Source organism: Triticum aestivum, chromosome 7A (assembly GCF_018294505.1).
Source record: "Triticum aestivum cultivar Chinese Spring chromosome 7A, IWGSC CS RefSeq v2.1, whole genome shotgun sequence".
Taxonomy (NCBI): Eukaryota; Viridiplantae; Streptophyta; class Magnoliopsida; order Poales; family Poaceae; genus Triticum; species Triticum aestivum.
The window spans coordinates 1,939,623-1,990,914 of record NC_057812.1 but is presented as its reverse complement, the minus strand read 5'-3'; the positions used below and the strand labels follow the sequence as shown (position 1 = coordinate 1,990,914).

At 45.7% G+C, this 51,292-nt stretch overlaps 4 protein-coding genes across 4 annotated transcripts; all 4 read left to right on the top strand.

Moving 5' to 3' along the window:
• Positions 1-570: 570 nt before the first annotated feature.
• On the top strand, positions 571-6,116 carry LOC123154012 (lupeol synthase). The gene is made up of 19 exons (XM_044572833.1): positions 571-766; positions 973-1,223; positions 1,335-1,526; positions 1,715-1,804; positions 1,976-2,173; positions 2,428-2,512; positions 2,652-2,818; positions 2,900-3,088; positions 3,187-3,300; positions 3,433-3,552; positions 3,635-3,757; positions 3,899-3,997; positions 4,373-4,429; positions 4,540-4,586; positions 4,660-4,803; positions 4,893-5,070; positions 5,261-5,341; positions 5,532-5,615; positions 5,738-6,116. Exons 2-19 carry the CDS (start codon positions 1,026-1,028, stop codon positions 5,849-5,851), a joined length of 2,280 nt encoding a protein of 759 aa, XP_044428768.1. The 5' UTR covers positions 571-766; positions 973-1,025; the 3' UTR covers positions 5,852-6,116.
• A 3,181-nt stretch (positions 6,117-9,297) lies between these two features.
• Positions 9,298-10,058, top strand: LOC123150005 (bidirectional sugar transporter SWEET6a-like). Its single transcript, XM_044569805.1, has 4 exons — positions 9,298-9,368; positions 9,489-9,645; positions 9,741-9,860; positions 9,960-10,058. The coding sequence occupies exons 1-4, from the start codon at positions 9,298-9,300 to the stop codon at positions 10,056-10,058; spliced, it is 447 nt and encodes a 148-aa protein (XP_044425740.1).
• A 14,162-nt stretch (positions 10,059-24,220) lies between these two features.
• Positions 24,221-27,008, top strand: LOC123153382 (uncharacterized). The gene is made up of 2 exons (XM_044572531.1): positions 24,221-24,283; positions 24,512-27,008. Exon 2 carries the CDS (start codon positions 24,515-24,517, stop codon positions 26,966-26,968), a length of 2,454 nt encoding a protein of 817 aa, XP_044428466.1. The 5' UTR covers positions 24,221-24,283; positions 24,512-24,514; the 3' UTR covers positions 26,969-27,008.
• Positions 27,009-43,556: 16,548 nt separating this feature from the next.
• On the top strand, positions 43,557-46,344 carry LOC123153331 (uncharacterized). Its single transcript, XM_044572504.1, has 2 exons — positions 43,557-43,619; positions 43,848-46,344. Exon 2 carries the CDS (start codon positions 43,851-43,853, stop codon positions 46,302-46,304), a length of 2,454 nt encoding a protein of 817 aa, XP_044428439.1. The 5' UTR covers positions 43,557-43,619; positions 43,848-43,850; the 3' UTR covers positions 46,305-46,344.
• The last annotated feature ends 4,948 nt before the right edge of the window (positions 46,345-51,292 follow it).

The following is a 51,292-nucleotide window of genomic DNA, read 5'->3' as shown; positions in this document are numbered from 1 at the left end:
GTTTGGGTGGGTGTCCGTGTCTTCAAGTTTTGGGCGTTGCAGTTATCAACTTACACAAAATGTTTCTACTTGCACAATGTTCTTTCCTTCTACAATTAATCACTGAATTTGAGCCGTCAGTCAGTTGCACCTGGATTCGACATACAGAGCGCTTCAGAAGTGTGTGGATATAAGCAAATTCGGCAACAATTTTTGTTTGAGGGTTCGGCAATCAAATTTTGCAATCAGAAGTGTGAGTCACATTGAGAAAGAACATTAACGAATTGTAACGCGAAAGGGGGCGACAAACTCCACAGTGAAATCGGCTAGATATATCATTGGAAGCGCACAAAATTAGTTTCAGAGTGCACCTACGAAATTCACTGTTTCATTTCATCGAATTTTCACAAACCGTTTGAGCAAACGAGATGGATGATGCGCCGCACTCACACGGCACACACCGAGAATCGCATGACGGTCAAGCATGCATAAGACATTTCCCCTGGTTTTCAGCTGCCAAGCAAGCTCCATCGCGATCGAGCACGCAAAAGGAAGGACTCATCGCTTCCATGTGATTTCCCCCCGCCCCATTTCCCGGACATATAAACACATTCGGCCCACTCTTCATGCATCATCCATGCTGCTACTCTGACCGACCGAATGCACAACATTCTACTCATCACCCTGCTTCTTTCATTCGGCGTTTGCTAGGGTGGGATGCGCACGCTCCTCCATCGATTCCCTCCGCTGTGATCGTGCCTGCTAACAAGTGCAATTCAAATATTCTGTAAGTGCTTTGATGCTCTCTTATTTATGTCAGTACGTCTTCGATGGTTACATGACATATTTCCTATTTCCAAGAACCTATATATCAAACTCCTGCATGCATGGAGAAATTAAGGTGGCAAAACCTCTCAGCAGTAAAAGAGAGAACCTGATTATGGATATTCTTTCCACAGTTTCTGACCTCTTAGACCCTGCTTTTGCCATCAGGTGTGGCTTGATAGTGGCAGAAGAATATTGTGTTTGTGCTGTAAAAAATATAAATGTGGAAGCTCAAGATTGCTGAGGGTGGCCCGTGGCTCACGAGCGGCAACAATCACGTCGGAAGAGAAACATGGGAGTTTGACCAAAATGACACCGGATCAAGCGAAGAGCGGGATGCGGTCGACGCTTCACGGGCCGAATTCCAGAAGAACAGGTTCAGGACAAGGCACAGCTCCGATGTTTTGGCCCGCATGCAGGTAATTAAAATGCACCGATATATACACACCTTGTCTTGGTGGTATCTATCCAACTGACTATTTGAAGCGTTTTTATGAAACTGAGTACATGCTCTGCTTTTTGTTGTGCAGCTAGCAAAGGGGAATAAGTTCAGCCTTGACCAACAACAGAAACCAAAAGATGATGAAACTAGTGGTGATATCAATATAGCTACGGTGTCGGAGACACTGAGAAGGGCACTCAGATACTTCTCAGCCGTACAAGCGCATGATGGGCACTGGCCAGGAGATTTTCCGGGGCCTCTCTTTACCACAGCAACCATGGTAATTAAGATGCATCATACATAAATTTGATGTTTGTTTGTTTGCATCATCATCACCATCAAGTTAGTTATGATAAACATTTATTTAGATGGTTATGCGTGCTATGTATTCTTGCTAACTATTCACAACTTTGGTGTGACATCGACATGGGAGACATTCTCATGTTTGTTCATTCCTGCTTGCTGCAGATCATAGTTTTGTATGTCACGGAGTCGTTAAGTACTACGCTATCGTCAGAACACCGCAAGGAGATCTGTCGCTATCTGTACAACCGACAGGTAAGGTGCACGCCACATTTGCCAGGAATTAATCTTGGGTAACTTTTAGCAAGTTCTGTTTTCCACAATATATATTTTTCACTAAAACTGTTTCTACGGATGTCTTCAAAAAATTTACACAAGAAAATTATATCGGAATAAATGGACTGACCCAAGTTTTTGTATTATCAGAATATGGATGGAGGATGGGGACTACATGCGGAAGGTGAGAGCTCCATGCTCAGCTCGGCTCTCAACTATACCGCTCTAAGACTACTTGGTGAGGGTGCTGATGATGGACCAGATATGTCCATGCCAAAAGCAAGGAAATGGATACATGACCATGGTGGTACAACAATGATACCAATCTTGGGAAAAGTCTGGCTCTCGGTAACAATCATCCTCCTTGTGCCAGCCCCAAGTTTCTATTTTCAGCAAGTGATTCACCAGTTAGCTTGATTTGCCAAACATTTCACCACTTCTTGTTAATATACTCAGAGTAAAAATTATGTTCTTGTTAACAAGCAAGTCTGAAACTGCATGCTTCCAGTTATGCAGAATTCTTCAACAAGAGTAAAAGTTTGACAAAACTGTTTATGTCGATCGACCCAAAGCGCATCTGAACTATATACCTGATGCTGCAGGTACTTGGGGTTTTTGAATGGTCAGGTGTAAACCCTATGCCCCCAGAATTGTTCCTTCTGCCATCCTTCGTTCCTATTCAACCAGGTACGCAGAGTTCTTCGCCGGCGCGTTAAGTGTTCAACCATGTTACGACAATTAATTACTTGGTTATTCAACACTAGGTATTAACCATATTAGGAAGAACTTATTTTATGAGAACAATCATGTCGTTTCTCAAATGCAGGACGGTTGTGGAGTCACTTCAGAATGGCTTTCATCCCCATGTCCTATTTATATGGCAAGAAGTTTGTTGGCCCAACAACAAAACTGGTTTTATCATTAAGAGAAGAGCTGCATATTCACCCCTATAAAAAGATTAATTGGAAGCAAGCACGAAAATTATGCGCAAAGGTGAGTCCACTAACTATATAGTTTTACCTTACAGTTAAATTTTGAAGGATTGGTGACAGCAGATTATGAATTCAAATGCAGGAAGATGCCTATCATCCACATACCTGGCTCCAAGAATGCTTGTCCGATTGCCTTTACAGTTTCGGTGAATCTTTTCTGGCATGTTGGCCAGTTTCCTACATGAGACGAAAAGCTCTAGGACAAATTGCCGATTTCCTGAAATACGAAGATGATATTTCACGGTATATCTGCATCGGCGCCGCACAAAAGGTTAGACTTACGGAGGTCTTCACAAAATAATTCAGTGTTGATTTTCAGTGAGCTGTAAATGAACATCATTTCCTTACAAAGAATAAACATTATTACAGGCATTATCCATGTTATGTTGTTGGTCTGAGAATCCCAATTCAGATGCATTCAAGCACCACTTGGCTAGAGTTGCTGATTTCCTATGGCTCGGCGAAGATGGCATGAAAGTGCGGGTAAATTTTAATAACTCTTGTTTCTATAATATTCAGGGTGAAGATACCTTTCCATTTAAAATGCATCTCAGTCAAATTGAAATTTGTGCGCAAACTAACTGATATTACATGACTTCATTGTTCATTCAAAAGGTATGTGCGGGTCAATCTTGGGATGTTGCTTTCGCCGTACAAGCGATATTGGCATGTGATGTTGCAGGGGAATTTGGAAGTACTCTCAAGAAAGCACATCATTTCCTAAAAGCATCCCAGGTATTGTATTTCCAAAACTAGATTTTGTTACTTATATTTATCAGGACTTAAATCCTAACACTACTAACTTCATTTTTTTTAGATTGTGGACAACCCTTCTGGTGACTTCAGCAGAAAGTACCGCCATATCTCTAAAGGAGGATGGGCCTTCCAGGTTGCAGATCAGGGTTGGCAGGTTTCAGATTGCACAGCAGAAGCTCTTAAGGTGCGATATCAAATTAACTAAAGATGCAAAAAGAGTGAACAGAACTAAAGTGGAAACATGCCTTTCATTTTGCTACTACAAAGTAATGCATTTCATTTTGTTTCAGCCCTTCAGGCATTTGTAATTCTTCTTCTGTTTCAGGCTCTGTTACTGCTCTCAAAGTTTCCGTCAGATATCGTGGGTGATCAGATGGAAACATGCCGCTTCCATGATGCAGTGAACGTATTACTATCTTTACAGGTGTGTAACCATATGTAAAGAAGCATATTAGCAACTATTGCCACAGTAGAGTTGGGTAAATGTAGTTTTCAGTTTGACGCTAAAGCACTAATTCAGCACCACAGTAAATGGTAATGAAAGGCAGATTCAGTGTGAGCACTGTCAACTCTTACGTGCATGATTTTGATATGCAATCTTTGCAAACAATTTGGCCATTTTGAATAGTGTGCTATACTGAAACCAAGAGCCCATGCTTTCTTGCTAAAAAAATGACGTAGAATTAACCCATAGCATTTTGGCTCATGCAACAGATATTGCAGTCCTGTTACAGATTTACACCAATGCCAAGCACATCACAGGTTCTGTAAAAATGATTTGACACTAGGTTGGATGCAGAATCCTAATGGTGGCTATGGAACTTGGGAGCTAGCTCGTACATATCCATGGATGGAGGCAAGTGTCTTGTAAAACACCTGCACTTCATGCTATTATTATTTGGAGTTTAGGAAACCCAATTTAACATTGGGTAATGAGACTTTTAATATATTTTTTCCTTTTTTCAGAATTTAAACATGACAGAGATATATGCAGACATCATGGTGGAGCATCAGTAAGAAATCTACAACCCTTCTTAGCAATAGCTATCACATGTGACTCGATATTAAGACACATACATATTGCAGGTACGTCGAGTGTACCTCGTCGGTCATCCAAGCATTGGCCCTGTTTCGGCAAAAATACCCAAGCCATCGGGAAGATGAAATAGAACAATGCATCAGGAGAGCGACAGAGTTCATCGAGAAGTTGCAGAATGAGGACGGTTCATGGTCAGTGTACTGTCGACAATTTTATAGTGTTTTATATTAACAAGGAGAAGGTGTGTTGTTGACACATTGATCAATAAGTTGTTTTGCAGGTTCGGATCATGGGGTATTTGCTTCACATACGGCACGTGGTTTGCTATAGAGGGCCTATCAGCAGTTGGACAGTGTTACAATAATAGCACCTACATCCGGAAGGGTTGCCAGTTTCTATTATCGAAGCAGCTAAGGAATGGTGGATGGGGTGAGAGTCATCTTTCATCCACAACCAAGGTAAATGCTCTGGAATGACTTATTATGTTGATGGAAAGCAAGCATCCTAAACAATGAGAAAATCAAGCATCCTCACAAAGAAAAGGATGTCTTTATTCTTGCTTGAATATACCTTGAAACAAGATACTGGCAAAACATTCTGGGCTTTCTACGGTAACTGACCACAGATGTCATCTCAAAATCTAAACAGGCATACACAAACCTAGACGGGGAGAAATCACATATAGTCAACACGGCATGGGCAATGTTGGCACTAATGAAAGCTGGACAGGTGACCACTTCTCTTTCTCTCTCCAAAGGTTTCACGTGGTCAAATTCCAAAAGACCAGTATTATGTTAATGCGCAGTATGGTAAATGCACCTTTGGCCCCAGAATAGTTGAACCGATCTATAGTATAACTTCTAATTCAGTTGAACTACGTAGTACTATCGAATTAATTCCAGCTTTTCTTCGACTTCAGGCCGAAAGAGATCCGTCTCCTTTGCACGAAGCTGCAAGGCTTATCATGAGCATGCAGCTTGGCAATGGTGACTTCCCACAGGAGGTAACTGCTACAATTAATGTACCATGTGTTACACGATTTAAACCAAAATCTTGAATTCTTGTGTTCTTAATACTATAATAAAAATGATTGGGGATAACTCAATTTTGTATATTATTATGTAGGAAATGATTGGAAGTTTCTTGAAAAATGGTCCCTTGTGTTATATGGCTTATCGCAACATATTCCCCATATGGGCCCTTGGAGAGTATCATAGATTAGTACTTTGCTCTGGCTAAATTAGTACCTTCTGGTATGAAGCACCTAAATGTTGTCGCTCCTCTGCTGGCAATGCTGAAAGAGCGATATCTTGATTTACAAGTCTTGAAGAAAGAAACAAGAAGATAGTCGTGTAATTATAGGTGGTGCGCATATCTGAAGACCATACATAATACTGTGTGTGTTGCAATCGATTCATTAATTTGTTGTATGGCTTCTGGCAATTGTACAAGATTCCTCGATTTTTTTGTACTACATTCCTTGTAATAAAGATGTTATCTGCAACATGTATGCATCATCGTTACAACTCGAAATTTAGGACGGCCATGGTATCCTAGTTCTTGGCATTGAATGACATCAAAGAAGATATTTGCTCAGATTTGAGGCTTCCTTTCCACTGGCCACGGACTACAAACGCCACATCTTTGAAATTTGCTGATACACGCAAAAGAAAGTGGACATCCTTAGTGTATTTGAGAGATCTCTGAATGAGCAAGTTGATGCAAATGAGCTCAAATAAGTTGAAATGCGAAGAAAGTTTACATCTAAAGCAATCTGATGTTAAAGCTCCTCCTTGCCACACATGTTAGAGAAGATCAACTCATCAACATCCATCTCTGCAGGATTTCAGAAAGCTGGTTTCAAAGAGAAGAAACTGAAGACTCAAATGGAGGACACAAGAAACCACAACATATACGCAGTTGAATATAGAGTTGAGATTCACTGGAAATGACATGCAGACTTTAAGAGATTGGATATGGCCATTAACTATTAGCATGAGAGCAGCAACTTGGCAAGTTTCTGAAGATCAATTCAGTGTAGTTAGTAAGAGTGTCAGCTAAACCTTGCATGTTATGCATGGCTACATAGCCTGCTCACTGGACTCTATCTCCTCCACCGCCTCATTCATCGCTTTGGGGGCATCTTCGACTCAAGGGCGCTCATCCTACCCACCGACGGTGACCCATCAGCGGTGAGGAGGCCGTCGACGCGCTCGCACAGGAATGCCACGTCCATGCCCAGGACCTCCAGCGCTTGCAAATTCTTCTTCCACTCCGCAAGGTCCTTGCGAGAAGCATGCGAGGAGGCCCTGACACCCTCGGCGATGGTAGCGGTCTGCATCATGGCTCCGATAGCCAGCTTGGGGTTTACCTCAAGCAGGTTCCGGTGGGGGCATGCCTTCTGGGCAAGACAGAGCTTGTAGTATGTCGCCCGCAGGTGGTCCGGGAACAATTCACGGTTGGTGTCCAGCACACTGTTGACGACTATGTTAAAGCTGCCGAAGCTCTCCATGCTGGAGATATCATGACGTCGACATTGTCTTTTTCGCCGGCTGCTAGGTTGTTGATATCATCACAGGTTGTTGTGCTGGTTGTAACCTCCGCATCCTCTTCGTTAGACCTGACATCATAATCTGTTGTTGTCAACTCACCCTCTCTTACTCTATACACCTGTTGCTTCTGCCGTGCATTTTATAAAAAAATATTACAAAGAAATGATGTAGCAATTGATGAAACATGAATGGGAAGGACTCACCTTGAATTTTTTCGAGCCCACAAGTCGAAAGACCAGAGCGTCGTCGACCTTGAGACTATGCTCTTCCGCAAAGTGTTTCCAACCGCCACTAAGACCGTCTCTTGCGACAAGGTAGTTTGCAGGGTAGCTGCGCCCTTCCTCGTCCTCTAAAGTCATTACAGTATCTTTCTTTGGAAGATGCTGTCTGCAAAAGCTACGCGGGAGACCCTGCAAGAGGATCGACAAGAACGTTTATATGTTTTGTATATAAGGATCCATGGTCTTATCAAACTCCAATTACCAAATGGTACATACAGGAGTTGTTGCATAAAAGGAAGTACCATTGCCACCAGTGATCTTTAAAAGTGATAAACTAAACTCATCACGTTAGGAGAATCCTCTAAACTTAATATAATAGGCTCACTTTATCACTATAAACTTTTTAGTGATGACCAAATAACAAAAACACTTCGTTGAATGACGTGTTGTTAAAGAAAATAGCTGCGTCGCCCCCCTTCAAGACAGGAAACTATAGACAGGTACCCGAGGTGCCCTGCTGAGAGAAGAATTTGTCAACAATCAAGCACTTGAGCTTGCAAGAATAAATATATGATGTCTATGCTATTATTGGGATAAAATGAATCAAAAAGCAGCAGAATACGAGAAGGATTTCTTTTCTTAAAGGGTGTATACATTAGAGTGTACCTGCTTGGTAGGCATGAAATCACTGACAAAGAGTTGCCTAGCTCCGATGAGCTTGCAATCATAATTTGGAATTTCATAGAAGCGGGCATAGCTAGGGGTGAACCACGAGAAGTTAGAGCAATTAATGGGTAGGTATCGTAAACATCCTGAGTGTATCACGACATTGAAGCAGAAGAAACAGAAATGTTTTCCTTTCTTTCGCATTTGATTTGCATGCCCCCTGTAGATTTGACCCGGAGCCAATGCCAGTCTTTTTTGCGATCAAATGCACTTGAGCTAGTCACTAAGTAAGGCGACAACACCAAAAGATGTGCATGTGTCATTAGGCCATTGGATTACTCAACAAAAAGTGAAGTGCCAAACGATGAAGAAGAACACTTGAAACCAGGCACTGAACCCTAAATGCTTCGCCTGGCTAACTTCGATGCGGATAACGCGCTGTAGAAGAAAGTGGATCAACCAAAGTAGACCTTGATCGAAAGGCACCACAAGGCGAACCAATAGAGTGTGGTGTAAGCGGTGAAGCAGAATAGGAATTGGAACTGCTTGAACTAGAAAGGGCTTCCGCTACCGCGCTACCTCGGGAGCTCCGGAAACGGTATACTCGCTTCACTCATCTGTAATGGTATCCTTGAAAGCTAGCTAAAGTGGGTTCCAGACAAAGTTCTCCTAAGCAGGGCAGAAGGAAAAACAAGAGCAGTATAGCTCTACATTACGCTTCGGGGGCCTCGTCTTACTCACTCACCTTAAGGAAAAACAAGAGCAGTATAGCTCTACATTACGCTTCGGGGGCCTCGTCTTACTCACTCACCTTCTACTAATCGGACCGTGACAAAACAACCAGCCCAGCAATAGGCAAGGACTGGCTGAAATCCCTTTCTGGATCCAGTCTATCTGTATCTGCTATCCCTTCCGCTTTCTGTGTTGATGGAGCTCGGTCAGATAGTTCCGGTATTGCGAAGGAGGGCAACGCATTGGGATCGTCCAATCCCTTCTGATCGGTTGTCATATTGAATTGCAAATTCTCGTATAGTAAGAGTTCCTTCGGTTTCCTACCTAGCACATTCTCTGTTGTCTATGCCAATATTTGACCTGCGAGTAGAGTGTGGCTGGCTACATACGGGAGAACTCAACCGACTCCCAAATCTCAATTGCTTTGGCTCTCTCTCTCCCTCCCTTTCGCCGCGTGCGCCGTCCAATCCAAACCAATCCCAAGTCCGCACCCGCTCGCGGCGAGCAAAGCAAGATGATTTCCCCGGACGCGGCCCGCAACATCGTCGGTAATGTCATCTCCTTCGGCCTCTTCCTCTCCCCTGTGTAAGCCGCCGCCGCCATCCCCCTCGTCCGCTTGTCTAGTCTACTCTCTATGGAAGGTGGTTGGTAATTAGGGTTTGATTCTGATGAGGGGGCGCTTGCTTTTTGCTTGTACATGTGCAGGCCGGCGTTCTGGCGGATCATCAAGAACAAGGACGTGGAGGAGTTCAAGTCGGACCCGTACCTGGAGACGCTGCTCAACTGCATGCTCTGGGTGTTCTACGGCATCCTCTGCGTCATATTCGGCTCGGCAATGTACGCCTCCCCGCTCACCATCATGGTACGTACCCATCGATCCCGCTCTTGATCCACGTGCATAGATGTCTTTTTAGATCTATATTGGTAGATGTTAGTGATATTGTGGGTTGCGTGCAGGGTAAAGTGATCAAGACCAAGAGCGTCGAGTACATGCCCTTCTTCCTGTCGCTGGTGAGCTTCCTCAACGGCGTCTGCTGGACGGCCTACGCTCTCATCAAATTCGACCTCTACGTCACGGTCAGTAATATCTCCATCTTCAGGTTCCAACCAAATCTTATATAACTTGAGAGTGTCTCTCTTACCGTGCCGGCTCTTGTCTTCGTTCGTGCACTGCAGATCCCCAATGGCCTAGGTGCGCTGTTCGGCCTCGTCCTCGCCTGCTACTACAGGCCGACCCCCAAGAAGGAGAAGAGCGTAAAGCTCAAATATAATTGAAGGCTCCTGGCTCCTTGACTGCAATAACAAGTGCTAGCTACAGTAAGAACAAGGGAATCTAGAGACCGAGACTGAAAGAAAAGGCTAGGCTACTTCTATTCGTTATTCGTTTCCCATATGATTTTCCATATTTTACCATAAAAAATAGGATGTTTTTAGCCATTTATTGTTAGTACTGAAATCAGGCGTAAAGGATTTTACGGGGGGTAAAGAAGTTATTTCAACAACGTTCCTGTCATCAAATCCTGATTCAACAAAGCCATGCCAGCTGTGTTGGTCGTTCCTCCGATTCAAAGTTCTCTTGGATTCCTAAAAGCATCGCTACCCGCATACTGAAGTTGCTTAAATCTATTGAATTCCACCTCTGCACCTCTTTCTTGGGGCATAGGTGAACCTATAATTGATAGTAGAGCGTATGCTAAATCCCCAACCCTCATGATGCACTTCGTTTGATTCATTCCGCTTATCGTACCACTTAGAGCTTTCAAACCCTTTTCTTAGCACTGCGGTAATATGTTGTTATTTAGAAATAGGAGTGGTATGCTTTTTGAATTACGAGCGAACCAAGGAAGTCACATGCATGAAGCTTTCAAATTGGTAGTGATCGGGAGGCGCGTCGGGGCTCGATCAATCAGGAGGCCATCGATCAACGTTCGCAAGATCGCGCTGATGGGCCTTCCTCATGTTGGCTGTGCACCTCACTTCCTTTCGGACTATGGCAGCCAAAATGGGGAATGCATCGACTACATCAACAACGTTGTGATCGAGTTCAACTATGGCCTGAGATACATGTCCAGCGAGTTCATCCGCCAGTACTGTAACACCCCGGATGTAACTTTCCCAATTTGTACTCCAACTCTTGCCGTTTCCGGCGTTAAGTTATTTTATTTTCTCGGGTTCGGGTTCTTTGTATCCGTGTGTTGTTGTCGTTGTCATGCATCTCATATCATGTCATCATGTGCATTGCATTTGCATACGTGTTCGTCTCAGGCATTCGAGCTTTTTCCCCGTTGTCCGTTTTGCATTCCGGCGCTTCGATCTCCTCCGGTGGTCTTTTCTACCTTTCTTTTGTGTGTGGGGATTAAACATTTCTGGATTGGACCGAGACTTGCCAAGCGGCCTTGGTTTACTACCGGTAGACCGCCTGTCAAGTTTCGTATCTTTTGGACTTCGTTTGATACTCCAACGGTTAACCGAGGGACCGAAAAGGCCTCGTGTGTGTTGCAGCCCAACACCCCTCCAATTTGGCCCCAAACCCACCTAAGCCTTCTCCATCATCTAGAGCGTTCGATCACGATCGCGTGGCCGAAAACCGCACCTCATTTGGACTCTCCTAGCTCCCTCTATGCCTATATAAACATCCTCCTAGAAAATCTCGGATCCCCCTCCCGGAAACCCTAATTTTTTCCCTCGCGCCGCCGGACGTTTCCCCTCCACCGACGGACGTGTCCGCCGCCGTGTCCGCCGCCACGTGGCACTCCGCCGTTCGCCGCCGCCTCCCACCGCGGCCCGCGAGAGCCTGGAGCCGGCCCCCGCGGCCCAGCGCGCCGCCGCCCATCACCGACAGCCGCCGCCGCCCTTCTCCTCCCGATCCGACCGCCGCACTCCTCCCAGCCCCGCCGCACAATCGCCGGAGATCTCATTGGCGCGAGATCGCCGTCACCCGAGCTCGCCGGCCCGGCCACCGCACGCCGCCGCCGCGCAAGCCGCCGCCCTTCGCCGCCGTCCACGCCGTCCTCCTCCTCTCCCTCGCGCCGGCAAGCTCCACCGGCCTCGCCCCGCCGCCTCCCCGGCGATCCCCGTCGAACGTGCATGAACAGTGCCGGTCGGATCCAGATCCGGTGAACAGTAACCCTAGGTGTTTTTTTTCACCAAGTCCCGAAATTCTAGATCCAAGTGCTCCCGTTCATGGCCTTGTAAGTTTGCATCCGTAGCTCCGATTCATGCATATAGCATATCAAAATGTTCATCTCAGAGAGTATATCATTTCATTCCATTGCAGCATTTTCATTTGAGTTCATCTTGATGCCCGAAATGCTGTTAAAGAGGCCTACTTGAGTTAATTGTCAGATCTGCTGCTCCATTTAGGTTTTTGTCATTTTTGCCATAATTATTGTGTGCATGATATGCCCTGATGCTCTACATATGTTTTGTTAAGGGTTGTGTCATCTTTCCAGAGGTGCAACCCATATATTTTTATGATGTGTGTGGTGACTAGTGCAAGCTTGCAAAGTGGTGCACTTGCTAATTCTGTTTTCAGGGACTTAGCAATTCCACTAAGTCCTTGATCTGTTTATCTCATGTTGTCATATGTTCATATTGTTTCCTAGTGATCCGTGCCTCTTTTGAGGATGATCAGTAAGGCTGTTTTGTTAATATTGTAGTGCTCTTTCCATCCATGTCTTTGTTTTCATTTATGGAGCACCCTAGCTTGAGTCAATCGAGCTCTACTTTTGCTACTTTGTGAATCTGGGCAAATTGTCAACTTGTTTGCAATTTTGCCGATGATGTTGTAGTTGATCCGTGCATGCTATGCTATTGTTCTTGCCATTTCTAGCTTGCATTTTGTGTGTTCTTGATAGATGTATGCTTAGCTTGTCATGACTTGCACCATAGTGAGTGCATCGAGCTTGTAAACATGCCTACTTGAGTTATGTTTCAACATGTGCCAGTTTTCACTAAGTCCGAAAACTGATTATGTTTTTGCTATGTTCACATGCTTGCAATTGTATTTTCTGATCCCTTTTGGCTCAAGGTTACTAAGGGACTTTTGTTAAGCTCTTTGAGTAGCTCCATGCCATGCTTTACTTTGCCATGTTCAGGTCCTGTAGCATGTAGTTTTGTTACTCCGAAGAGTGCTACCTGATCTGAAATTCCAAACAAGTGTTAATTTCACTAAGTCTGAAATCAGTTTGCCATATGCATTTTTGCCATGCTTGTTTGAACCTGTTAATGGATGAATTGGCCGTAGTTCAGTGCTAGACTTTTGTTAAGCATCTTGAATGCATCCCTGCCATGTATTTTTATGCCATGTTTAGGTGCTGTAGCATGTTCATCTCATTGCATTTAGTTGGCTACTTGCTGTAAATCGCAGACCGGTGTCATATTTGAAACGCTTGCCATTTCCAAACCGTAACTCCGATTCCGGCGTTCTTTATATCGTTTTCAAGCGATTTTATCTCATCTTTCCAGTGGCACACTTGGATTTCCAAGTTGAGGCCATGTTCTTGCATTTCCTGTCATATCTTGCATATGCATCCCACATCGCATCCCGCATAGCATATCATCATTGCATCATATTGTTTGATCCTTGCACGTGGTTGATTGTGTCCTTGTTGTTTGTTTGTCTTGTTTGGGTAGAGCTGGGAGACGAGTTCGCTAACGAGGATCCAGTCAACTTTGACAACTGTGCAGGCAAGATGATCATATCCTCGAAATCACTACTATCTTTGCTATGCTAGTTTGCTCGCTCTTTTGCTATGCCATTGCTATGATGCCTACCACTTGCTTTCAAGCCTCCCAAATTGCCATGTCAAACCTCTAACCCACCATGTCCTAGCAAACCGTTGATTGGCTATGTTACCGCTTTGCTCAGCCCCTCTTATAGCGTTGTTAGTTGCAGGTGAAGATTGAAGGCCGTTCCTTGTTGGAACATTTATTTATTTGTTGGGAAACCATTATATTGCTATGTTATCTTAATGCATCTATATACTTGGTAAAGGGTGGAAGGCTCGGTCTCTCGCCTAGTGTTTTGTTCCACTCTTGCCGCCCTAGTTTCTGTCATATCGGTGTTATGTTTCCGGATTTTGCGTTCCTTACGCGGTTGGGTTATAATGGGAACCCCTTGATAGTTCGCCTTGATTAAAGCTTTTCCAGCTCTGATACCAACTACAACATTAGCAGCAGTGAGAGCGAGAGCGAGGGCGAGGGAACAAACATGATGATTATGATCCGATGGTACACATACTCATTTTTCATAAAAATATAAGAAAACAAAATGTTTGTAGGCCCATGTTAATATGTATGTAAAACTAAGAACGAGTTTTTATTTGACAGGCACCTGATGCTGATGGCCACCCAAAGAAATGTGCAAGGTAATTTATCACTAGTTGATTTCTCTGTGAGTACGGTGTTTTTAAAATAAAAGATCTCGAGTGTGTTTGACTCACACAACTGAATGTATGAATAAAAGATCTCGAGGGAGGCCCGCACGCGCCAAGTCTGCTAAGAGCAAGATGTCGCGTAATCCGGAGTTTGTTTGCGGCGACAACATCAACATTAGTAGCAGTAGTGAGAGCGAGATTGAAAGAAACAATGATGATGATGATTATGACCCGACGGTAAGGTCCTACATCCACCATTTAAAATTTCTTGATTTAGGACATTTTCTTCATTCGAAGCTTGGGAGAATTACATGTTCATACATCAAACTCATTTTTGGTAATAAAAAACAAAACAAATGTTTGTAAGAAAACAAAGTACAGATTAATATGTATGTCAAACTAAGAACACGACAAGAAGTCTCATGCATGAAGCTTTCAAATTGGTAGTGATCGGGAGGCGCGTCGGGGCTCGATCGATCAGGAGGCCATCGATCAACGTTCGCAAGATCGTGCTGATGGGCCTTCATCCTGTTGGCTGTGCACCTCACTTCCTTTCGGACCATGGCAGCCAAAATGGGGAATGCATCGACTACATCAACAACGTTGTGATCGAGTTCAACTATGGCCTGAGATACATGTCCAACTCTCGCTCTCACTTGCCCAGTCCACATCAAGCATAAGTGGTAGTGAAAGCCTGCATGTTGCAATTCCATCAAAATGTGAAGCCCTTTTTCAGGATAGCACACAATTTAAATACATCACTGATGCTGCTGCTCTTGTTTCTCCCATCTCAAGCATCGACACACGCCTTCTTCATCTTCTGCGACTCCCTCGTCGATGCTGGGAACAATGACTACCTCGTGACCCTCTCCAAGGCCAACGCCCCGCCGTACGGTGTCGAATTCTCGTTCTCCGGTGGCAAGAAAATTGGTTGTCGCCGACATCGGGCCGCTGGGTTGCATACCGTACGTTCGTGCTCTGGAGTGCATTCCTGCAGGGGAGTGCACGGAGATTATATGCAATCCTAGAGACGTCCCACGGTTGCAGCAGCATACGTAAGATGGCCTTGCTTCCTCCCCACTGCCGCTCTCCGCTCTCCACAGCACTGATAATGCAGTTGAGCAGCGTCTCCAGGTACGGGTCCGACTTGAACTCTCGAATGTATCACAGTAACTGATCCTGGAATCTGCGTACTTGTAACACCCTCGATGCGACTATATCTCCCACGTGTCGAGGCACGACTTAGAGGCATAATCGCATTGAAGGCATATGTCGCAAGTTAGGCAATCTTCACAACATCCCATGTAATATAAATCATAAAGGGGAGATAACATAGTTGGCTTACACTCGCCACGTCAATCAAGTACATAAATAACATTACATCATTGAAACACTCATGGCCCGACTACGGCACCAAAATAAAAGATAACCCAACAAGCGACACGGTCCCGATCACCCCCAACTGGGCACTACCACTGATCATCAGGAAAAGAAACATAGTAACGTTGAGAGTCCTCGTCGAACTCCCACTTGAGCTCGAGCGCGTCTCCTGGAGCGGAATCATCAGGCTCTGCATCTGGTGTAATAGTAATCTGTGAGCCACAGGAACTCAGCAATCTCGCATCCTCGCGATCAAAACTATTTAAGCTTATAGGTATGGCAAGGTAAATATGAGTGGAGCTGCAACAAGCAACTAGCAAGTATGGTGGCTAATTTATTCGCAAAAGAGAGCGAGAAGAGGAGGCAAAGCACGAGCGAGAAACTATAGAACAACCTGCGCAAACATTACTCCAACACCGTGTCCACTTCCCGGACTCCGCCGAGAAGAGGCCATCACGGTAACATACTCAGTTGATTCATTTTAATTAAGTTAAGGTTCAATTTATCTACAACCGGATATTAACAAATTCCCATCTGCCCTTAACCGCAGGCATGGCTTTCGAAAATTCAAATCCCTGCAGGGGAGTCCCAACTTAGCCCATGACAAGTTCTCACGGTCAACGAAGGAATAGACCTCCTCCCAAGACGTTCCGATCAGACTCAGTATCTCGGTTCTTCAAGACATTTCGACAGGTTAAAACAAGACCAGCAACACCGCCCGAATGTGCCGACAAATCCCGATAGGAGCTGCACATATCTTTTTCTCAGGGCACACTCAGATGAGATATCCTACGAGTAAAACCAACCCTCAAGTTGCCCCGAGGTGGCCCCGCAGTCTACTCGGTCGGACCAACACTCAAGGAGCACTGGCCCGGGGGGGGGGGGGGTTAAAATAAGATGACCCTCGGGCTCCGGAAACCCAAGGGAAAAAGAGGCTAGGTGGCAAAAGGTAAAACCAAGGTTGGGCATTGCTGGAAAAGCTTTAATCAAGGCGAACTATCAAGGGGTTCCCATTATAACCCAACCGCGTAAGGAACGCAAAATCCGGAAACATAACACCGATATGACGGAAACTAGGGCGGGAAGAGTGGAACAAAACACTAGGCGAGAGGCCGAGCCTTCCACCCTTTACCAAATATATAGATGCATTAAGATAACATAGCAATATAATGATATCCCAACAAGTAAATAAATGTTCCAAAGAATATAACATAGCAATATAGGCCGGACCATTGGTGAATGGCGACGGCTGTAGCGCACCCACTAGGAATTGAACCACAGAACCTCTTACACGTGAGAATGAGTGGCTCACCGGTTAAGTTGACTAGTTTTTGTAAAAAGACAAGGAGCGTGCAAACTAAAGAACTACTAACTTCGTCTTGATTTAGTGGTCCTTATTGTATTTCATGCCAAAATCTGACCAAGGATTTAACTAACAAAATATTCATGCATGTCACTAAAAATTACATAATTGAAAACTTTGTTCAAATACGAATCCAATGATATAATTTTTGTTGATATACATTAATATTTTATTAGTTAAATATTTGGTCAAAATTTGACACAAATTACAAAGAGGACCAATAAATCAGGACTGAGATAGTACTCTCTCCGTCCGAGGTTATTGGGCACCAAAGCCAAACCCTTTTTTAGGAGAAAAACGTTGCCATTTTATTCAGAGTTCATAGCCCCTTCGGCAGTAATCTCCGAGCTAACGCACTCAAGAGAAACATGGAGCCAAGTTTTACAAAGTGACTTACATCAACCTTCACTAGCCAGAATATGTGCGACTTTATTCACCGAACGCCGCACCCAAACAACTCTAAAACCCGAAAAAGAACGTAATAAAACCTTAAATCTCTTGGAGTACTTGCCCATTAGCCGAGAGATCACGCTGACCGCTCTGGATCTTCCTCACAGCCTCCTTGGAATCTGACTCAAGGATTAGTCTCTGAACGTTAAGCTCTTGTGCCAAAAGAATTGCCCTACTGCACGCCTGCAGCTCCATATTTTCAGGGTCATATGCAGAAGGAAAAAAAATGGCAGGAGCCTCCAAGAAACTCGCCATGACTGTCCCTAATGACAGCACCACCTCCACCTGACCCATGTGATTTTGCAAGAACCCCATCAGCATTAGCTTAACCCACCCAGCAGGGGATTTCTTCCACTGAATCACGTCCCTCTGGACCGGCACCCTGCTAGACGCGACGCCTCCTTAATTGATTTCCATTCCTCATCTAGTCTGGTAATTCTATCCTTAATCGCCTCCGGTTCTTCCATACGGCTGGACTCCCTAGCGTTGTTCCTCGCAGCCCAGATTCCATACCATGTACGCAACACTGTCTCCCGCTCTTGAGCTGTTGCTGTGCCCATCCATTCAAGAATCCACGCACGCATGGCTCCTGAAGACTCATTTCCTTAGGTAGCTTTGGAAAGAACCATGCGTGCATACATCGGACGACTCATAGATGATGTTTAAAATCTGGTCACACATGCGTGCATACATCGGACGCCAGCTGCTGGATTTCGATGTCGTGCATGCGTAGGGCAGCGGGATCGTGCACGAAGCAATTTTGCTTTGGCAAAGGAGCAGCAACCGCCTCACTTAGACTACCCACAGTGGGAGTAACATAGATAGTAACATTACACGTATCTAGATAAAATAGATGATGTCGTAAGCAATAAATTAAAAAAGAAAGGCATGTGGTAATATAGCTAGTTACTAATAGTATGAGTAACATCACACATATCAAAACAAGATAAGTCTATAGCCTAATAAATAAAGTGTTACATGTTACCACACATATGTCACTCCCCACTATAGAGATAGTAACATAGAGTAGTAACATGGGCATATTACTACTCTATGTTACTACCCATTGTGGCTAGTCTTAGAAGCTCCGGACGTGAACGGAATGCGGGCAGCGCCAAAACCTATGAATTAAGCTTTCTTCCCTACAATTCCTTTTGCTACTAAGTTAATACCTCGTTTGTCACGTTAATTATTTCAGAGTATGTATGCAACCACCAACCCACCAATTCTCTACCAATGGAGGCATGTACGCATGCTCACGCGCGTGCTGGTAGGCATGCATGGCGTTGATTCACATTCTTCTTTACAGCCTAGTGATTAACTCAGGCTAGTCATAATGAGAGTAACTTAGGTATTAGTAACAGAACGCATTTTAAGAAAAAATTACTTATATGGCACGTAGTTAATGAGGAGAGAGGTGTTTAAAATAGTAATATATTACTGTAACTTTGTGTTTTTCAAGAAAAGATAAGTCTACATATTAATAAATAAACCATCTATGCCAGAAGGATGTTATCAATTATCAAATTCTCGAGAACAAAAGCATGCTGCTTAGCAGATTTAATCTGTGTTCATACTAGACTTAGCCTCCTCTCCCACACCCAAGCTGCCAGTTGTCATGCGTTTTGCAGTGTACATGACGACTGATCTAGTGTGATTGCAAGCAGATGTCAACTCTTTTTTTACCCGAACATGTCAGTTGCCATACGTTTGGCATGATACATGGCAAACTGCCCTAGCGTGCACGTAAGCAGATGACAACTCTTTCTTTTTTAAATGGCAACTGCCCTAGCGTGCTTGTGAGCACATGACAACTCTCTCTTTTACCCGAACATGTTTTTTGCCATGCCTTTTTTTGTAGCGCTACATGGCAACTGCCTAGTGTTAGTAGGTGGCAACTCCTAAAGCTTTGAAATCATGGCAACTGCAGTAGACCAGACCACACATGGCAACAGCTGTAGTTGTCCAAAAAATGGCAATCTGAAACTTTGACCTGAGATGGCAACTGCAGTTGAGCAAACATGGCAACTGTAGTTGTTTGACATGGCAACTGTAGTTGTCCGACATGGCAACCGTAGTTCAGCGACATGGCAACTGCACTTAAACGAACATGGACGAGGGTCCGGCCGATGGCAACTGCGCGGCGCGCGGTAAAGTGTCACGTGGGGCGTGCGGGACCACGAGGTACGAGGCCTGACGTACCGAGCGTGTGGGCGTTATCTATTTCGCCCACACGCACGCGTGTAAGAGGGACCGGGAGGGAAAAAAGAGGCGTGTGAGCGCTAGTTGTTTTGCCCACACACAGACGTGTGGGCTGATCCTCTTAGACACCACATAGAACGTGTGGGCAGATTTCTTAACGCCCACACATGTGGCAGTTAGCGGCGTCCTTTTTTTTAAGTTGTGGACATAACGCATACGAATACAACAACAACAATAACAACAACAACAACAACAACAACAACAACAACAACAACAACAACAACAAAGCTTTTAGTCCCAAGCTTTAGTCCCAGACAAATTGGGGTAGGCTACATAACACATATGAATGTTGTCAAATAATTACAGATTTTTTCAAAATGTCTAAACATGATTTTTCGGGTTGATCTTACGATCTCACCTAAATATGAGATCTCATACAAGTCTCCCTTCTTGTAGATAATGGCTGTACAAACTATAGTCCGCGCATCACTCTGGAGTGAATTCTTTCCATGCGAACAGATTGATGAGCATTATAACCAGCTGACACGGAAGGTTCATACACATACCAGTCAGTAAATCATGTGTCCCAGCCTCCCAGGAAACTGTATTACATGTATACCAGTTATCATACTTGTCCGAAAAGGGAGAAACAGGAGTGATACTGTAGGAACAAGCCGAATCTGCAGCACGTACAGCAGACTAGGCCGTCTATGGCACAAGCAAAAGGCATGTCCTCTACTAGATTAGGCTGATGAATGTGCAAGGGCAACTACAACGCGGATCACCAAACCATCCCTAAACGTGTCCGGACGTTTTTGCCATCCAACCCGGCACCTCAAATATCCGTGGACGCGCCCGCATATCTAAAATTCCACAAACCGGTTACAAAGTTGGGGAAGGTTTTCCCACGTCTGGACCTCCGCCACATAGGCGTTCGACACCTTGGACCCAGCCAAAACCTAGGTGGTGCCCTCGCATTTGGACCATACCAGGCCGCACTATTTTCGTGTGAAAAGCTCGCCCTTTCCCACCCTTTCCGCTCCGATCGTCGCTGCCCTCCACCCTAGTTCCCACCCTTTTCAATGTCTGCCGTCACGATGGAGCCAGAGGAGGACTCGATGTTGATGTTCACCATTCTGCCGAAGGATCAAAATGTCATGGTCGCCTGCAAGGCCAATTTGGTGTCACGCACCCTAATCGCCGAGAGAGAACTCAATCCAATCTCACACTTCATGGGGCGGTCTAGCTGGCTGATGTAGTCTTGGTTGTTGGCCTAATTCTTGTTGGGAGATACTATTGAATGATTGATATTTTTTTGAGGATAACTTTTAATCTATTCATCTTCAATTAAGGCAGTACAACGAACACTAAAAATAATAAAAATTACATCCAGATCCGTAGACCACCTAGCAACGAGTACAAGCACTAAAGCGAGCCGAAGGCGCGCCGCTGTCATCGCCCCTCCATCGCCGGAGCCGGGCACAACTTGTTGTAATAGACGGTCGGGAAGTCGTCGTGCTAAGGTCCCATAGAACCAGCGTACCAGAACAGCAACCGCCTTCGATGAAGAATAACGTAGATCAGAAAGAACCAATCTGAAGACACACGAATGTAGACGAACAACGACGAGATCTGAGCAAATCCACCAAAGATAGATCCGCCGGAGACACACCTCCACACACCCACCGAGGATGCTAGACGCACTGCCGGAACGAGGACTAGACAGGGAGGCCTTTATTCCATCTTCAGAGAGCCGCCGCCGTCTCGCCTTTCTGAGCAGGACACAAAGGCTAACAAAATCGAAAGAAACAACTAAAAAACGGAGCCCTCCCGCCGGCCCTTGCCAGGATCCACCGCGCCCCCATGGCCTTAGGGCCATCGGAGACGAGGCAGAGCTACGGCAACGCCGACGAGAGACAGAAACCCTAGCTTTTTTTTGAGGAGGAGAGCGCGCGTTAACTCAACCTCTTTGTACATGCCCTAAGTGGTGGACGTGGCCGTCCTTGTAGCTAGATTGAATGGTTGACATTGATGTTAGTTACTAAAATTTTCACATTACGACTTGCCATTTGTAGTTTTGTGATGTGTAGTCGTCACATCATTCTCAAATTTGCGTCAACTTTGGTTAGAATGATATTTACCGAAACCATATAATGGTCTGTTATTTACCGAAACTGAACTGTGTAGCTTATTCATACCGTATTTACCCATTGTATCGAAAACGTATTTACCAAGTAACCATATCAACCGAATTAACAGAAGGCCTCAGAGAACCAGAAGTTGTTTGATTAATTGCCAGGAACATCAGCAGTCAACAGACAGCCTTGCATTCTCTCACCTTTTGTATCTTTGAATCCCGCAGCTCGCTAAAACTACAAGCAAAGAATTGATTTGTTTCTTTAGCAAAAGCAAAGGGTAGTCATTTATATGGGCCAAAGGCATTCATTTGTGCGCACTAACAAGCCTAAACCACGCCTGTCAGATTCTGCTCTCCATTCCTGCCATCATAATCATGAATGAAGACAAAGTACGCAGAAAAGACTAATGTTGATTTATGGGGCCAGTTTAGATCCCGCTAGGCGTAACGGCCGGGAACTGATGGTTGTGGCCGGGGCGTTAAAAAAAACTCAATCCAATCTCGCACTTTTTTTAGAACGAAGGCTCACGAAGAGCCCGGCTTTGAATTAACAAAGCCATCAACCGGCCAGGATTACATCTCGACAAACCAAACACACAACTCACCAAGAAAAAGAAAAAGAAAACAAGAAAGACGGCAAGATACAACGACGCCAGGGAGCAGCTCACAGACCTAGCATACAACAAGCTAAAGAAGATCGACAATGAGCACCTAGCTTAGGGATGACAAGGCCCTCTTGCACACACGAAGTCTAGGAGTAGGAGAATGCCGATGCAGAAGAGGAAGAACAGACGCCGCCGAGTAGGCCAGCCGTCGCCAAAACACCAGGGCCCCAGCGAAAAACACTAGCACCCAGATCCATCTTCGAAGAAGGCCCTGCCTCCTTGCCTGGCTCGGAAGGCGCCGCACCGTCGATAGATGGACATGTTCACCCTAGAACCTGGATGGTTGGCATCGATGGAAACCACAGGAGCCGAACCAGGCAGTCCTGTCTTGTCGCCAACTTCTCACATGGAGCAGAACATCACCGAAATCCAGAGACCCAAGCACACAAAAGACAAACCGCTAGGATGAACAAAAGAGCAACAGCCAGGACCAAGATCAAAAATATAAGCTTTGGCTCTACGACTCGCTGGAGTGACACCAACGGAAGGGATCCCTATCCCCTCCTGTCCAGGAACCACGGGCACCGGACAGGGGCACTACAGGAGCATGGAGATCACCCAATCATCATGGTCCCTCACCAGGGAGGGCACCGCCACCACTGGAGAAACATTGTCGCCGCCGACACCCACCACACACATCACAGCGAAGTCCAACAACCATCCTTAGTTCCCTAAGGGGCGCCTTCAGGAAGGATACGACGCCAAGGGTGTCGCCGCCGCCCAACAAAGTTGGGGTTTTCACCCGGGAAGCCAAGGGGAAGGGGACGGGGGCAATATACCTGACGGCGCCTCCAGGAAGGTGAGTGGCGCCCGCGGGCGTCACCGCCGTCGAAGCCTGCAGAGCTGGCTTGGGATTTCTCCCGATCAAATGTACCTGTCACCGGCACCCACCCAGCGTAGGAATGGCGTCTGCGACGAGGCAAACCAGAGCTGGGGGTGAGGGTCCGCCGAATCAGCAGCGGAAGCGAGAAGGCGGCCAGATCTGGCAGCGTCGGAGCAGAGGCCGCCGCCGCGCCCTGGCTCGCATCCACCGCAGAGCTCGCCGCCCGCACGGCCGAGATCTGTGACCCGTGCCCGCGCCCACGCCACCTTGCGCCGAGGTCCGGTGGCGCCCAACCAGCCGGGGCCGCCGCTCCGGATCCCGAGCAGCACAGGGCAGCATCGAGAGGAGCGAGAGGCCCCGCCGCCACCTTCATCAGCAGCAGCGCCCCGGGCTTGGCTGGCGGTCACTTCGGGCGGCTGCGAGGGGAGGGAGAGAGGGAGGAGGGGCCGGCGGCGGGGCTAGGGTTTGAACCCCCGAGCCGCCCGGCATCCAATCTCGCACTTTGTGGCGCAGTTTGGCTGGCTGATGTAGTCTTGGTTGTTGGCCTAATACTTGTTGGAGAATGATATTGAATGGTTGACATTGATGTTAGTTACTAAAATTTTCATATGTTGACTTGTCATTTGTGATGTCTAGTCGTCGCATCATTCTCAAATATGCGTCAACTTTAGTTAGCATGATATTTGCCGAATCCATATCGAAATGGTTTGGTATCTACCGAAACCGAACCGTATATCTTATTCATACCATATTTACTATTGTATCGAAACCATATTTACCAAATAACCATATCGACTGAATTAACCGAACGTTTCAGGGCTAACCAGAAGTAGTTGGATTAATTGCCAGGAACACCACCAGTGGAGAGACAGCCTTGCATTCTGTCAGCTTTTTTATCTTTGAATCCTGCATCTCGCTAAAGCTACAAGCAAAGAATTGATTTGTTTCTTTACCAAAAGCAAAAGGTAAGTATTTGTGCCCCCTGTCATTTATATGGGCCAAAGGCATTCATTTGTGCACACTAACAAGACTGAACCACGCCTGTCTGTTTCTGCTCTCCAATCCTGCCACCATAGTCGCGATTATTATTCAACTCAACAAGGTACGTCGCTTCACACCTGTACGCAATCTGTGCTGCCTTCTTCTTCAAATTAATCTAAGACAATAGTACTTTAATAGCTAGCGCGCTTTATTGATGTTGTTACTTCTTGTTTATTATGCTTTTCATCGTACCTATATGGAAATTCCGAAGTGGTACTGCATCATATATTCATTTTCAAAATGAGTTCGTTAGGATACAACTTTAAATAAAATGTGCCCTTGTACACAGCCCATGGATCAAGGAGACCAGCAGTGGGATGGCATGAACATAACGAGGGCACTTGAGGCCTTGTCCCCCTACATCAACAACCCACGGGAGACTGTCATCCGTATTGAAGTATTTGTGGGTGTTTCAACCGCTCTTTTGTTTCTGCAAGTCACCCTTGGTCCGTGCCGCCGGCGGTCGAGCAACTTCCTCATCCAAGGTGCCTTGTGGCTAGCATACACACTATCCTTCCCTCTTTCTGCCTACACCATCGGTCAGATGCTGTCCTCACCAGTGAAGAATGGGCTGTACCCTCTCTGGGTTGCTCTCATCTTATGGGCCGTGGGATGCAGCAACTCCATGACAGCTTATGGTCTTGATGACAACAAGCTTTGGAGGCGGTACCTCTTTGTGCTGCTTCAGTATTTTTTCTACGCAGGCATTATATTCCGGCTGCTTGTTCCTACTAGATATGAGTTCCTCTTGTTCCCAAAAGGACCCATTTTTGAAACACAGCCTATTGCCTGGTCTATAGATATCCTAATTAGCGTCTTACTGTTCACTAGTTTGGTTAGAGCAATGGCTAATTGGATAGCTACAGATTCTTACCACAGCCAAGTAGTAGCAGATTACATGAGGGATCAGGTCAACCACACTGCCAACCATCACGTATCTGTAGATCCAATCACAATGGAGGGCTACAGATACATTGTCTTCTTGCCTTCTCACCTACTGTGCGGCTTTAAGGTGGCAAAGGGACCAACCTACAGAAACAAATTAGTACCCGCAGATGATGGTATCATCACCATCGACGCAATTTGGAGGGAGAAATTTGATGACAGCTGGCTCAACACAGATGGAGGTGGATCACAATTGAATGATGTGTGCCTTTCATTTGCTTTGTCTCACCTGCTGAAGCGCAGATTCTTTGGGATGGAGTGCGCTGAAGCCGCCCATGATGAGACCCGCAAGTTTGTCTTGGAGGGTTTACTATCCCATAAGGATGGAGGTGCAAGAGCATTTCGTATCATCGAGGTGGAATTGGGTTTCCTCTATGATTTCTTCTTCACAAAGTATGCAGCTCTGTTTCACATGGAGAGATCTTTCATTGCCATGGTGCTTCTCAGAATAATTCTCTTGTCTATCACAGTGGCAGTACTGCTTGGGGGTTCCCCAACTATCATGACACCTAAACCGGTAATTGAAGTTGGCACAAGATCTGTCGATGTTAGTATCACAATCATGATTATGGGAATTCTTTTGTTGGTTGAAGCACTGCAGATTATACTTTATCTGATGTCAGATTGGGCCACTGTTTCACTCGCTTGCGGCTATACAAGAAGATCAGGGACCTGCAACAAACTCATTCCGTTTGTTATTTGGTTTCTCAGAAGATTTAACTTATCCAGATATTGGACAAGTATGATATCAAATACAAAGTTTGGCAAGTTTCTTTACAGCCTTAATTTATTTGGATATTGGCAAAATCAGATGGGCCAGTTATCCCTATTTGGACTCTCAAAAACTGAAACTCGGCCGAGTCGGATCTTTGTCTGGTTGGACGACCTCTTCTGCCAGGCTTTTCTTTTGGCTAATTTAACTGTCCAAGAATACATCCTTCAGCCCATATTTTCAAAGATTTCAAATATATTCTTCTCATCTGCGAAAACATCAATAGGGGTTCCTGATCTGGTCAAGAAAGAGATAGTTTCTTGCTTACAGAAAACCAATATTGGTGGCCCTCTAACTAATGGACAAGCAGCATTGCGGTGTAATGGAGAAGCAGCACTGCAGCATCATGTTGTCCTTGAGCATATCTCCTGTACACTGGAGAATCAAAGTCAGACAATGACCATGCTTATTTGGCATATTGCAACTGAGTACTGCGATCTTCCTTCTCCCAATGAGTTGGAGGAGCATCAGAGCAGTGCGCAGGAGGAGGAAAATGCGCAAATAGATAAAAAGTACAAGCAAGTCGCGATAATCTTATCCAGATATTGTATATACTTGATAGCCAATGTCCCAGCTTTGCTTCCTGGAGATTCTACAGATACACTAATGGTCTACCGTGCTGTGGTAAATGAGGTTCAGCGTGATGGGGTTTGGGCTTCTCACAAGCCATGTAAGGCTGAATTGCTGAATGTCATCAACAATTGCGACAGCCGCAGGCGCACCAAAGAAGAGGGCAATAACATCATCGAGGGCTCGCCCAACAACAACAATGAAGAAGATACCATCTTCATGAAAGGCTTGAAGCTGGGGAAGAAGCTGGAGGAAATTGGAGACGGCGCGCTCCGTTGGAAGCTCATGGCGGATTTCTGGGTTGAGACCATCATCTACATTGCACCATCGGACGACGCCACAGCGCACATGGAGCGCCTCGCCCAGGGTGGAGAATTTCTTACTCATGTCTGGGCTCTCCTCACTCACGCAGGCATCGTGCGGCATGACCAGAGGAGAAACCCCGAAGATCTTGTGTAATGCTAGTGTGTTTGCTTTTAATTCCCCTTCCTTATACTGTGCCAACCAGGTGTGTTCATTTTTCGTTTCATCTGTAACACGCGTGTTTGTTATCAATCACTAGCACAAATGCCCGTGCGTTGCAACGGGTTAAAAACTTAACGTGATCCTGGTGAACAAACCTTTATATTGGACATGCATTCGGACCTGCTAATTGCGCTCATGAAATTTGCTCAGTGCATGAAAAGCAAAACAAACAATATAACTTTATAAAATCTAGCTTACAAATTATGTCCAATATGTGTGTGATTTCTTGACCTTTTGTTTTTTTAATCACACTGACTTTATAAATAATTAGTTAAGGTTTGAGAAGAACTTTCTACATTAGTCAAATACTCGTCATAGTAGAAATAATCGAAGCATTATGAATTATGAATACGCACATATATAATTCAAAGAACATGGGAGATATCATGCACAAAGCAAAATTAATGAGTAGAGGAAGCACCGGGACGGAGCTAGACGTGGCTACCATGTTTGTGCTGCTGGACTCACCACATGTAGTACTCCAACATCATCTGTTCACCGCCCCTCCATATTTTTGTCTCTTCAGGTAGCCGGTGCTCCTGGTAGAAAGAAAAGTCCGGTGAAGACAGTCACCATTGGGCTGCTCATGTGACAGGCCAGCACCTCTACACGTCGCCATTGAAACAGGACATGCATGTCCTCCTGCTTCAGGAAGAATGCCTGCCATGGCCCGGAGGCAACCATCACGCTGTCGTTGACGTTGTACAGACAGATGAGTCCCAGGACCAGAGCATGTTGGAACAGTGCTAAGGTTGTGTCGTGGAACTCCTTATTTTAAATTTTTTGAAAACCACATTCCAAAGTTTTATTTTTTTCTAAAACAATCACACACATTCACTGTTTAGTATGGAAAATGCATGAATTTGTCTTTTTGTGTGCTCTGAACATGTAAAGCACATCCATGATGTATGCTTTTTTCCAGAATGTTTTGTAACTTCAAAATAAATAAAAAGCTACATGAAGCTCGTCCATCCAAATGCCATACTCCTCCTTGGTTAGCTAGCTTTCGTATACCACCAGCTCACTTTTTTTGGTGATGATTTGGCTCACATTGCAAACAAAGGTAGAAGCAGCCCATCGCGTCGAGTTTTCTCTTTCTTATTTGTTTATTCCTCATGCGTGTTTTCCCGTTTACAGCCACCAATTTATTCTTCTATGAGGTCCCGTTCGATTTTAAGAGTCCCACCACACACAACATATATAGCCTCTTTCTTCCTTATTAATTTAGTCCATATATTAGCCTCTCCCTTTCCCTTTCTTATTTTTGTCATATATACCTCATGTAGCCACCAATTTATTAATTTCGTGTCTCTTGTCTCGTTTATTTCTCGTTATTATCCAACACGCTGCACTTCTTCGACTGGACATGGACCATGATGAGAAGCTCGCCATGGTTCGACATGTACGACTGCGACTTCGGACGGGGGACGCCCATGGCGACGCGCAGCAGCAGGGACACAAGTTCGACGGCATGACATGGCTATACCCAGGCCGGGAGGGCGGCGACAACATCGTTGCGGAGCCTCACTCTGACGCCTGAGAACATAACGACGCTCGAGCAGGACAAGGAGTTCTGGGCCGCCATCACCCCGGACGCGCTGCTACCTGCGCCGGCACTGGAGAAGAAGGCTTGAATCATGATTCATGTATGTAACCACTCTGCTCTGCTACTTGTCCATTTTGATTTGATTTGATTTGTGATTTCTTCGCACGGCAGTAATATGCATGGTTTGTTTCTTGGCTTTGAATGACCACAAGCGAAAGATGAAGAAATTTGCTTCGTCATCCTCATGAGATCAAATTTGCTCAGATTTGAGGCTTAATTTGCTACACCTCCTTCCTAGTACTAACTACGGTGCAATGCCAGCTCTTGGCATGTATGGTACTTTGTTTGCTACTACTACTACTACTACAGAAGACAACTTTTTTGTTGTTGATTTGGACAAGTAGTCAGACCTTGACCACCGGCATTGTTTCAAATAATTAGACCGAGAATTCGGCAATTCGGCAATTCATGGCACGTTGGTAAATACTTGAGACTGGGAGAGAGCGGAAAAACAGTCTCGGTTTCCAGAATTTCCGACCAGTAAAAAGAAACTTGCAAAGAACTTGAAAGGTGAACAAAGTTTATACAACTAAAGCAATCTGATTTAGCTGTCAGCTCCTGCTCACACATGCATGTTAGGAGATTAATATCTCTATTGGATTTCAGAGAAGAGATATTAAAGACTGAAAAAGAGGGCACAAGACATGCTGAACTCCTCAAGTGGACCATACGTGCTTCTGACATTGCTTTGCTTGAGTGATTGGATGTGGGGCCACTAATTATTAGCATGTGAGCAGAAACTTGACAAGTCTCTGAAGATGAAGTCAGTGTAGCTTGTAAGAGTGCCAACTAAACTTTGCATGTCATTGCTTCATCTTCTGGCCTCAATCTCACAAGTCACAACCTTCCCACCTAGTGGGGTCGCTATCCGCCGCGGCCTTCTCCATGCTCAACTCCAGCTCCTCCACCTCCTCATTCACCGCCCTGAGAGCATCCTGGATAGTCGCCATCTTCCACGCGAGGGCTCTCAGTCTCATATTCTCCACCGACGGCGGCCCAACATCATTGGCTGCTGCTAGGTTGTTGCTGTCATCGTTGGCTCTTGTGCTGTTGCCCTCGGTAGTAACCTTTAGATCCTCGTCCTTGGAGTTGACATCATCATCAGTTGTCGTCAGCTCATTCTCTCTTACTATATACACCTGAAAACAATAGGCAGTTGCCAATAATGAAATCACTAAAAGAATCAATGGGCACTGCTGCTGCCATGCATTTGACAAAGAAATATCACAAAAGGAATGGCATATGGAAATTGATGAAACAACTCACCTTGAATTTTTCCAAGCTAACGAGTCGAAAGACGAGGGTGTCGTCGACCTTAAGGCTATGCCTTTCCGCAAAGTTTTTCCACCCGCCGCTAAGTCCATCCCTAGCGACAAGGTAGTTTGCATTGTAACTCCGTCCTTCTTCATCTTCTAGGGTCATCAGAGTGTCTTTCTCCGGAAGATGCTCTTTGCAAAATTTACGCCGGATACCCTGGGGGAGGAACGACGAGAAATTCAAATACAGAGATACCAAAAAAGGAAGCTAACAACCCTCGCTATCGGTCTCACTACTGCTACTAATGTTGATGTTGTCGCCGTAAACAAACTCCGGGTTACACCACCTCTTGCTCTTAGCAGACTTGGCGCGTGTCGGCCTCCCTCTCTTCCCCTGTAACAAGTACACAATCTACTTCTTAAACATACATGATATATGGACATGTGTTTCTTTCAAGCGTTGAATACAAAAATGCCTCGACGAACCAAATTTCGGTATCCCATCTTACCATTGGCGCAAAATTATCACCCTTGTCACTCTTGGAATCTGCCAGCCGCGTTCTCTTCACCTATCAAGATAACCAGTGAAAGTAGAGCACCAAACTCAAGATCTACTTATATATCTTCGAGGCGGCCTCTCATGGGTCCCCCTTCTGGAACTCCATTCAAGCCCTAAAACCCTTTCGCCAGGGGCGTGAAATTTGGGATTAACAACGGGCGCTCCTCGCGGTTTTGGCTAGACCTTTGGATTGGCCACCAACCCCTATGGTCGGAGTTTCGCCAACTCTACTCCATTGCAGTCGAGCCCAACCAACTGGTTGCTTCGGCTCTTAGCTCCTCCCCACCCTACATCAACTTCAGAAGAGAATTATCGGGGACGGAAATGGCGGAGTGGGCCCGCCTTCGGGATCTGATCGCCGATGTTCGCCTGCCGGACTCCGCGGACACGGTCTCTTGGAGGCTTTCGGGCTCTGGCAAATTCACTGTCAATTCCCTATACAGAGAGCTTACCCGCGGTCAGGTCCCGTCGGCAGCCAGGGGGCTTTGGAAGGCCAAAATCCCTCTCAAGATCAAGGTCTTCCTCTGGCAACTACACCAAGATCGCCTTCCTACCTCTATCAACCTTGCTAAGCGCAACGGCCCCGCCTCCGGCCCTTGTGCTCTGTGTGGGGTTCCGGAAGATGCTGACCACGCTTTCTTCCGGTGCCCTTCGCCGCCGTCCACGCCGTCCTCCTCCTCTCCCTGGCGCCGGCAAGCTCCACCGGCCTCGCCCCGCCGCCTCCCCGGCGATCCTCGTCGAACGGGCATGAACAGTGCCGGTCGGATCCAGATCCGGTGAACAGTAACCCTAGGTGTTTTTTTTCACTAAGCCCGAAATTCTAGATCCAAGTGCTCCTGTTCATGGCCTTGTAAGTTTGCATCCGTAGCTCTGATTCATGCATATAACATATCAAAATGTTCATCTCAGAGAGTATATCATTTCATTCCATTGCATCATTTTCATTTGAGTTCATCTTGATGCCCGAAATGCTGTTAAAGAGGCCTACTTGAGTTAATTGTCAGATCTGCTGCTCCATTTAGGTTTTTGTCATTTTTGCCATGATTATTGTGTGCATGATATGCCCTGATGCTCTACATATGTTTTGTTAAGGGTTGTGTCATCTTTCCAGAGGTGCAACCCATGTATTTTTATGATGTGTGTGGTGACTAGTGCAAGCTTGCAAAGTGGTGCACTTGCTAATTCTGTTTTCAAGGACTTAGCAATTTTACTAAGTCCTTGATCTGTTTATCTCATGTTGTCATATGTTCATATTGTTTCCTAGTGATCCGTGCCTCTTTTGAGGATGATCAGTAAGGCTGTTTTGTTAATATTGTAGTGCTCTTTCCATCCATGTCTTTGTTTTCATTTATGGAGCACCCTAGCTTGAGTCAATCGAGGTCTACTTTTGCTACTTTGTGAATCTGGGCAAATTGTCAACTTGTTTGTAATTTTGCCGATGATGTTGTAGTTGATCCGTGCATGCTATGCTATTGTTCTTGCCATTTCTAGCTTGCATTTTGTGTGTTCTTGATAGATGTATGCTTAGCTTGTCATGACTTGCACCATAGTGAGTGCATCGAGCTCGTAAACATGCCTACTTGAGTTATGTTTCAACATGTGCCAGTTTTCACTAAGTCCGAAAACTGATTATGTTTTTGCTATGTTCACATGCTTGCAATTGTATTTTCTGATCCCTTTTGGCTCAAGGTTACTAAGGGACTTTTGTTAAGCTCTTTGAGTAGCTCCATGCCATGCTTTACTTTGCCATGTTCAGGTCCTGTAGCATGTAGTTTTGTTACTCCGAAGAGTGCTACCTGATCTGAAATTCCAAACAAGTGTTAATTTCACTGTCTGAAATCTGTTTGCCATATGCATTTTTGCCATGCTTGTTTGAACCTGTTAATGGATGAATTGGCCGTAGCTCAGTGCTAGACTTTTGTTAAGCATCTTGAATGCATCCCTGCCATGTATTTTTATGCCATGTTTAGGTGCTGTAGCATGTTCATCTCATTGCATTTAGTTGGCTACTTGCTGTAAATCGCAGACCGGTGTCATATTTGAAACGCTTGCCATTTCCAAACCGTAACTCCGATTCTGGCGTTCTTTATATCGTTTTCAAGCGATTTCATCTCATCTTTCTAGTGGCACACTTGGATTTCCAAGTTGAGGCCATGTTCTTGCATTTCCTGTCATATCTTGCATATGCATCCCGCATCGCATCCCGCATAGCATATCATCATTGCATCATATTGTTTGATCCTTGCACGTGGTTGATTGTGTCCTTGTTGCTTGTTTGTCTTGTTTGGGTAGAGCTGGGAGACGAGTTCGCTAACGAGGATCCAGTCAACTCTGACAACTCTGCAGGCAAGATGATCATATCCTCGAAATCACTACTATCTTTGCTATGCTAGTTTGCTCGCTCTTTTGCTATGCCATTGCTATGATGCCTACCACTTGCTTTCAAGCCTCCCAAATTGCCATGTCAAACCTCTAACCCACCATGTCCTAGCAAACCGTTGATTGGCTATGTTACCGCTTTGCTCAGCCCCTCTTATAGCGTTGTTAGTTGCAGGTGAAGATTGAAGGCCGTTCCTTGTTGGAACATTTATTTATTTGTTGGGAAAACATTATATTGCTATGTTATCTTAATGCATCTATATACTTGGTAAAGGGTGGAAGGCTCGGCCTCTCGCCTAGTGTTTTGTTCCACTCTTGCCGCCCTAGTTTCTGTCATATCGGTGTTATGTTCCCGGATTTTGCGTTCCTTACGCGGTTGGGTTATAATGAGAACCCCTTGATAGTTCGCCTTGATTAAAGCTTTTTCAGCTCTGATACCAACTACAACATTAGCAGCAGTGAGAGCGAGAGCGAGGGCGAGGGAACAAACATGATGATTATGATCCGATGGTACACATACTCATTTTTCATAAAAATATAAGAAAACAAAATGTTTGTAGGCCCATGTTAATATGTATGTAAAACTAAGAACGAGTTTTTATTTGACAGGCACCTGATGCTGATGGCCACCCAAAGAAATGTGCAAGGTAATTTATCACTAGTTGATTTCTCTGTGAGTACGGTGTTTTTAAAATAAAAGATCTCGAGTGTGTTTGACTCACACAACTGAATGTATGAATAAAAGATCTCGAGGGAGGCCCGCACGCGCCAAGTCTGCTAAGAGCAAGATGTCGCGTAATCCGGAGTTTGTTTGCGGCGACAACATCAACATTAGTAGCAGTAGTGAGAGCGAGATTGAAAGAAACAATGATGATGATGATTATGACCCGACGGTAAGGTCCTACATCCACCATTTAAAATTTCTTGATTTAGGACATTTTCTTCATTCGAAGCTTGGGAGAATTACATGTTCATACATCAAACTCATTTTTGGTAATAAAAAACAAAACAAATGTTTGTAAGAAAACAAAGTACAGATTAATATGTATGTCAAACTAAGAACACGACAAGAAGTCTCATGCATGAAGCTTTCAAATTGGTAGTGATCGGGAGGCGCGTCGGGGCTCGATCGATCAGGAGGCCATCGATCAACGTTCGCAAGATCGTGCTGATGGGCCTTCCTCCTGTTGGCTGTGCACCTCACTTCCTTTCGGACCATGGCAGCCAAAATGGGGAATGCATCGACTACATCAACAACGTTGTGATCGAGTTCAACTATGGCCTGAGATACATGTCCAACTCTCGCTCTCACTTGCCCAGTCCACAGCAAGCATAAGTGGTAGTGAAAGCCTGCATGTTGCAATTCCATCAAAATGTGAAGCCCTTTTTCAGGATAGCACACAATTTAAATACATCACTGATGCTGCTGCTCTTGTTTCTCCCATCTCAAGCATCGACACACGCCTTCTTCATCTTCTGCGACTCCCTCGTCGATGCTGGGAACAATGACTACCTCGTGACCCTCTCCAAGGCCAACGCCCCGCCGTACGGTGTCGAATTCTCGTTCTCCGGTGGCAAGAAAATTGGTTGTCGCCGACATCGGGCCGCTGGGTTGCATACCGTACGTTCGTGCTCTGGAGTGCATTCCTGCAGGGGAGTGCACGGAGATTATATGCAATCCTAGAGACGTCCCACGGTTGCAGCAGCATACGTAAGATGGCCTTGCTTCCTCCCCACTGCCGCTCTCCGCTCTCCACAGCACTGATAATGCAGTTGAGCAGCGTCTCCAGGTACGGGTCCGACTTGAACTCTCGAATGTATCACAGTAACTGATCCTGGAATCTGCGTACTTGTAACACCCTCGATGCGACTATATCTCCCACGTGTCGAGGCACGACTTAGAGGCATAATCGCATTGAAGGCATATGTCGCAAGTTAGGCAATCTTCACAACATCCCATGTAATATAAATCATAAAGGGGAGATAACATAGTTGGCTTACACTTGCCACGTCAATCAAGTACATAAATAACATTACATCATTCAAACACTCATGGCCCGACTACGGCACCAAAATAAAAGATAACCCAACAAGCGACACGGTCCCGATCACCCCCAACTGTGCACTACCACTGATCATCAGGAAAAGAAACATAGTAACGTTGAGAGTCCTCGTCGAACTCCCACTTGAGCTCGAGCGCGTCTCCTGGAGCGGAATCATCAGGCCCTGCATCTGATGTAATAGTAATCTGTGAGCCACAGGGACTCAGCAATCTCGCACCCTTGCGATCAAGACTATTTAAGCTTATAGGTATGGCAAGGTAAATATGAGTGGAGCTGCAACAAGCAACTAGCAAGTATGGTGGCTAACTTATTCGCAAAAGAGAGCGAGAAGAGGAGGCAAAGCACGAGCGAGAAACTATAGAACAACCTGCGCAAACATTACTCCAACACCGTGTCCACTTCCCGGACTCCGCCGAGAAGAGGCCATCACGGTAACATACTCAGTTGATTCATTTTAATTAAGTTAAGGTTCAATTTATCTACAACCGGACATTAACAAATTCCCATCTGCCCTTAACCGCGGGCATGGCTTTCGAAAGTTCAAATCCCTGCAGGGGAGTCCCAACTTAGCCCATGACAAGTTCTCACGGTCAACGAAGGAATAGACCTCCTCCCAAGACGTTCCGATCAGACTCAGTATCTCGGTTCTTCAAGACATTTCGACAGGTTAAAACAAGACCAGCAACACCGCCCGAATGTGCCGACAAATCCCGATAGGAGCTGCACATATCTTTTTCTCAGGGCACACTCAGATGAGACATCCTACGAGTAAAACCAACCCTCAAGTTGCCCCGAGGTGGCCCCGCAGTCTACTCGGTCGGACCAACACTCAAGGAGCACTGGCCCGGGGGGGGGGGGTTAAAATAAGATGACCCTCGGGCTCCGGAAACCCAAGGGAAAAAGAGGCTAGGTGGCAAAAGGTAAAACCAAGGTTGGGCATTGCTGGAAAAGCTTTAATCAAGGCGAACTATCAAGGGGTTCCCATTATAACCCAACCGCGTAAGGAACGCAAAATCCGGAAACATAACACCGATATGACGGAAACTAGGGCGGCAAGAGTGGAACAAAACACTAGGCGAGAGGCCGAGCCTTCCACCCTTTACCAAATATATAGATGCATTAAGATAACATAGCAATATAATGATATCCCAACAAGTAAATAAATGTTCCAAAGAATATAACATAGCAATATAGGCCGGACCATTGGTGAATGGCGACGGCTGTAGCGCACCCACTAGGAATTGAACCACAGAACCTCTTACACGTGAGAATGAGTGGCTCACCGGTTAAGTTGACTAGTTTTTGTAAAAAGACAAGGAGCGTGCAAACTAAAGAACTACTAACTTCGTCTTGATTTAGTGGTCCTTATTGTATTTCATGCCAAAATCTGACCAAGGATTTAACTAACAAAATATTCATGCATGTCACTAAAAATTACATAATTGAAAACTTTGTTCAAATACGAATCCAATGATATAATTTTTGTTGATATACATTAATATTTTATTAGTTAAATATTTGGTCAAAATTTGACACAAATTACAAAGAGGACCAATAAATCAGGACTGAGATAGTACTCTCTCCGTCCGAGGTTATTGGGCACCAAAGCCAAACCCTTTTTTAGGAGAAAAACGTTGCCATTTTATTCAGAGTTCATAGCCCCTTCGGCAGTAATCTCCGAGCTAACGCACTCAAGAGAAACATGGAGCCAAGTTTTACAAAGTGACTTACATCAACCTTCACTAGCCAGAATATGTGCGACTTTATTCACCGAACGCCGCACCCAAACAACTCTAAAACCCGAAAAAGAACGTAATAAAACCTTAAATCTCTTGGAGTACTTGCCCATTAGCCGAGAGATCACGCTGACCGCTCTGGATCTTCCTCACAGCCTCCTTGGAATCTGACTCAAGGATTAGTCTCTGAACGTTAAGCTCTTGTGCCAAAAGAATTGCCCTACTGCACGCCTGCAGCTCCATATTTTCAGGGTCATATGCAGAAGGAAAAAAAATGGCAGGAGCCTCCAAGAAACTCGCCATGACTGTCCCTAATGACAGCACCACCTCCACCTGACCCATGTGATTTTGCAAGAACCCCATCAGCATTAGCTTAACCCACCCAGCAGGGGATTTCTTCCACTGAATCACGTCCCTCTGGACCGGCACCCTGCTAGACGCGACGCCTCCTTAATTGATTTCCATTCCTCATCTAGTCTGGTAATTCTATCCTTAATCGCCTCCGGTTCTTCCATACGGCTGGACTCCCTAGCGTTGTTCCTCGCAGCCCAGATTCCATACCATGTACGCAACACTGTCTCCCGCTCTTGAGCTGTTGCTGTGCCCATCCATTCAAGAATCCACGCACGCATGGCTCCTGAAGACTCATTTCCTTAGGTAGCTTTGGAAAGAACCATGCGTGCATACATCGGACGACTCATAGATGATGTTTAAAATCTGGTCACACATGCGTGCATACATCGGACGCCAGCTGCTGGATTTCGATGTCGTGCATGCGTAGGGCAGCGGGATCGTGCACGAAGCAATTTTGCTTTGGCAAAGGAGCAGCAACCGCCTCACTTAGACTACCCACAGTGGGAGTAACATAGATAGTAACATTACACGTATCTAGATAAAATAGATGATGTCGTAAGCAATAAATTAAAAAAGAAAGGCATGTGGTAATATAGCTAGTTACTAATAGTATGAGTAACATCACACATATCAAAACAAGATAAGTCTATAGCCTAATAAATAAAGTGTTACATGTTACCACACATATGTCACTCCCCACTATAGAGATAGTAACATAGAGTAGTAACATGGGCATATTACTACTCTATGTTACTACCCATTGTGGCTAGTCTTAGAAGCTCCGGACGTGAACGGAATGCGGGCAGCGCCAAAACCTATGAATTAAGCTTTCTTCCCTACAATTCCTTTTGCTACTAAGTTAATACCTCGTTTGTCACGTTAATTATTTCAGAGTATGTATGCAACCACCAACCCACCAATTCTCTACCAATGGAGGCATGTACGCATGCTCACGCGCGTGCTGGTAGGCATGCATGGCGTTGATTCACATTCTTCTTTACAGCCTAGTGATTAACTCAGGCTAGTCATAATGAGAGTAACTTAGGTATTAGTAACAGAACGCATTTTAAGAAAAAATTACTTATATGGCACGTAGTTAATGAGGAGAGAGGTGTTTAAAATAGTAATATATTACTGTAACTTTGTGTTTTTCAAGAAAAGATAAGTCTACATATTAATAAATAAACCATCTATGCCAGAAGGATGTTATCAATTATCAAATTCTCGAGAACAAAAGCATGCTGCTTAGCAGATTTAATCTGTGTTCATACTAGACTTAGCCTCCTCTCCCACACCCAAGCTGCCAGTTGTCATGCGTTTTGCAGTGTACATGACGACTGATCTAGTGTGATTGCAAGCAGATGTCAACTCTTTTTTTACCCGAACATGTCAGTTGCCATACGTTTGGCATGATACATGGCAAACTGCCCTAGCGTGCACGTAAGCAGATGACAACTCTTTCTTTTTTAAATGGCAACTGCCCTAGCGTGCTTGTGAGCACATGACAACTCTCTCTTTTACCCGAACATGTTTTTTGCCATGCCTTTTTTTGTAGCGCTACATGGCAACTGCCTAGTGTTAGTAGGTGGCAACTCCTAAAGCTTTGAAATCATGGCAACTGCAGTAGACCAGACCACACATGGCAACAGCTGTAGTTGTCCAAAAAATGGCAATCTGAAACTTTGACCTGAGATGGCAACTGCAGTTGAGCAAACATGGCAACTGTAGTTGTTTGACATGGCAACTGTAGTTGTCCGACATGGTAACCGTAGTTCAGCGACATGGCAACTGCACTTAAACGAACATGGATGAGGGTCCGGCCGATGGCAACTGCGCGGCGCGCGGTAAAGTGTCACGTGGGGCGTGCGGGACCACGAGGTACGAGGCCTGACGTACCGAGCGTGTGGGCGTTATCTATTTCGCCCACACGCACGCGTGTAAGAGGGACCGGGAGGGAAAAAAGAGGCGTGTGAGCGCTAGTTGTTTTGCCCACACACAGACGTGTGGGCTGATCCTCTTAGACACCACATAGAACGTGTGGGCAGATTTCTTAACGCCCACACATGTGGCAGTTAGCGGCGTCCTTTTTTTAAGTTGTGGACATAACGCATACGAATACAACAACAACAATAACAACAACAACAACAACAACAACAACAACAACAACAACAACAACAACAACAACAAAGCTTTTAGTCCCAAGCTTTAGTCCCAGACAAATTGGGGTAGGCTACATAACACATATGAATGTTGTCAAATAATTACAGATTTTTTCAAAATGTCTAAACATGATTTTTCGGGTTGATCTTACGATCTCACCTAAATATGAGATCTCATACAAGTCTCCCTTCTTCTTGTAGATAATGGTTGTACAAACTATAGTCCGCGCATCACTCTGGAGTGAATTCTTTCCATGCGAACAGATTGATGAGCATTATAACCAGCTGACACGGAAGGTTCATACACATACCAGTCAGTAAATCATGTGTCCCAGCCTCCCAGGAAACTGTATTACATGTATACCAGTTATCATACTTGTCCGAAAAGGGAGAAACAGGAGTGATACTGTAGGAACAAGCCGAATCTGCAGCACGTACAGCAGACTAGGCCGTCTATGGCACAAGCAAAAGGCATGTCCTCTACTAGATTAGGCTGATGAATGTGCAAGGGCAACTACAACGCGGATCACCAAACCATCCCTAAACGTGTCCGGACGTTTTTGCCATCCAACCCGGCACCTCAAATATCCGTGGACGCGCCCGCATATCTAAAATTCCACAAACCGGTTACAAAGTTGGGGAAGGTTTTCCCACGTCTGGACCTCCGCCACATAGGCGTTCGACACCTTGGACCCAGCCAAAACCTAGGTGGTGCCCTCGCATTTGGACCATACCAGGCCGCACTATTTTCGTGTGAAAAGCTCGCCCTTTCCCACCCTTTCCGCTCCGATCGTCGCTGCCCTCCACCCTAGTTCCCACCCTTTTCAATGTCTGCCGTCACGATGGAGCCAGAGGAGGACTCGATGTTGATGTTCACCATTCTGCCGAAGGATCAAAATGTCATGGTCGCCTGCAAGGCCAATTTGGTGTCACGCACCCTAATCGCCGAGAGAGAACTCAATCCAATCTCACACTTCATGGGGCGGTCTAGCTGGCTGATGTAGTCTTGGTTGTTGGCCTAATTCTTGTTGGGAGATACTATTGAATGATTGATATTTTTTTGAGGATAACTTTTAATCTATTCATCTTCAATTAAGGCAGTACAACGAACACTAAAAATAATAAAAATTACATCCAGATCCGTAGACCACCTAGCAACGAGTACAAGCACTAAAGCGAGCCGAAGGCGCGCCGCTGTCATCGCCCCTCCATCGCCGGAGCCGGGCACAACTTGTTGTAATAGACGGTCGGGAAGTCGTCGTGCTAAGGTCCCATAGAACCAGCGTACCAGAACAGCAACCGCCTTCGATGAAGAATAACGTAGATCAGAAAGAACCAATCTGAAGACACACGAATGTAGACGAACAACGACGAGATCTGAGCAAATCCACCAAAGATAGATCCGCCGGAGACACACCTCCACACACCCACCGAGGATGCTAGACGCACTGCCGGAACGAGGACTAGACAGGGAGGCCTTTATTCCATCTTCAGAGAGCCGCCGCCGTCTCGCCTTTCTGAGCAGGACACAAAGGCTAACAAAATCGAAAGAAACAACTAAAAAACGGAGCCCTCCCGCCGGCCCTTGCCAGGATCCACCGCGCCCCCATGGCCTTAGGGCCATCGGAGACGAGGCAGAGCTACGGCAACGCCGACGAGAGACAGAAACCCTAGCTTTTTTTTGAGGAGGAGAGCGCGCGTTAACTCAACCTCTTTGTACATGCCCTAAGTGGTGGACGTGGCCGTCCTTGTAGCTAGATTGAATGGTTGACATTGATGTTAGTTACTAAAATTTTCACATTACGACTTGCCATTTGTAGTTTTGTGATGTGTAGTCGTCACATCATTCTCAAATTTGCGTCAACTTTGGTTAGAATGATATTTACCGAAACCATATAATGGTCTGTTATTTACCGAAACTGAACTGTGTAGCTTATTCATACCGTATTTACCCATTGTATCGAAAACGTATTTACCAAGTAACCATATCAACCGAATTAACAGAAGGCCTCAGAGAACCAGAAGTTGTTTGATTAATTGCCAGGAACATCAGCAGTCAACAGACAGCCTTGCATTCTCTCACCTTTTGTATCTTTGAATCCCGCAGCTCGCTAAAACTACAAGCAAAGAATTGATTTGTTTCTTTAGCAAAAGCAAAGGGTAGTCATTTATATGGGCCAAAGGCATTCATTTGTGCGCACTAACAAGCCTAAACCACGCCTGTCAGATTCTGCTCTCCATTCCTGCCATCATAATCATGAATGAAGACAAAGTACGCAGAAAAGACTAATGTTGATTTATGGGGCCAGTTTAGATCCCGCTAGGCGTAACGGCCGGGAACTGATGGTTGTGGCCGGGGCGTTAAAAAAAACTCAATCCAATCTCGCACTTTTTTTAGAACGAAGGCTCACGAAGAGCCCGGCTTTGAATTAACAAAGCCATCAACCGGCCAGGATTACATCTCGACAAACCAAACACACAACTCACCAAGAAAAAGAAAAAGAAAACAAGAAAGACGGCAAGATACAACGACGCCAGGGAGCAGCTCACAGACCTAGCATACAACAAGCTAAAGAAGATCGACAATGAGCACCTAGCTTAGGGATGACAAGGCCCTCTTGCACACACGAAGTCTAGGAGTAGGAGAATGCCGATGCAGAAGAGGAAGAACAGACGCCGCCGAGTAGGCCAGCCGTCGCCAAAACACCAGGGCCCCAGCGAAAAACACTAGCACCCAGATCCATCTTCGAAGAAGGCCCTGCCTCCTTGCCTGGCTCGGAAGGCGCCGCACCGTCGATAGATGGACATGTTCACCCTAGAACCTGGATGGTTGGCATCGATGGAAACCACAGGAGCCGAACCAGGCAGTCCTGTCTTGTCGCCAACTTCTCACATGGAGCAGAACATCACCGAAATCCAGAGACCCAAGCACACAAAAGACAAACCGCCAGGATGAACAAAAGAGCAACAGCCAGGACCAAGATCAAAAATATAAGCTTTGGCTCTACGACTCGCTGGAGTGACACCAACGGAAGGGATCCCTATCCCCTCCTGTCCAGGAACCACGGGCACCGGACAGGGGCACTACAGGAGCATGGAGATCACCCAATCATCATGGTCCCTCACCAGGGAGGGCACCGCCACCACTGGAGAAACACTGTCGCCGCCGACACCCACCACACACATCACAGCGAAGTCCAACAACCATCCTTAGTTCCCTAAGGGGCGCCTTCAGGAAGGATACGACGCCAAGGGTGTCGCCGCCGCCCAACAAAGTTGGGGTTTTCACCCGGGAAGCCAAGGGGAAGGGGACGGGGGCAATATACCTGACGGCGCCTCCAGGAAGGTGAGTGGCGCCCGCGGGCGTCACCGCCGTCGAAGCCTGCAGAGCTGGCTTGGGATTTCTCCCGATCAAATGTACCTGTCACCGGCACCCACCCAGCGTAGGAATGGCGTCTGCGACGAGGCAAACCAGAGCTGGGGGGTGAGGGTCCGCCGAATCAGCAGCGGAAGCGAGAAGGCGGCCAGATCTGGCAGCGTCGGAGCAGAGGCCGCCGCCGCGCCCTGGCTCGCATCCACCGCAGAGCTCGCCGCCCGCACGGCCGAGATCTGTGACCCGTGCCCGCGCCCACGCCACCTTGCGCCGAGGTCCGGTGGCGCCCAACCAGCCGGGGCCGCCGCTCCGGATCCCGAGCAGCACAGGGCAGCATCGAGAGGAGCGAGAGGCCCCGCCGCCACCTTCATCAGCAGCAGCGCCCCGGGCTTGGCTGGCGGTCACTTCGGGCGGCTGCGAGGGGAGGGAGAGAGGGAGGAGGGGCCGGCGGCGGGGCTAGGGTTTGAACCCCCGAGCCGCCCGGCATCCAATCTCGCACTTTGTGGCGCAGTTTGGCTGGCTGATGTAGTCTTGGTTGTTGGCCTAATACTTGTTGGAGAATGATATTGAATGGTTGACATTGATGTTAGTTACTAAAATTTTCATATGTTGACTTGTCATTTGTGATGTCTAGTCGTCGCATCATTCTCAAATATGCGTCAACTTTAGTTAGCATGATATTTGCCGAATCCATATCGAAATGGTTTGGTATCTACCGAAACCGAACCGTATATCTTATTCATACCATATTTACTATTGTATCGAAACCATATTTACCAAATAACCATATCGACTGAATTAACCGAACGTTTCAGGGCTAACCAGAAGTAGTTGGATTAATTGCCAGGAACACCACCAGTGGAGAGACAGCCTTGCATTCTGTCAGCTTTTTTATCTTTGAATCCTGCATCTCGCTAAAGCTACAAGCAAAGAATTGATTTGTTTCTTTACCAAAAGCAAAAGGTAAGTATTTGTGCCCCCTGTCATTTATATGGGCCAAAGGCATTCATTTGTGCACACTAACAAGACTGAACCACGCCTGTCTGTTTCTGCTCTCCAATCCTGCCACCATAGTCGCGATTATTATTCAACTCAACAAGGTACGTCGCTTCACACCTGTACGCAATCTGTGCTGCCTTCTTCTTCAAATTAATCTAAGACAATAGTACTTTAATAGCTAGCGCGCTTTATTGATGTTGTTACTTCTTGTTTATTATGCTTTTCATCGTACCTATATGGAAATTCCGAAGTGGTACTGCATCATATATTCATTTTCAAAATGAGTTCGTTAGGATACAACTTTAAATAAAATGTGCCCTTGTACACAGCCCATGGATCAAGGAGACCAGCAGTGGGATGGCATGAACATAACGAGGGCACTTGAGGCCTTGTCCCCCTACATCAACAACCCACGGGAGACTGTCATCCGTATTGAAGTATTTGTGGGTGTTTCAACCGCTCTTTTGTTTCTGCAAGTCACCCTTGGTCCGTGCCGCCGGCGGTCGAGCAACTTCCTCATCCAAGGTGCCTTGTGGCTAGCATACACACTATCCTTCCCTCTTTCTGCCTACACCATCGGTCAGATGCTGTCCTCACCAGTGAAGAATGGGCTGTACCCTCTCTGGGTTGCTCTCATCTTATGGGCCGTGGGATGCAGCAACTCCATGACAGCTTATGGTCTTGATGACAACAAGCTTTGGAGGCGGTACCTCTTTGTGCTGCTTCAGTATTTTTTCTACGCAGGCATTATATTCCGGCTGCTTGTTCCTACTAGATATGAGTTCCTCTTGTTCCCAAAAGGACCCATTTTTGAAACACAGCCTATTGCCTGGTCTATAGATATCCTAATTAGCGTCTTACTGTTCACTAGTTTGGTTAGAGCAATGGCTAATTGGATAGCTACAGATTCTTACCACAGCCAAGTAGTAGCAGATTACATGAGGGATCAGGTCAACCACACTGCCAACCATCACGTATCTGTAGATCCAATCACAATGGAGGGCTACAGATACATTGTCTTCTTGCCTTCTCACCTACTGTGCGGCTTTAAGGTGGCAAAGGGACCAACCTACAGAAACAAATTAGTACCCGCAGATGATGGTATCATCACCATCGACGCAATTTGGAGGGAGAAATTTGATGACAGCTGGCTCAACACAGATGGAGGTGGATCACAATTGAATGATGTGTGCCTTTCATTTGCTTTGTCTCACCTGCTGAAGCGCAGATTCTTTGGGATGGAGTGCGCTGAAGCCGCCCATGATGAGACCCGCAAGTTTGTCTTGGAGGGTTTACTATCCCATAAGGATGGAGGTGCAAGAGCATTTCGTATCATCGAGGTGGAATTGGGTTTCCTCTATGATTTCTTCTTCACAAAGTATGCAGCTCTGTTTCACATGGAGAGATCTTTCATTGCCATGGTGCTTCTCAGAATAATTCTCTTGTCTATCACAGTGGCAGTACTGCTTGGGGGTTCCCCAACTATCATGACACCTAAACCGGTAATTGAAGTTGGCACAAGATCTGTCGATGTTAGTATCACAATCATGATTATGGGAATTCTTTTGTTGGTTGAAGCACTGCAGATTATACTTTATCTGATGTCAGATTGGGCCACTGTTTCACTCGCTTGCGGCTATACAAGAAGATCAGGGACCTGCAACAAACTCATTCCGTTTGTTATTTGGTTTCTCAGAAGATTTAACTTATCCAGATATTGGACAAGTATGATATCAAATACAAAGTTTGGCAAGTTTCTTTACAGCCTTAATTTATTTGGATATTGGCAAAATCAGATGGGCCAGTTATCCCTATTTGGACTCTCAAAAACTGAAACTCGGCCGAGTCGGATCTTTGTCTGGTTGGACGACCTCTTCTGCCAGGCTTTTCTTTTGGCTAATTTAACTGTCCAAGAATACATCCTTCAGCCCATATTTTCAAAGATTTCAAATATATTCTTCTCATCTGCGAAAACATCAATAGGGGTTCCTGATCTGGTCAAGAAAGAGATAGTTTCTTGCTTACAGAAAACCAATATTGGTGGCCCTCTAACTAATGGACAAGCAGCATTGCGGTGTAATGGAGAAGCAGCACTGCAGCATCATGTTGTCCTTGAGCATATCTCCTGTACACTGGAGAATCAAAGTCAGACAATGACCATGCTTATTTGGCATATTGCAACTGAGTACTGCGATCTTCCTTCTCCCAATGAGTTGGAGGAGCATCAGAGCAGTGCGCAGGAGGAGGAAAATGCGCAAATAGATAAAAAGTACAAGCAAGTCGCGATAATCTTATCCAGATATTGTATATACTTGATAGCCAATGTCCCAGCTTTGCTTCCTGGAGATTCTACAGATACACTAATGGTCTACCGTGCTGTGGTAAATGAGGTTCAGCGTGATGGGGTTTGGGCTTCTCACAAGCCATGTAAGGCTGAATTGCTGAATGTCATCAACAATTGCGACAGCCGCAGGCGCACCAAAGAAGAGGGCAATAACATCATCGAGGGCTCGCCCAACAACAACAATGAAGAAGATACCATCTTCATGAAAGGCTTGAAGCTGGGGAAGAAGCTGGAGGAAATTGGAGACGGCGCGCTCCGTTGGAAGCTCATGGCGGATTTCTGGGTTGAGACCATCATCTACATTGCACCATCGGACGACGCCACAGCGCACATGGAGCGCCTCGCCCAGGGTGGAGAATTTCTTACTCATGTCTGGGCTCTCCTCACTCACGCAGGCATCGTGCGGCATGACCAGAGGAGAAACCCCGAAGATCTTGTGTAATGCTAGTGTGTTTGCTTTTAATTCCCCTTCCTTATACTGTGCCAACCAGGTGTGTTCATTTTTCGTTTCATCTGTAACACGCGTGTTTGTTATCAATCACTAGCACAAATGCCCGTGCGTTGCAACGGGTTAAAAACTTAACGTGATCCTGGTGAACAAACCTTTATATTGGACATGCATTCGGACCTGCTAATTGCGCTCATGAAATTTGCTCAGTGCATGAAAAGCAAAACAAACAATATAACTTTATAAAATCTAGCTTACAAATTATGTCCAATATGTGTGTGATTTCTTGACCTTTTGTTTTTTTAATCACACTGACTTTATAAATAATTAGTTAAGGTTTGAGAAGAACTTTCTACATTAGTCAAATACTCGTCATAGTAGAAATAATCGAAGCATTATGAATTATGAATACGCACATATATAATTCAAAGAACATGGGAGATATCATGCACAAAGCAAAATTAATGAGTAGAGGAAGCACCGGGACGGAGCTAGACGTGGCTACCATGTTTGTGCTGCTGGACTCACCACATGTAGTACTCCAACATCATCTGTTCACCGCCCCTCCATATTTTTGTCTCTTCAGGTAGCCGGTGCTCCTGGTAGAAAGAAAAGTCCGGTGAAGACAGTCACCATTGGGCTGCTCATGTGACAGGCCAGCACCTCTACACGTCGCCATTGAAACAGGACATGCATGTCCTCCTGCTTCAGGAAGAATGCCTGCCATGGCCCGGAGGCAACCATCACGCTGTCGTTGACGTTGTACAGACAGATGAGTCCCAGGACCAGAGCATGTTGGAACAGTGCTAAGGTTGTGTCGTGGAACTCCTTATTTTAAATTTTTTGAAAACCACATTCCAAAGTTTTATTTTTTTCTAAAACAATCACACACATTCACTGTTTAGTATGGAAAATGCATGAATTTGTCTTTTGTGTGCTCTGAACATGTAAAGCACATCCATGATGTATGCTTTTTCCAGAATGTTTTGTAACTTCAAAATAAATAAAAAGCTACATGAAGCTCGTCCATCCAAATGCCATACTCCTCCTTGGTTAGCTAGCTTTCGTATACCACCAGCTCACTTTTTTTGGTGATGATTTGGCTCACATTGCAAACAAAGGTAGAAGCAGCCCATCGCGTCGAGTTTTCTCTTTCTTATTTGTTTATTCCTCATGCGTGTTTTCCCGTTTACAGCCACCAATTTATTCTTCTATGAGGTCCCGTTCGATTTTAAGAGTCCCACCACACACAACATATATAGCCTCTTTCTTCCTTATTAATTTAGTCCATATATTAGCCTCTCCCTTTCCCTTTCTTATTTTTGTCATATATACCTCATGTAGCCACCAATTTATTAATTTCGTGTCTCTTGTCTCGTTTATTTCTCGTTATTATCCAACACGCTGCACTTCTTCGACTGGACATGGACCATGATGAGAAGCTCGCCATGGTTCGACATGTACGACTGCGACTTCGGACGGGGGACGCCCATGGCGACGCGCAGCAGCAGGGACACAAGTTCGACGGCATGACATGGCTATACCCAGGCCGGGAGGGCGGCGACAACATCGTTGCGGAGCCTCACTCTGACGCCTGAGAACATAACGACGCTCGAGCAGGACAAGGAGTTCTGGGCCGCCATCACCCCGGACGCGCTGCTACCTGCGCCGGCACTGGAGAAGAAGGCTTGAATCATGATTCATGTATGTAACCACTCTGCTCTGCTACTTGTCCATTTTGATTTGATTTGATTTGTGATTTCTTCGCACGGCAGTAATATGCATGGTTGTTTCTTGGCTTTGAATGACCACAAGCGAAAGATGAAGAAATTTGCTTCGTCATCCTCATGAGATCAAATTTGCTCAGATTTGAGGCTTAATTTGCTACACCTCCTTCCTAGTACTAACTACGGTGCAATGCCAGCTCTTGGCATGTATGGTACTTTGTTTGCTACTACTACTACTACTACTACAGAAGACAACTTTTTTTGTTGTTGATTTGGACAAGTAGTCAGACCTTGACCACCGGCATTGTTTCAAATAATTAGACCGAGAATTCGGCAATTCGGCAATTCATGGCACGTTGGTAAATACTTGAGACTGGGAGAGAGCGGAAAAACAGTCTCGGTTTCCAGAATTTCCGACCAGTAAAAAGAAACTTGCAAAGAACTTGAAAGGTGAACAAAGTTTATACAACTAAAGCAATCTGATTTAGCTGTCAGCTCCTGCTCACACATGCATGTTAGGAGATTAATATCTCTATTGGATTTCAGAGAAGAGATATTAAAGACTGAAAAAGAGGGCACAAGACATGCTGAACTCCTCAAGTGGACCATACGTGCTTCTGACATTGCTTTGCTTGAGTGATTGGATGTGGGGCCACTAATTATTAGCATGTGAGCAGAAACTTGACAAGTCTCTGAAGATGAAGTCAGTGTAGCTTGTAAGAGTGCCAACTAAACTTTGCATGTCATTGCTTCATCTTCTGGCCTCAATCTCACAAGTCACAACCTTCCCACCTAGTGGGGTCGCTATCTGCCGCGGCCTTCTCCATGCTCAACTCCAGCTCCTCCACCTCCTCATTCACCGCCCTGAGAGCATCCTGGATAGTCGCCATCTTCCACGCGAGGGCTCTCAGTCTCATATTCTCCACCGACGGCGGCCCAACATCATTGGCTGCTGCTAGGTTGTTGCTGTCATCGTTGGCTCTTGTGCTGTTGCCCTCGGTAGTAACCTTTAGATCCTCGTCCTTGGAGTTGACATCATCATCAGTTGTCGTCAGCTCATTCTCTCTTACTATATACACCTGAAAACAATAGGCAGTTGCCAATAATGAAATCACTAAAAGAATCAATGGGCACTGCTGCTGCCATGCATTTGACAAAGAAATATCACAAAGGAATGGCATATGGAAATTGATGAAACAACTCACCTTGAATTTTTCCAAGCTAACGAGTCGAAAGACGAGGGTGTCGTCGACCTTAAGGCTATGCCTTTCCGCAAAGTTTTTCCACCCGCCGCTAAGTCCATCCCTAGCGACAAGGTAGTTTGCATTGTAACTCCGTCCTTCTTCATCTTCTAGGGTCATCAGAGTGTCTTTCTCCGGAAGATGCTCTTTGCAAAATTTACGCCGGATACCCTGGGGGAGGAACGACGAGAAATTCAAATACAGAGATACCAAAAAAGGAAGCTAACAACCCTCGCTATCGGTCTCACTACTGCTACTAATGTTGATGTTGTCGCCGTAAACAAACTCCGGGTTACACCACCTCTTGCTCTTAGCAGACTTGGCGCGTGTCGGCCTCCCTCTCTTCCCCTGTAACAAGTACACAATCTACTTCTTAAACATACATGATATATGGACATGTGTTTCTTTCAAGCGTTGAATACAAAAATGCCTCGACGAACCAAATTTCGGTATCCCATCTTACCATTGGCGCAAAATTATCACCCTTGTCACTCTTGGAATCTGCCAGCCGCGTTCTCTTCACCTATCAAGATAACCAGTGAAAGTAGAGCACCAAACTCAAGATCTACTTATATATCTTCGAGGCGGCCTCTCATGGGTCCCCCTTCTGGAACTCCATTCAAGCCCTAAAACCCTTTCGCCAGGGGCGTGAAATTTGGGATTAACAACGGGCGCTCCTCGCGGTTTTGGCTAGACCTTTGGATTGGCCACCAACCCCTATGGTCGGAGTTTCGCCAACTCTACTCCATTGCAGTCGAGCCCAACCAACTGGTTGCTTCGGCTCTTAGCTCCTCCCCACCCTACATCAACTTCAGAAGAGAATTATCGGGGACGGAAATGGCGGAGTGGGCCCGCCTTCGGGATCTGATCGCCGATGTTCGCCTGCCGGACTCCGCGGACACGGTCTCTTGGAGGCTTTCGGGCTCTGGCAAATTCACTGTCAATTCCCTATACAGAGAGCTTACCCGCGGTCAGGTCCCGTCGGCAGCCAGGGGGCTTTGGAAGGCCAAAATCCCTCTCAAGATCAAGGTCTTCCTCTGGCAACTACACCAAGATCGCCTTCCTACCTCTATCAACCTTGCTAAGCGCAACGGCCCCGCCTCCGGCCCTTGTGCTCTGTGTGGGGTTCCGGAAGATGCTGACCACGCTTTCTTCCGGTGCCCTTCGCCGCCGTCCACGCCGTCCTCCTCCTCTCCCTGGCGCCGGCAAGCTCCACCGGCCTCGCCCCGCCGCCTCCCCGGCGATCCTCGTCGAACGGGCATGAACAGTGCCGGTCGGATCCAGATCCGGTGAACAGTAACCCTAGGTGTTTTTTTTCACTAAGCCCGAAATTCTAGATCCAAGTGCTCCTGTTCATGGCCTTGTAAGTTTGCATCCGTAGCTCTGATTCATGCATATAACATATCAAAATGTTCATCTCAGAGAGTATATCATTTCATTCCATTGCATCATTTTCATTTGAGTTCATCTTGATGCCCGAAATGCTGTTAAAGAGGCCTACTTGAGTTAATTGTCAGATCTGCTGCTCCATTTAGGTTTTTGTCATTTTTGCCATGATTATTGTGTGCATGATATGCCCTGATGCTCTACATATGTTTTGTTAAGGGTTGTGTCATCTTTCCAGAGGTGCAACCCATGTATTTTTATGATGTGTGTGGTGACTAGTGCAAGCTTGCAAAGTGGTGCACTTGCTAATTCTGTTTTCAAGGACTTAGCAATTTTACTAAGTCCTTGATCTGTTTATCTCATGTTGTCATATGTTCATATTGTTTCCTAGTGATCCGTGCCTCTTTTGAGGATGATCAGTAAGGCTGTTTTGTTAATATTGTAGTGCTCTTTCCATCCATGTCTTTGTTTTCATTTATGGAGCACCCTAGCTTGAGTCAATCGAGGTCTACTTTTGCTACTTTGTGAATCTGGGCAAATTGTCAACTTGTTTGTAATTTTGCCGATGATGTTGTAGTTGATCCGTGCATGCTATGCTATTGTTCTTGCCATTTCTAGCTTGCATTTT

Bases quoted from the DNA above. Each gene is read 5' to 3' on its own strand.
- LOC123154012 (XM_044572833.1), top strand. From the start codon at position 1,026: ATGTGGAAGCTCAAGATTGCTGAGGGTGGCCCGTGGCTCACGAGCGGC. The intron at 1,527-1,714 runs GTAATTAAGATG...TGCTTGCTGCAG, and splicing joins TCTTTACCACAGCAACCATG to ATCATAGTTTTGTATGTCAC. The intron at 4,587-4,659 runs GTAAGAAATCTA...TACATATTGCAG, and splicing joins GACATCATGGTGGAGCATCA to GTACGTCGAGTGTACCTCGT.
- LOC123150005 (XM_044569805.1), top strand. From the start codon at position 9,298: ATGATTTCCCCGGACGCGGCCCGCAACATCGTCGGTAATGTCATCTCC. The intron at 9,369-9,488 runs GTAAGCCGCCGC...GTACATGTGCAG, and splicing joins GGCCTCTTCCTCTCCCCTGT to GCCGGCGTTCTGGCGGATCA. The intron at 9,646-9,740 runs GTACGTACCCAT...GGTTGCGTGCAG, and splicing joins CCTCCCCGCTCACCATCATG to GGTAAAGTGATCAAGACCAA.
- LOC123153382 (XM_044572531.1), top strand. From the start codon at position 24,515: ATGGATCAAGGAGACCAGCAGTGGGATGGCATGAACATAACGAGGGCA.
- LOC123153331 (XM_044572504.1), top strand. From the start codon at position 43,851: ATGGATCAAGGAGACCAGCAGTGGGATGGCATGAACATAACGAGGGCA.